This window comes from Phyllobates terribilis, unplaced genomic scaffold, assembly GCF_046119375.1.
Source record: "Phyllobates terribilis strain yellow unplaced genomic scaffold, ASM4611937v1 Scaffold_5__5_contigs__length_657084704, whole genome shotgun sequence".
Taxonomy (NCBI): Eukaryota; Metazoa; Chordata; class Amphibia; order Anura; family Dendrobatidae; genus Phyllobates; species Phyllobates terribilis.
The window spans coordinates 535,258,675-535,330,064 of NW_027362765.1; the positions used below are offsets into that span (position 1 = coordinate 535,258,675).

Consider the following 71,390-nt stretch of genomic DNA (forward strand, 5'->3'; position numbering starts at 1 on the left):
GCAGTCTCCACAGCGCCCTCTACCTCCACAGCGCCGCCGTCCTGGTCGCAAGGCCGAGTACCCCAGGGCGCCGCCGTCTCCACAGTACCCTTCACCTTCAGAGTGCCACCGGCCTGGTCGCAAGGCCTGGTGAATCCGGGCGCCGCTGCCCCCACCGCGCCCTCAACCTCCACAGTGCTGCCCCTGGGTGAAGACCTATTCACGCAGCACACTTGCCCGGATGGGCAGTCCTTCGTGTGGCCACCGGAGTACGTCAACCCCCGACTCCGGAAGGAGTGGCCCCAGTGTGAGCCTCTGATCCCGGCTCCGGCGCCCGCCAACATTGTCCCGCTCCCATTGGAAGAGGCCAAATTTGCGTGGGACCCCACCGGCGAAGACCTCATGGGGTTCACCCAAGAGACCCGGGCGGCCGCAGCCCAACGTGAGGAGTGCTGTCGTCAACAGCTAGAGGTCTTTCAGAGGGAACGGCAAGAGAGGCGGGTCCGCGAGGAGCGGCTGCAGGTCCAAAGCGCGGAGCAGAAAAGCCAGACCCGACGAAACCGCCGTGCGGCCCACGGTCCCCGCGCCACCGGGACGGTAATAAAGTTTCAAATGGAGCACGGCTGGGGCTTTATCCGGGATCACAGAACCCCCGGCGATGTCTTTGTTACCCGCAGGGATGTTGAGAGCCACCTGCCGGAGGGACACCGAGGACGTGACCTCTACCCGGGTGATGAGGTTACCTTCACCCGGCACCAGTGTGCCAAAGGACCATACGCCCTTCACGTGCACCGGTTGACTGAGGAGGAGTTACAGTGGGAGGAAGATCAAGAGGACCCGGACGGGTCTGAAGACTATCCTCAGGAGGAGACAAGGAGAAGACACCGCTACTGAAGGGAAGTAGCCCAAATAAAGTACTGTAAATAGTTACCCGTAAGGGTACTTGACATGCTGCTAATCAGAGTACGGTCCCCGTTGGGACTAGTGTGGAACTGTTTAAAGGAACTGTTTCCTGTGTGCCCCTATCCCTTACTAGGCTGAGGACTGTGAGCAGCCATTCCCCTATTCCCCACTGGCCGAGGACTGAGAGCGGCCATACCCTGTAAATAGTTGCGCTTCCTAAAGCGCCCCCTTCTGGTTTTATAAGGAACTGTTTTTTCTATTAGTGACTGTTGCACTTTACCCGGTCATAAGTTGCACCGTGGCCGGAGGAACAAGAATGCTTTATATGGAAAAGTTTTATATCAAAAGTTTATGCTGCTAAGATAGTAATCTAAAAAAAAAAAAAAAAGTTACCTGTAACGTTATATTTTTCTGATAATGTTTTTTATAATGTTTTATATGTTAGTGTGTACTTTAAAAAAAAAAATTTGTATGTTTTGTTTTATTCTTTTACAGCCCGAGGACGTGCTGTGGTTTACCAGGGGGGAATGTAGCACCCCGAGGACTCGGCTGCTACAGGGGTATTGCACCTCAGACCAGAGGTGTGGTATTCCACTCCCGGTTAAGGATGGAGTGTGGGACCGAGCTCAGTTAGCTGCATGCACTACACTCATCCCATTTCCGGGGGACAGAACAACGGTACTCCCACTAGGTAGATGTGCAGGTACGACAGCGTCTGTCCCTGGCTGGAGTGGGAGGGGGGGAGGAACATCCCAGTAGTGTAGGAGCAGACAGGGGAGGGACTCTGGGCATAGGAAGGAGCCCATTGGGTGCTAGTCACCTGGGCTCGGGTGTCAGAGGGAGTATAAGAGGTGGGCACCATCTTGAGACAGGGTCGGTTCTGAGGGAGAGTTCAGCCAGAGAGGGCTGACAGGGAGCTGTGGCTCTGGCTGGGCCCAGCTCCAGGGCCAGGCCTGAAGCGCAGAGAAAGAGGAAGAAGAGGAAAAACCCAGTGAAAGGCCCAGAGACACAATTAGAGGGAACCCTGAGATCCCACAGGTGAACTAAGACGGGTGAAGGGTTGGCAGAAGAGGGTACCGGATCCCAAACTGGTAGAGGCTAAACATCCTTAGCCAGGAACCGGAGGTTGTGGACAAGTTTTGGCGCGACCCCTCACCACATCCACCAGGAAGGCAAACCACGCATAGGGTCAGGGAAGCCGGGAAAGGTTTCGCCACCAAAAGACCCGAGGGAGCCGGACAAAGGTGGGTCCCTGGTGAGGACGGCCCATAGGAAGGAATAGAGGGGAGCTTGGGACCACGCTCTGGAACTGCCTGGGGGTTGGCCGAGTCCCGCACCTGGTGGACGCAGCACGGCTCGGGTGGTCACTGCTGGCCGAAGTGACCGGAGCAACACCTGTGAGTAAAAGCCTTGAACTGCACCACACGTCTCTGAGCTTCCTTGCTGCACCATCACTACCACAATCTCCACATCTGCTGCCCTGAGGCCATACCCCTCCCGTTGGAGGTTCTACCAGCTACGCTGCACAACCTTACCACCGGCCTCAGCGGTCTGCCCTGCAGCGGCGGCTTCATTCAACGGGTGGCGTAGTCGAACATTCTAACATCTACTGCTAAAGACTGCCGCTCAGTTTGACTCCCTGGGCACGGACCGGGTCACCGCCACGAGACTACTACCCCCATCTGATCCGGCTCCGGGTAAGCCCCCGTGCGCGCGATGCCGCACGACACAGCAGGCCCAGGGGCGCGTCATATACACTGCTCAAAAAATAAAGGGAACACTCAAATAACACATCCTTGATCTGAATGAATGAAATATTCTCATTGAATACTTTGTTCTGTACAAAGTTGAATGTGCTGACAACAAAATCACATAAAAATCATCAATGGAAATCAAATTTATTAACCATTGGAGGCCTGGATTTGGAGTCACCCCCAAAATTAAAGTGGAAAAACACACTACAGGCTGATCCAACTTTGATGTAATGTCCTTAAAACAAGTCAAACTGAGGCTCAGTATTGTGTGTTGCCTCCACGAGCCTGTATGACCTCCCTACAACACCTGGGCATGCTCCTAATGAGGTTGCGGATGGTCTCCTGTGGGATCTCCTCCCAGACCTGGACTAAAGCATCCGCCAACTCCTGGACAGTCTGTGGTGCAACATGACGTTGGTGGATGGAGCGAGACATGATGTCCCAGATGTGCTCAATCGGATTCAGGTCTGGGGAACGGGCGGGCCAGTCCATAGCTTCAATGCCTTCATCTTGCAGGAACTGCTGACACACTCCAGCCACATGAGGTCTGGCATTGTCCTGCATTAGGAGGAACCCAGGGCCTGCCGCACCAGCATATGGTCTCACAAGGGGTCTGAGGATCTCATCTCGGTACCCAATGGCAGTCAGGCTACCTCTGGCGAGCACATGGAGGGCTGTGCGGCCCTCTAAAGAAATGCCACCCCACACCATTACTGAACCACTGCCAAACCGGTCATGCTGAAGGCAGCAGATCGTTCTCCACGGCGTCTCCAGACTCTGTCACGTCTGTCACGTGTGCTCAGTGTGTACCTGCTTTCATCTGTGAAGAGCACAGGGCGCCAGTGGCGACTTTGCCAATCCTGGTGTTCTGTGGCAAATGCCAAGCGTCCTGCATGGTGTTGGGCTGTGAGCACAACCCCCATCTGTGGACGTCGGGCCCTCATACCACCCTCATGGAGTCGGTTTCTAACCGTCTGTGCAGACACATGCACATTTGTGGCCTGCTGGAGGTCATTTTGCAGGGTTCTGGCAGTGCTCCTCCTGTTCCTTCCTGCACAAAGGCGGAGGTAGCGGTCCTGCTGCTGGGTTGTTGCCCTCCTACGACCCCTCCACGTCTCCTTGTGTACTGGCCTGTCTCCTGGTAGCGCCTCCAGCCTCTGGACACTACGCTGACAGACACAGCAAATCTTGCCACAGCTCGCATTGATGTGCCATCCTGGATTAGCTGCATTACCTGAGCAACTTCTGTGGGTTGTAGAGTCCTTCTCATGCTACCACGAGTGTGAAAGCACAACCAACATTCAAAAGTGACCAAAATATCAGCCAGAAAGCATTGGTACTGAGATGTGGTCTGTGGTCCCCACCTGCAGAACCACTCCTTTATTGAGGGTGACTTGATAATTGCCAATAATTTCCATCTATTGTCTATTCCATTTGCACAACAGCATGTGAAATTGATTGTCAATCAGTGTTGCTTCCTAAGTGGACAGTTTGATTTCACAGACGTTTGATTTACTTGGAGTTATATTCTGTTGTTTAAGTGTTCCCTTTATTTTTTTAAGCAGTGTATCTCAGAACTAATCATCGTCCTCCTCTTCCTCCTTTGCCACCACCTGATCCATCATCACCTGAAGCGTTTTTTCAAGGAAGCATAGAAGTGGTATAGTAACACTGATGATGGCGTCATCAGGGCAGGCCATGTTTATGGAGTACTCGTAGCAGTGCAACACGGCACATACGTCCCGTATGGAGGCCCACTCGGACAGAGAAAATGCTAGAGGCTAGCAGCGGTGTGCAGTAGCAGCCAACTGAATGGCTAAGGGCTTGCCTCAGCGCTTTTTCACCCTGCTCCCTTGTTTGCTGTGCAGCTGGGGCACCGTGACCACCACCTCTTCCTCTGAATTGCCGACGTCAATTGAATAGCCTTGACTCCATGTGGGGTCTAGGACCTCATCATCTCCCATCGAATCATCACACCTCTTCAGTGTGTCCGTTACTCTGCTGCCCTACTAATCCACTTCTGTTCTCACTACTCCTCCACTTCTCTCTTTTGCAAATTCCTTCATTGGCTCCCAATTCCACAACGTATCCACTTCAAGCTACTAACAATGACCTACAAAGCCGTCCATAATCTGTCTCCTACATATATCTCTGAACTAATCTCCCGATATCTCCCACTACGTAATCTCTTGTTCTCTCCTCCACAATCGTATGTTCCTCATCCAGTCGCATGCCAGACTTCTCCTGAGTATCCCCCATCCTGTAGAATTCTGTGACGCAACATATCCGATTATCCCCTATGTTTGGAAATTTCAAGCGGATCTTGCAAACCCATGTCTTCAGAACAGCTTACAGCCTGCAATGAACCAACTGCCACCTTACCAACACCAAAGCTGCTGCAGCCCCCGAACCTACTGCCTCCTTCTGGATTTTATCCTGTAGAATATAAGGCCGCAAGGGTAGGGTCCTCTCCCCTCTGTACCTGTCTGTCACTATTAGTTTGTTCATTGTAATTTCTATTTGTGTTTTGTATGGAACCTCTCATGTACAGCACCATGGAATGAATGGTGCTCTAAAAATGAATAATAATAATCCTCTGCATGATTTTCCACCCAGTCCTCACCCCTGCCATCCTTGCTAGACTACTCACAGCAGAAAGCAGTTGGCACCTGTGTTTCATCATCAGAGATGTGTTGTGGGGGTCCTCTGACGGTTTGCACTACCCCTCCCACGTACTCATGCTCCAACAGAACAAGTGGTTGGGCATCAGTGCACTCAATCTCTTCCAATTGTTGGACCGGTGGATAGTCCACGGAAGCACAGCCAGCAAAGTCATCAAAAAGCAGAAGTGACGGCTGCATGACTAGGGGCTCTGACTGCTAGCCTGATTTTCAAGGGGGTGAGGTGGAAGACCGATGCCCATGTGCCGCAGGTGCAAAAAATGGGCTTTCTGCAGGGGATTGGGTGGAAGACAAAACAAAGGAACTGAAGGCACTCTCAGCCAACAAATTTAAAACTACCTCTACTTGTTCTGGCTTCACCATTTGTCCAGCAGTACTCGTGCCTACAAAATTACACACAACATCCTATCATCTGAATTCACCAGAGGAAAGTGTTTCATTTGGGTGCGTAGCAGGCACAGACCGACCACGTCCTCTCTTTCCCGGCAGCAGCTACTCCACCACCAACAGCAACATGGCCATGTCCTCTGATGCTCTCCTCATTTCTTTCAACCAAAAAAAGTGCAGAGTATTACATGGCCTCTATACAGAGAGACAGTGATCAGCAGATTTTTCCCTTCAAACATGACAACACCCCTGAGAGAGGGATCCCCCCACCAAGGACAGGAAACCTACTGAAATAAAAGGGTGGCACCTGTCCCCCGCATCAGTTGGTTTCCTGTCCTTGTAGGGAACTTTGTGCTGAAATATACAGTGAAGAGGAAGAAGCCTTACCTACCCCTATCCTGGTGTTCCGAAAAGCAGGCTACATGCCTGTGGCGCCGGCCTTCAGATGCCTGGAAGCGCTGTTCACGGGTCCATTGGGGGCTCTGATGTACGTGCAGGTGGCAGAGATGAAGATGCGCAGCATGTCTCGGATCCCTGCGCCGCCCTCCTCCTGCCGCACTCCTCGTATCCGCCGTCTGCTCAGGTGCTAGCGTGATGGAATGGCCGGGAGGCTTGCCTCTTGTTTTTGAAGAAAATGGCAACGCCCTACGTGAGCCTCGCTGGCCGGGGCGTTCGGGAACATAGCGCTTTCTGGTTGGTTCTCGCAGGGATGGGGGGCAATTACCTGAGGGACTGGAGGAGGCGCACACGGAAGACGGCATTGTGGATCCCCTTTTAAAAGGGGAATAGTGCATCGAGAGGCTGCTTATGCTCCAGCTCAACCTCGCCTCCCTGGCTACCATGGAGGATCGGCAACAACCACCACCAACTTAACGTCAGCGTGGACATAGCAAAGGGAACAGCCGTTTGAGTGGCATGAGGCGCAGTCGTCCCAGCCAGAGAATCAGAGTGTCTCAGGACTCCTCGGTGTCCAAAGAGGGTGCCTTGTGTATCCCAGAATAGCCTCCGAATCCGTTACCCTTAAAGTGACAGCGGGTGGTGAGTGATCTTCATGAATGTCGCTATTTTAATAGGCCCCTCTCTAGGAGAGACCTAAAAAATCTAGCGCTAAGAAGAAGAACAGGGAGTGTGAGCTATATAAGACAGACCCGGCTAGCAGTGGACTGGCAGAAAGATCTCTGTTCAGACTGCATCCACAAGACAATTAGTGAGGAGACCCCAGACTTTGCCGCAAGCCTTCGATCCATTGTCAGGGCTGATGTGGAAGGCTTCCTAAAAATCCTATTAAAAAAGGGAAGAAAAATCTTAGGGAAGTATCTACTGACTCTGACTCTTCTCAGTTATCAGAGGAACAATACCACAGTGTGTCTTCATCCTCATTCTGCTCGGACAGTTACATTGGGGGGAAGACCACGTTTCCTGGTGGAGGATACAGATAAGCTAGTCAAAGCTGTTAGATCAACAATGGGCTTAAAGAAGGAGAAGAGGGCTAAGTCCCTGGAAGACGTAATGTTCGGAGGGTTGAACATAAAAAGAAGTGCACCTTTCCAGTTAACAGTAAAATCCAATCGCTCATAAACAACGAGTAGAAAAAATCAGAGAAGACCGGTGCCTTGCCCTCATCTTCAAAAAGGAGATATCCTTTTGAGGAAAATGACTCGGTTATGGGATAAGGTCCCTAGAATTGATGGAGCCATATCAAAATCCTTAAAGAGGTCAGGCCTACCCTTTTAGGATCCTAGAATGTTTAGAGATCTGTTAGATAAAAAAAGCGGATGGATATCTGAAGCACACGTGGGAAGGGGCAATAGGGGGTTTGAAGCTGACGATTGCCGGAACTTGTACCGTCCGTTCCCTAATGATTTGGCTACAACAAATGGAGGAGCAGTTCAAAAATAAAACCCCTAGGGATAAGATTTTGGCCAACCTGCTTTTGTTACACAGAGCCACAGTATTCCTAGCGGACACATCTGTGGACTTGGTGACACTAGCGGCTAGGTCTGCTGCATTATCGAATGCAGCGAGATGGGCTTCGTGGCTCAAGGGCTGTCCGGGGGATCTGCCATCACAAAATAAGTTGTGTTCTATACCATGTGATGGCCAGTTTTTGTTCGGTAAAAAATTGGACGACATCTTAGAAAAGGCGTGTGACAAGAAGAAGGGCTTTCCCAGATTCACCAGTGATTCAAGGAAGGCTTCCTTTCAGAGGAAAAAATTTAATAGGGGACGTCCTCCGGGGGAGAGGAGGCAGTGGGAGTTTAAAAATAGGAAAGAGGCCGGATTCATGTTCGGAGATCCCTCTCCAAAAAATCCTCACAGTGACGCTAGGCTAATAGTAGGGGGAAGGCTTTCCCTCTTCATTCAGACCTGGGAGAACATCTCCTCCAGAGAAGATCTGAAGCTAGAAATTTTTCATCTGCGAGTCAAACCTTTGGAATAAAACCCACCAGAAAATCAGAAAAGCCTGATAGAGAAGCAGGTTCTGTGCGAGATTCTGGACCAACAAAAAGAAAGGGGATTATATTCCCCCTCTTTTTGATAAAAAAAAACAGACGGTTCATTCAGGACCATCATCAATCCGAAGAACCTCAATCGGTGGATAAAAAATCGCACATTCAAGACGGAATCTGTGTGTACGGCCATAAAACGGTTTCATCACGATCGATTTATGGTGGCAATCGACTTAAAGGATGCTGATTACCACATCCTGATTCATCCAGACCATCAAAGATACCTAAGAGTAGCCCTGAACGTTCAAGGGGAGATCAAGCATTACCAATTCAGGGCACTTCCATTTGGGCTGTCGGTGGCTCTGAGAGTCTTCACAAAGATAATAGCCGAAATTATGGCCTTTCTTCGCATCCGAAACACAGTTATTGTCCCTTACCTAGATGAGTTCCTCATAGTAGGGAGATCGGAAGACGACTGCGCAACACAATTGAAAGACGTGAGAGTCGTCTTAGCAAATCTGGGCTGGATAGTGAACAAATCAAGACTAAAACCAGTAAGAGTACAGACTTTCCTGTGTCTTGTTCTAAATGGCAGGCTTCAGGCTTGTCTCTTACCCGAGGACAAAGTGAACAAGGTAGCAAACCTTACCTCGACAGCCCTAGATATTCCAAAAATGACCCTAAAGAAGGCAATGTCCCTGTTAGGAACTCTTACATCTTGCATCCCAGGGCTCAGATGGGCCCAGTTCCACATGAGGCAGCTTCAGTGGGAAATTCTGTCTGCACAAAGGTTGCTAAAAGGGCATTTAGAAGGGAAGGTGGAACTTTCTTTGGCAAACCTAACATCAGGGGTATAATAGGTGAGACCGGTAAACGACATACTCAGAACCGATGGAGCAACTCAGGTTGGGAGGCGCACCTAAGAGATCATACAATTCAGGGGTACTGGTCACTCTTAGTGAAGGGTCAGTCATCAAACCTGAAAGTACTGTGGGCGGTAGGGAGGGCTCTAGAGGGATTCCTCCCCTTTCTCCTTGGTTGCCACGTCATGTCGGGCAACCAGGCTACGGTGGCGTATATCAAACTCTAGGGAGGAACAAGATCCCACTCCCTAAAGGAAGCGACAAACCAACTCTTCCAGCTGGCAGAGCAACATAATTTGTCCATAATAGCACTGCACATAAAAGGAGCAGAGTACACCAAGGCAGACTTCCTAAGCCGCAACAAGCTGAAACAAGAGGAATAGACCGTAAATCCCCAGGTGTTTCAGCGGATAGTTTACTCATGGGGTTGGCCGGAAATAGACTTCTTTGCCAACAAAGAGAACAGAAAAGTAAAAAGTTCTGTACACTAAACCCAAGGGCAGATGCCCTTCAGGTCCTTTGGAACTTCAGGATTGCTTATGACTTCCCTCTGATAGCAATGTTTCCAGCAGTTGTGAAAAAGATCAGAGAGGATCAGGCGAGAGTGATTCTGATTGCCCTTTTCTGGCCAAAAAGACCATGGTTTTCCCTATTGAGGGCAATGTCTGTGTCAGATTCATGGATCCTGCCAGAGATCCCGGACCTTCTCACTCAGAGTCCAATATTCCACACTCAAGTGAAGTGGTCCAAATTAAATAAAAAAGCGGTCTATAGGGTGCTAAAAGAATGAACACTAGAGGTGAAAAAATTTTTAGGGCTAAAAAATAAATTTAATGAACCCTTTCCACAACGCGTTTCGATAGTGAACTATCTTCCTCAGGTGTCGCCATGACAACACTATGACATAATTTTCACTATGATAATGACGCGCCCCCTGGGCCATGTTCAGGGGAAACCCGGAGCCGGATCTGGGTAGGGGTAGTAGTCCTTGTGGCGGTGACCCGGTCCGTGCCCAGGGTGTCAAACTAAGTGGCAGTCTATGGCAGTAGATGTTAACTTGATCGACTACGCCACCCATTGAGTACGGCTTTGAAGCCGCCGCTGCAGAACAGTCCACTGAGGCCAGGTGTATAAGGATGTGCAGCGTGGTGGTATAACCCCCAACGGGAGGGGTATGGCCTCAGGGCAGCAGGTGAAGATGAGGGGGTTATGACGGTGCAGTAAGAAGAGTCAGGAGATGCAGTTTCAGGGGTTTTACTCACAAGTGTTCTCTCAGTCACTCTGGCCTTGAGTGACCACCCGAGCCGTGCTGCGTCCACCAGGTCCTGGACTCGGCTAACCCCCAGGCAGTTCTGGAGCGTGGTCCTGAGCTCCCTTCTCCCTCTCTGTCTCTGGCCATTCCCACCAGGGATCCACCTTTGGCCGGCTCCCTCGGGTCTCTTAGTGGTCAAACCTCCTCTGGGTTCCCTGACCCTATGCTTGGTGTGCCTTTCTGGTGGATTTGGTGAGGGTCGTGGCAAATCTTGACCACGACCTCCGGTTCCTGGCTGAGGATAAGTGGCCTCCACCAGTTCGGGTTCCGGTACCCGTGTCCGCCAACCCTTCACCCTTTTTGGTCTGATTCTGGGTTCTTAGGGTTCCCTCTGGTCTTCCACTCTGGGCCTCTCTTTCTCCTCTCTCCTCTGCAGGCTTGGCTCTGGAGCTGGGCCCAGCCGGAGCCACAGCTCCCTGTCAGCCCTCCTGGCTGAGCTCCTCTGCTCTGCTCCTCCTCAGACTGACTGACTAAAAAGACCCTGTCCTAAGATGGTGCCCACCTTATATACTCCCTCTATGTGTGAGCCCAGGTGACTAGCACCCAATGAGCTCCTAGCTTTACCCAGAGTACTCCCCCTATCTGCCCCTACACTACTGGGATGTTCCACCCCCCTCCCACTCCAGCCAGGGACAGACGCTGACGTACCTGCACATATACTTGGAGGGAGTACCGTAGTTCTGTCCCCCGGAAATGGGATGTATGTAGTGCATGCAGCCTACTGAGCTCAGTCCCACACTCCATCCTTACCCGGGAGTGGAATACCACACGTCTGGTTCGAGGTGCAATACCCCTGTAGCAGCCGAGCCCTCAGGGTGCTACATTCCCCCCTGGTAAATCACAGCACGTCCTCGGGCTGTAAAAGAATAAAATATCCAAAAACATACAATTTTTTTTTTCAAAACATCCATAACCATATAAAACATTAAACATTATCAGATTTAAACAAGATAAACTTTTTCTTTCATATAAAACTCTTTCATAATAATGTTCTTCCGCCTCTGGCCACTGTGCGCTTGTGACCAGGTAAAAGTGCAACAGTCAGTTTAAGAAAAAACAGTTTTCCTATAAAACCAATAGGGGGCGCCTTAGAAAGCGCAACTATATACAAGGGGAGGTGGCCGCTCTCAGTCCTCGGCCAGTGGGGATAAGGGATGGCTGCTCACAGTCCTCAGCCTGGTAAGGGATAGGGACACACGGGTAACAGTTCGCTGGTCCCAACGGGGACTATATTTTAACTAGCAGCAGTACTTATAACAGTTCTCATACCCCGACGGGTAACTATATACAGTTCTTTTTACCGTACTCTAATAACGGCGTCCTCCTGATGCTTCCTCCCTGTATTCTTCAGACCCGTCCGGGTCCTCTTGCTCCTCCTGACACCTCAGCTCTTCCTCTGTCAACCGGTGTACATGAAGGGCATAGGGTCCTTTGGCACATTGGTGCCGGGTAAAGGTGACCTCGTCACCCAGGTATAGGTCACGACCTCTGTGTCCCTCCGGCAGGTGGGACTCGACATCTCTGCGGGTCACGAAGACGTCGCCTGGCGTGTGGTGATCCCGGATGAAGCCCCAACCGTGCTGCAGTTGGAATTTGATTACAGTCCCGGTGGCACGGGGACCGTGAGCTGCACGGGGGTTCCGTCGGGTCCGGCTCTTCTGCTCTGCACTCTTCACTTGCAGCCGCTCCTCGCGGACCCGCCTCTCTCGCCGTTCCCGGTCGAAAACCTCTAACTGCTGCCGGCAGCACTCTGCACGCTCCGCTGCAGCCGCCCGGGTCTCTTGAGTGAACCCGATGAGGTCTCCTCCAGTGGGGTCCCACGCAAACTGCGCTTCCTCCAGCGAGAGTGGGGTGATCTTGGCGGGCGCCGGAGCCGGGATCAGGGGCTCATCCAGGGGCCTTTCCTTCCGGAGTCGGGGATGGTAGTACTCCGGTGGCCACTCAAAAGGCTGCCCATCCGGGCAAATATGCTGGGTTACCAAGTCTTTACCCAGGTGCGGCACTGTGGAGGTTGAGGGCGCGGTGGTGGCAGCGGCACCCGGGATCACTAGGCCTTGCGACCAGGCTTGGGGTACCCTGAAGGTAAAGGGCACCGTGAAGACGGCGGCGCCCGGGGGTACTTGACTTTGCGACCAGGCCGGTGGCTCAGTAGAGGGCGCTGTTGGTACTGCGGCGCCCGGGGGCACTCGGCCCTGCGACCAGGCCGGTGGCGTCTCCTGCTTGGCCGCGCTCAGGGTTGAGGCGCGTGACGTCACAAGGGGCGTGGTCGTGGCTCCTGCTTGGGGCCTAGTCTGGAGCGGTAGCGGTGCGGCAACGGGCACGATCGGTGGGATTTCGGGCTCTGCGACGGGGAGCGGGGGTAGGCTTATGGTGGCTGGGCTTGGGGTAGTGACGTCCCCTTTACTTGCCTCCGTCTCTTCAGCTCCCTCTGCGGTGTCGTCTCCGGCCTCCGTCCCTTCTGCATCCTCTTCAGGGGCAGGCGTGCTCCTCGTTGCGGGTGGTGTGCTTCGCTGGCGGGTTCCAGCCTGCTGGGCCATCTCCCTGCTCCACTCCGTCAGCGTTTCTCGCTGCACCTGGGCCATCCTCCGTGCGAGGCCCTCCAGCGCGGTCTGTGCACGCTCCCGGTCTCGGGGGAGCTGTGCCAGGATCTCCACCAGGTCTTGTGGAGTGGTAGCTTGCATCAGGCTCCTGACCACAGGGTCGGTGCTGCCTGCCTCTCCCTCCATCTCCGGGTACGGCTCCTCCAGACTCCTCCAGGCTGCACCCATCTTCGCTCTTTTGTTCTGTATCCGCCCCCATTGAGGGCGGTGTTGGGGCAACTTGGTGATTGTCAGTTCCAGGGGCAGACCCCCCACGCTGATGGACATCTCAATCATTGCAGTCTCTGCTGGTGGGGGCGGTCTTCGTTTTTGGCGCCATTCTTGGTCCTGGCCCACGATGGGAGGTGGCCTCTTGCCACCCTCTGGCACGCCCATAATGGCGTCCGCTCTGCCAGGGCGGGAAATCTTCCCAGATGGCAGGAATCGTCTCCCAGTGGCGGGAAACTCTGTGGATGGCGGGAAAAAGCTGCAGATGGCGGGCAACCGGCGGGAAACGACCCGTGATGGCGTCCGATGGTGGGGACCCTCCGGAATTGGCGGGAGACTTCTTTTTACGGTACAGATAAACTTTTCTTCAGGCACGCAGTACCCGGTGGTTGCGGGCACGTTATCCTGCCGACTACGCCAAAGTTGACGCGCCCCCTGGGCCATGTTCAGGGGAAACCCGGAGCCGGATCTGGGTAGGGGTAGTAGTCCTTGTGGCGGTGACCCGGTCCGTGCCCAGGGTGTCAAACTAAGTGGCAGTCTATGGCAGTAGATGTTAACTTGATCGACTACGCCACCCGTTGAGTGCGGCTTTGAAGCCGCCGCTGCAGAACAGTCCACTGAGGCCAGGTGTATAAGGATGTGCAGCGTGGTGGTATAACCCCCAACGGGAGGGGTATGGCCTCAGGGCAGCAGGTGAAGATGAGGGGGTTATGACGGTGCAGTAAGAAGAGTCAGAGTCAGGAGATGCAGTTTCAGGGGTTTTACTCACAAGTGTTCTCTCAGTCACTCTGGCCTTGAGTGACCACCCGAGCCGTGCTGCGTCCACCAGGTCCTGGACTCGGCTAACCCCCAGGCAGTTCTGGAGCGTGGTCCTGAGCTCCCTTCTCCCTCTCTGTCTCTGGCCATTCCCACCAGGGATCCACCTTTGGCCGGCTCCCTCGGGTCTCTTAGTGGTCAAACCTCCTCTGGGTTCCCTGACCCTATGCTTGGTGTGCCTTTCTGGTGGATTTGGTGAGGGTCGTGGCAAATCTTGACCACGACCTCCGGTTCTTGGCTGAGGATAAGTGGCCTCCACCAGTTCGGGTTCCGGTACCCGTGTCCGCCAACCCTTCACCCTTTTTGGTCTGATTCTGGGTTCTTAGGGTTCCCTCTGGTCTTCCACTCTGGGCCTTTCTTTCTCCTCTCTCCTCTGCAGGCTTGGCTCTGGAGCTGGGCCCAGCCGGAGCCACAGCTCCCTGTCAGCCCTCCTGGCTGAGCTCCTCTGCTCTGCTCCTCCTCAGACTGACTGACTAAAAAGACCCTGTCCTAAGATGGTGCCCACCTTATATACTCCCTCTATGTGTGAGCCCAGGTGACTAGCACCCAATGAGCTCCTAGCTTTACCCAGAGTACTCCCCCTATCTGCCCCTACACTACTGGGATGTTCCACCCCCCTCCCACTCCAGCCAGGGACAGACGCTGTCGTACCTGCACATATACTTGGTGGGAGTACCGTAGTTCTGTCCCCCGGAAATGGGATGTATGTAGTGCATGCAGCCTACTGAGCTCAGTCCCACACTCCATCCTTACCCGGGAGTGGAATACCACACCTCTGGTTCGAGGTGCAATACCCCTGTAGCAGCCGAGCCCTCAGGGTGCTACAATAACACTATGACATCATGATCACCATGACAACACATGACACTGACATTGTCGACATGACAACACTAGACACTATGACATCATTATCGCCATAATAACAGTAAGACATTATGGTCGCCATAACAACAGTGAAACATTATCGTCGCCATGACAACACTATGACATCATCGTCGCCATGACAACACATCACACTGACATTGTTGACGTGACAACACTCGATACTATGACATCATTATGGCCATTGCAACAGTAAGACACTATTATCGCCATGACAACACTATGACATCATCGTCACCATGACAACACTATGACACCATCGTCGCCATGACAACACTATGACATTATTGTCACCATGACTATGACATCATCGTCACTATGACATCATCGTCGCCATGAAAACACTATGACATTATCTTCGCCATGATAACAATATGACATCATCATCACCATGACAACACCATGGTCACCATAACACCATGACATCATCGTGACAACATCATCGTCTCTAGGCGGCTATGCGCATGTCCGGGAGCCTAGGCAACACGTCCTCGCTCTCGGACATGCAATATTAAATCTGAGTGCTGGCTTAGACTAGTGGAGAGGGCATAATTAAACTCTTTTCTATAAATGGATGTTGTGTTAACATCCTAGGAAGGGGTCCTCAGATGTGGAGGTGTCCCAGAAGCTAAGCTCCCTCCACATGCAGCCGATTAATCTCTAAAAGTGGCAATTAAATGGTATGGGTTACTATGACAGCCAAGGATCTGCTGAAAACCTCCGTAGCTGTCATCTCAGCACTCATCTGAAGCTCAGCCATAGGCTGAGCTTCATAGGAGACTGAGTTTTAACTATGGCATTGTAGTATATAGTATTAGCTATCAAACGATAGAAGGTTTAATTCTCCTGAGGGGCCTAAAAAATTATGGAGAAAAAAACGTTTAAAAGTAATAAAACATTTAAAAAAGTACAAGAATTCAAATCACCCACCTTTTCCCTTGTTAAAATATAGAAAGGAAAAAGAACTAAAAAATAAACATATTTGGTATTTGATTGCTGTAAACAGAAATAAACAAACAAAGCGCTAGAATTTTTTTTGGTCACTCCACATCCCTAAAAAAATATAATAAAGTAATAAAAGGATTCTATGTACACAAAATTGATCTTGAAAAAAAAAAGTCAGCTCATCGCACAAAAATCAAGCAGTTCACGAAAAATGGCAAAAACATTTTTGCGATATTCTGAATTTTTCTCGTATCTTTAAATAGAAAAAAAAATTGATGGATGGTTAGTATTGCTGTAATTGGACTGATGTGGAACATCATGTTTCCTCGTAATTTATACCGCACAATGAATGACATGAGAACAATACCCAAAAAGCAATGGTAAAATTGCATTTTTTTCACTATTTCATCATACTGGGAATTTTCTTCCTGTGTGTCAGTACACTGTATTTTGCTTGTTACTTCTATAGTATGTCTAATGTGGCAGGATTTGGCGCTTAAAAATGTATTCCATGCCGTAGCCTTGTGATAAATTCTTGTGTCAACTCACCACTGACGTCATTAGATATTAATTTAAATTATTGTCAGTTAGGTATCAAAATATTGTATGGTCAACCTCATTGCCTGACCAAATAATGCTCACATCATTAATGTAGCAACCATACCACATCAGATCCTCAAGGAAAGGATTATTATCAAAATATATGTATTTTTTCCCAAAAGGCAACATAACTATTATCAAATGGTGGTAAGAATTTAGCACCCATAAATGCACCTTGTGTCTCTAAATAATATTTACAATGTAACAAAAAATAATTGTGTGTTATAAGATATTGAAATGAAGTAATAATGTAACTTTACAAATCATAAGAATAATTAGAATAATTTAGCAAAATTGAACAAAAAAACAACTGCCTCCAATCCCATCCCATATGGAATATATGAATATAGTGACTCCACGTCGCATGAGATCCATGAGAAATGACTATGCCATAGCCAATCTGTTTAACCCCTTAAGGACGGAGCCAATTATGATCTTAATGACCAAGCCAAATTTCACAATTCTGACCACTGTCACTTTATGAGGTAATAACTCTGGAACGCTTCAACGGATCCCTCTGATTCTGAGAATGTTTTTTCGTGACATATTGTACTTCATGATAGTGGTAAAATTTCTTCAATTTGACTTGTGTTTGTGAAAAAACTGAAATTTGAAGAAAATTTTGAAAATTTTGCAATTTTCAAACTTTGAATTTTTATGCCCTTAAATCAGAGAGATAAGTCACACAATTTCTCATTTGTCCAACAAAATGTACAAAACCATTTTTTTAGGGACTACATCACATTTGAAGTGACTTTGAGGGGTCTACATGACAGAATATACCCAAAAGTGACACCATTCTAAAAACTGCACCCCTCAGGGTGCTCAAAACCACATTCAAGAAGTTTATTAACCCTTCACGAGCTTGACAGCAACTGAAGCAATGTGGAAGGAAAAAAATTCATATTTTACTTTTTTTCACAGAAATTTTACTTCAGGCCCCAAATTTTTAATTTTCTCGAGGGTAACAAGAGAAAATGGGCCACAAAATTTGTTGTGCAATTTCTCCTGAGCACGCCAACACCCCATATGTGGGGGAAAACCACTGTTTGGGCGCACGACAGTGTTCGGAAGGGAAGGAGCGCCATTTGACTTTTTGAATGTAAAATTTGCTTGAATAATTAGCAGACGCCATGTTGCATTTGGGGAGCCCCTGATGTGCCTAAACAGTAGAAACCACCCACAAGTGACACCGTTTTGGAAACTAGACCCCTCAGGGAACTTATCTAGATGTGTGGTGAGCACCTTTAACCCCCAGGTGCTTCACAAAGTTTATAACAGTGAGCCATAAAAAAATTAAATTTTCACATTTTTCCCACAAAAATGTTTTTCCACCCCCAATTTTGCACTTTCATAAGTGTAACGGGTCCGGGAGGCGGAACCTCTGAGCTACTATACAAGGGGGCGGCCCTTGTAAGGGAGCGGGTGGCAGTCTCTGGGTGAACGGACAGGGAGTTACGGCAAGTGATCAGGGCAGTCTCTGGGTAAGGGGTAGGTACGACCTGTGATGGCAGAGCCTCCGGGTAGGCTAGCAGGCAGATAGTAGATGTGTACTCCCAGATGAGCAAGCGAGAGTCTCTGGAATAGAAGGTGGTCACGGCACGTGACGGCGGAACCTCCGGGCTGGCAGGCAGGTAGGTAACGGAGAAGCGCTCCCAGGTGAGCGGGCAAGAGTCTCTGGAATAGCTGGCGGTCACCGCACGTCACAACGGGACCTCCGGGCTGGCAAGCAGGCAGGTAACGGAGATGCGCTCCCAGGTGAGCGGGCAAGAGTCTCTGAGATAGCTGGTGGTCACAGCACGTGACAACGGAGCCTCCGGGCTGGCAAGCAGGCAGATAACGGAGAAGCGCTCCCAGGTGAGCGGGCAAGCTGGTCCATAGACAGACTGACCGGAGTAGTAAGGCAGACCGTCGGACCTCAGGCAAGCAGGCAGGTAGCTGATATGCGCTCCCAGGTGAGCGGGCAGGCTGGTCCTTTAGACAGACTGACAGGAGTAGTAAGGCAGACCGTCGGACCTCAGACTGGCAGACAGGTAACAAGTATTCAGGCAGGAATCAGGCAGGTAACTGGCAGGTAACTAGCAGGAAACTGGCAGGAAACTGGCAGGTAACTGGCAACGGGACCTGAGGGCTGAAGCACAGGTGAGACACAGGTGCAAACAACATTGCTCGGGCACCTCCATTTTGGAGGAGGTGCCTTATATATGATGAAGTCCTCCGGCCATTGGCCGGGGACTCCTTAGGACGGCGCGCGCGGCCCCTTTAAGAGGAGGGGAGCGCGCGCGCGCGCGCCCTAAGCACAGGGGCCGGGAAGGAGCGCGCGCTGAGAGCAGAGCGGGAGGAGGACGCCGGGAAGGAGCGCGCGCTGACAGCAGAGCGGGGAGAGGACGCCGGGCACGGAGCAGAGCGGTGAGGGGAGCAGCGTCCCTGCCTAGCAGAGGGCAGGGACGCCAGCGCTACAGTACCCCCCCCTTTAGGCCCCCCCTTTTTTAGGCCAGACAGAAATTTAGCTAGGATGAGAGGGGCATGGATGTTCTCCCGGGGCTCCCACGTTCTCTCCTCAGGACCAAACCCCTTCCAATCTACCAGAAAAAAGGTCTTTCCTCTTACCCTTTTGGTGGCAAGAATGTTCTCTACCTCAAACTCGTCCTCAGCAGAAACCGGAGCAGGAGGCGTACCTGTAGACTTGGAAAAAGAGTTAAGCACCACAGGTTTGAGGAGAGACACATGGAAGGAGTTAGGGATCCGTAAGTTGGCCGGGAGTTTCAATTTATAGGCCACCGGGTTGATCTGACTGATGACCTCCAGTGGGCCGATGAACCGAGGCCCTAACTTATAGGAAGGGATCTTGAGCCGGACATATTTGGACGAGAGCCAGACTTTATCCCCAGGGCGGAATTGAGGAGGGTCCAGACGTTTTTTGTCAGCGTGTCTTTTCATACGCTCGGATGACAAAAGGAGTGCGGACCGGGTACTCTCCCATATGGAGGAAAATTTGTTAACAAGAGATTCCGCAGCCGGATTGTCCGCCGAGGTGGAGACGGGAAACGGGATCCGAGGATGCTGACCGTAGACTACAAAAAACGGGGATTTGGAGGAAGACTCGCTCTCGTGATTGTTGTACGAGAATTCGGCCCATGGCAGGAGATCCACCCAGTCAGAATGGTGGGCATTAACGAAGTGCCGAAGGTAACTGGTCAGGTTCTGATTGATCCGCTCCACTTGACCATTAGACTGTGGGTGGTAAGCGGAGGAGAAGTCCAGGGTGACGTCCAGCAATTTACAAGTGGCTCTCCAGAAACGGGAAGTGAACTGTACCCCACGATCCGACACGATGTGACGGGGCAGGCCATGAAGACGGAAGATGTGGCGGATAAAGTCTTTAGCCAGCTCGGGTGCAGACGGGAGGCCTGGCAGGGGAATGAAGTGAGCCATCTTGGAGAAGCGGTCAGCGACCACCCAAATGACCGTACAACCGGCAGAGACGGGTAGATCAGTAATGAAGTCCATCGCTATATGCTGCCAGGGGGCAGCAGGTACTGGCAGAGGTAGGAGGCGGCCGGCCGGCAGGTGTCTCGGAACTTTGTTGCGGGCGCAGGACACACAGGCAGAAACAAAGTCTATTACATCCTTGTGCAGGTTAGGCCACCAGTAGTGCCGGGTAATAAGCTGGAGGGTCTTTTTCTGACCGGCGTGGCCAGCTAGTTTAGACGAATGACCCCAGTGTAGGATCTTCTCCCGATCAGGTACTGGTACGAACGTCTTACCAGGAGGAAGACGATTTAGACTCACGGGAGCCACCTGCATTACTCTGGCGGGATCGATGATATGTTTCGGATCCTCCTCGAGATCAGACACCAGAAAGGACCGAGACAAGGCGTCCGCCTTGACGTTTTTGTCAGCCGGGCGAAAATGAAGGACAAAATCAAAACGAGCAAAAAACAAGGACCACCGGGCTTGGCGCGGGTTAAGTCTCTGGGCATGCTGGAGGTAAGCCAAGTTCTTGTGGTCAGTGTAAATTATTACCGGGTGAAGAGCCCCCTCGAGCAGGTAACGCCACTCCTCCAATGCCAGTTTGATGGCCAATAACTCTCGGTCTCCTATGGAATAGTTGCGCTCAGAGGAGGAGAAGAGTTTAGAGAAGAAGCCACAAGTTACCATCCTCCCGGAAGATGATTTTTGAGTAAGTACCGCTCCGGCTCCAGAGGAGGAGGCGTCAACTTCCAGGAAGAACTGCTTGTTGCCATCTGGGCGATGCAGCACCGGGGCGGAAGAGAAGGCCTGTTTAAGGGAAAGAAAGGCCTCCTCTGCTTCGGGTGGCCACTCTTTGGGATTAGTACCTTTACGGGTGAGCGCAGAAATTGGGGCCGTCCGGGAAGAGAAGTGTGGTATGAAGAGGCGGTAGTAGTTGGCGAAGCCCAGGAATCGCTGAATGGCCTTCAACCCCTCCGGTCGGGGCCATTTCTCGATGGCAGACAGTTTCTCAGGATCCATTTGTAGGCCGGTCTGAGAGATAATGTAGCCCAGAAACGGAAGCGAGGTCTGCTCAAAGAGGCACTTCTCAAATTTAGCGTAGAGATGGTTCTGCCTTAGCCTGAGCAGGACCTGACGAACGTCCCTCCGGTGAGTCTGGAGATCCGGAGAGAAGACCAAGATGTCGTCCAGGTACACCACTACGCAGGAGTAGAGAAGGTCCCGGAAGATGTCATTGACCAACTCTTGAAAGACGGCAGGAGCGTTACAGAGACCAAAGGGCATTACCAGGTATTCATAGTGGCCGTCCCGGGTGTTGAATGCCGTCTTCCATTCATCCCCCTGACGAATACGAACCAGGTTGTACGCCCCACGAAGGTCCAGTTTGGTGAAGATCCTAGCCCCCCTCAGGCGATCAAATAATTCTGGAATGAGCGGAAGGGGGTACTTATTCTTCACCGTGATCAGGTTTAGGCCTCTATAGTCTATACAGGGACGGAGAGAGCCGTCCTTCTTTTTGACGAAAAAGAAGCCTGCTCCCGCCGGGGAGGTAGATTTCCGGATGAATCCTCTGGCCAGATTCTCCTCAATATATTCGGACATTGACCGGGTCTCAGCAGCGGATAAAGGATAGATACGCCCACGGGGAGGAGTAGTACCGGGTAGCAGATCGATGGGACAGTCGTATGGTCTATGTGGTGGTAATGTCTCTGCCTCCTTTTTATTAAAGACATCTGCATAAGACCAATAAGGAATCGGAAGTCCAGGTAGATTAGCTGGGGTAGGAGAGGGACGGACGGGATGGACGGGAACCAGGCAGGTTTTATGACAGTCTTGTCCCCAGCGAAGGACCTCTCCGGTTTGCCAGTCTAGCACGGGTGCATGTCTCTGGAGCCAGGGCAGACCTAGCAAGAGGGCGTGAGAGAGTCCAGGCAGAACATGAAAGGAGATACTTTCAGAATGCAGCATTCCCACCTGCAGGGTAATGGATTCGGTGATGAGTTGAATGGGGCGAGGTAAGAGGCCCCCATCCACGGCAGCGACAGACAAGGGTACAGCCAGAGGTTTGGTGGGGATGCGGTATTTCTCAACCAGGGACTGTGAAATAAGGTTCCCGGCTGCTCCAGAGTCAAGTTGGGCTAGTTCGAAATAACGGTTCTCCCCGTAGATGATCGAAACTGACAACAACAGGGATGGAGAGGATTTATTCTTGTCTAGGTGGACCTCTCTGAGCGAACCTAGACACAGGCGTTTCCCGACCTCTCCGGGCAGGCACGGATCCGGTGCTCCTTACTGCCACAGTAGAAGCAGCTCCCCTCGGCACGGCGTGAGTCCTGACGGGTTTTGACCATCTTGGTCTGGTCGACCTGCATAGGCTCAGGAGAGTGTACCTGGGGAGAGATGGAGGGAATGACGGGTTTCTGGAAAGTAGGAGCTAAACGTGGAATCCTTCTCTCACGGGTGACCTCTTTGGCACGCTCCTGGAACCGTAGGTCAATCCGGGTGGCAAGGGTTATTAGATCATCGAGAGAGGAAGGAATGTCCCGCCCAGCAAGTTCATCTTTAATACGACCGGACAGACCCTCCCAGAAGACGGATACCAGAGCGTCGTTATCCCAGGCCAGCTCCGAGGCAAGGGTGCGGAACCGTATGGCATATTGGCCCACGGTGAGACCCTCCTGACGGAGGCGTAGCAGAGAGGATGCGGATGAGGTCTTCCGTCCGGGTTCGTCGAAGACTTTCCGGAAAGCCGAGAGAAAAGCAGGCAAGTTGGACACCAGGGGGTCTCCTCTCTCCCATAGAGGATTTAGCCAGGCCAGGGCCTCCCCGGTGAGATGGGACATGATAAAGGCAATTTTGGCCCGGTCGGAATTAAACTGATGGGACAAAAGTTCAAAGTGCAGGGTGCACTGATTTATGAAGCCCCGAGCCTGGACGGAGTCGCCTCCGAAGCGAGGAGGTGCAGACAGCCGGGGACCGGGATAGGTTACCATGGTATTAGTGGGTAGCGGAGCTGCCGGGTTGCGAGTCATGGTACTGGCAGTGGCTGCAGGTGGTGCAGTCAGAGTGTCCAGGCGAGTATTGACATTCCGCAGGTGACCCAGGATGGACTCCTGTTGGGACCTTTGACGGGACAGTTCATGACACAGGTCCGTGAGCGAGGGAGCTTGGGTGCCACCGGGTTCCATGGCCCGAGCAAACTGTAACGGGTCCGGGAGGCGGAACCTCTGAGCTACTATACAAGGGGGCGGCCCTTGTAAGGGAGCGGGTGGCAGTCTCTGGGTGAACGGACAGGGAGTTACGGCAAGTGATCAGGGCAGTCTCTGGGTAAGGGGTAGGTACGACCTGTGATGGCAGAGCCTCCGGGTAGGCTAGCAGGCAGATAGTAGATGTGTGCTCCCAGATGAGCAAGCGAGAGTCTCTGGAATAGAAGGTGGTCACGGCACGTGACGGCGGAACCTCCGGGCTGGCAGGCAGGTAGGTAACGGAGAAGCGCTCCCAGGTGAGCGGGCAAGAGTCTCTGGAATAGCTGGCGGTCACCGCACGTGACAACGGGACCTCCGGGCTGGCAAGCAGGCAGGTAACGGAGATGCGCTCCCAGGTGAGCGGGCAAGAGTCTCTGAGATAGCTGGTGGTCACAGCACGTGACAACGGAGCCTCCGGGCTGGCAAGCAGGCAGATAACGGAGAAGCGCTCCCAGGTGAGCGGGCAAGCTGGTCCATAGACAGACTGACCGGAGTAGTAAGGCAGACCGTCGGACCTCAGGCAAGCAGGCAGGTAGCTGATATGCGCTCCCAGGTGAGCGGGCAGGCTGGTCCTTTAGACAGACTGACAGGAGTAGTAAGGCAGACCGTCGGACCTCAGACTGGCAGACAGGTAACAAGTATTCAGGCAGGAATCAGGCAGGTAACTGGCAGGTAACTAGCAGGAAACTGGCAGGAAACTGGCAGGTAACTGGCAACGGGACCTGAGGGCTGAAGCACAGGTGAGACACAGGTGCAAACAACATTGCTCGGGCACCTCCATTTTGGAGGAGGTGCCTTATATATGATGAAGTCCTCCGGCCATTGGCCGGGGACTCCTTAGGACGGCGCGCGCGGCCCCTTTAAGAGGAGGGGAGCGCGCGCGCGCGCGCCCTAAGCACAGGGGCCGGGAAGGAGCGCGCACTGAGAGCAGAGCGGGAGGAGGACGCCGGGAAGGAGCGCGCGCTGACAGCAGAGCGGGGAGAGGACGCCGGGCACGGAGCAGAGCGGTGAGGGGAGCAGCGTCCCTGCCTAGCAGAGGGCAGGGACGCCAGCGCTACAATAAGGGTAACAGAAGAACAGGAGAAATTGTACAATAAAATTTGTTGTGCAATTTCTTCTGAGTAAGCCGATACCCCATATGTGGGGGAAAACCACTGTTTGGGCGCACAGTAGGGCTTGAAAAATTAGTGGACACCATGTCGCGTTTGGGGAGCCCCTGATGTGCCTAAATAGTGGAAACTCCCCACAAGTGACCCCATTTTGGAAACTACATCCCTCAATGATTTTATCAAGGGGTATAGTGAACATTTTGAACCCAAAGGTACAACACAGAATTTGATAACATTATATTGAATAAGTTGTCATTAGTCTTGAGCACAAGTGCTCACTACTTGAGTTTTCATCGGGTACTCGGGTATGCACCAAGTATCGCGGGTGCTTGAGTGACATGCTCGAGTCCTCGCCCCACATGTTTCACAGTTGTTAGACACCCAAAAAAACCATACGGAGTTCGCTCGTGTATGGCATGCAATCCCCGCATGTTTTTTTTTGCTGTATAACAACCGCAAAACATGTGGGGCAAGGACTCGAGCATGTCCCAAGAGCACCCGTGATACTTGGTGCATGCCCGAGCACCCGATGCAAACTCAAGTAGCTAGCACTTGCGCTCAACACTAGTCGCCATATTGTCATCATTTTTTTTTCTTTCGTTTTGAAAAAATCCCAACCCCAAGACAACTGTAACAAAATCCTAGCCCTAATCCTAACCATAACCCTAACACAACCCTAACCCTGGGCTAACCCTAACCCTAACCATGGGCTAACCCTAATCCAGGGCTAACCCTAACCCTGGGCTAACCCTAACTCTGGGCTAATCCTAGCCCTGGGCTAACCCTAACCCTGGTCTAACCCTAACAAAAAATATATATTTTTTTATTTTATAATTTTTATTTACCTAAGGGGGGGACAAAAGGGGGTTTGATTTATTATTTTTTTTATTTTGATCACTGTGATAGGATTTATCACAGTGATCAAAATGAACCAGTAGGGAAAATTACCTGTTGTTGCCGGGCACCGACTGGCAGATCTCGGCGAGCGCACTGTGCATGCGCCCAACATTTTTTTTCTGCGGCAAGATGCCGGAGAGCCGGGAAAGATCCGGGGAGGTGATTAGAGGATGGCAGAGGTACCGGGGGCGCTCTATTTCTCTCTCCTCTGACATGTATACTGTAACATCCCTGGCGGCGTGCTTGCATGGCTTACCACCTCCCACCATGCAAGACCGCAATCTTACCTATCAGGCCAGGCTGCACATTTTGCTCCAGTACCTGCTGTTTGTATGTCTCTTGTCTGCTGGCTTAGGGCGGCAGCTCTGTTGCTTCCTGATTCTTAAAGCAACAGTGTGCGCAGTCCTAATGCGTCCCCAGCCTATTGCTGTGAGTCACTGGATACTTAAACCCCCTCCACCCAGTAGGAGGGGCCTGAGCAACACTTTCCGTCTGTGTGTTTCTTGCAACTGAGTTGCCAGGTCCTGTCCTGTATCTAGTCTGTTTCTGACACCCTGGGGGCTGTATACCCAAGCCTGTTACCTGTACCTGTGACTTCTAGTCAGTTTCCACCACCCTGGGGGCTGAATTCCCAGGCTCGTTCATGTATCTTGTTCCTGGTTCAGATCCTGTCTGAACAGTGTCCTAGTCCGTTACCTGTTTGTCTCTATGTCTGTACCTTCCCCTTTTCCTGCAGTATCTGAACCTGCACCTAACTCCAACTCGTTGTCTCTGTACTTCTGTTTCTGAGTTTTGTGTCCACTCGCTACTTCATTGCAATTACCTTGTGTATATCTGGTTCTGCTCGTTCTGATTCCCTGCCTCCGTATCTAACTCCTGTGTTCCAGCTATCTTCTTGTGTTTTCCAGTCTGTTCCATGTGAACAGAGCCCTGTCCTGTATACCGCATCTGCGAGTTTTGCTCTGCTCTGCTTGTCTACCGCATCTGCGGGTTTTGCTCTGCTCTACTTGTCTACCCCTTCTGCGGGTTTTGCTCTGCTCTGCTTGTCTACCGCATCTGCGGGTTTTGCTCTGCTCTGCTTGTCTACCGCATCTGCGGGTTTTGCTCTGCTCAGCTTGTCTACCGCATCTGCGGGTTTTGCTCTGCTCTGCTTGTCTACCGCATCTGCGGGTTTTGCTCTGCTCTGCTTGTCTACCGCATCTGCGGGTTTTGCTCTGCTCTGCTTGTCTACCCCATCTGGGGGTTTTGCTCTGCTCTGCTTGTCTACCGCATCTGCGGGTTTTGCTCTGCTCTGCTTGTCTACCGCATCTGCGGGTTTTGCTCTGCTCTGCTTGTCTACCGCATCTGTGGGTTTTGCTCTGCTCTGCTTGTCTACCGCACCTGCGGCTCTGTTCCTGTGTCCCGGTCTGTGCTGGTGCCTATCCTGCCTGCATTCCTGCCTGCTAGTGCCCGCCTGTCTGCGTGCCAACCGTGCCTGCCAGTGCCCACCTGTCTGCGTGCCAGCCGTGCCTGCCAGCGCCCACATGTCTGCATACCAGCCGTGCCTGCCAATACCCACCTGTCTGCATACCAGCCGTGCCTGCCAGTATCCACCTGTCTGTATGCCAGCCTAACCTGCCTGCTCCTGCATTCCCCGGTGTGGGTCTACAGCTGTGACCAGGGTCTGACCTGGAGTAGCACCTGGTCCCTCTGCTCGGTTCCTCCCTGGTTCACGGAGTCGACTGAGCCGCCGTGTGACCTTGGTCGGACCGAGTTGATACTTATTTACGCCCCTCCAGGCACTCCTCAGTTCATGGTACAGTGGGATCACTAGTCATGCTCACGCCAGTCAGTCCGGGCGTGTGCGTAACATATACCATGTCAGAGGAGAGAGAAATGATTATAAAACCGTAGGCACACTTTTTTTTGTGATCGCCGTTATTTGGTGAATAACGGCGATCACGTGACAGGGGACCATAAAAAATGGCCCTGATCAGAGACCCCGGAGAATTTCCGACTCTGGGGGACACTACAGCCTTATTCCTCAGAGACGCATTTTCACGCCGCCGTGAAAATGCGTTATGGCGGTCGTTAAGGGGTTACGAGCAGGGTCGTCATTATTTTTGCTTTAATTATTGTACTATCTTTAGCTATGTTACTTATGACTGTTGTATATGAACCTCTCAATTGCGGTGGCCACTATCAGAAGATAGTCTGGGATAGGCCATCAATGCTAAAGTAGTGAAAACCATCTTTAAGATACTCCTCCAATAGAACTAAGGGGTCTAGAACAAAGACAAAGAAAAACAAACCCCATAGCATTATCCCTCCTCCACCAAATGTTACCGTTAGCACAATGCAGTCAGGCAGGTAGCGTTCTCCTGGCATTAGTCAAATCCACACACATCCATCAGTCTGCCAGATAGAGAAGTGTGATTTGTCATTCAATAGAAGATGTTTCCACTGCTCCAGAGTCCGGTGGCGGTGTCCTTCACACCAATCCATCTGAAGCATGATATTGTGCTTGGTGATGTAAGGCTTGTATGCAGCGGCTCTTACATTTAAACCTATGCCATGAAGATCCTTGTGCAGTTCTTGTGCTGATGTTGATGCCAGAGGAGCCAGTTGAACTCTGCAGTTATTGAGTCAGCAAAACAGTGGTGACGTTTGTGCACTATGCGCCACGGCAGTCGCCGACTTCTGTAACTTTACGTGGTCTCCACTTTGTGGCTGAGTTGCTCTGGTTTCACTTTTCAATAAGACCACCCACAGCTGATCGTGAAATATTTAGAAGGGAAGACAATGCACAGAACTCCACTGGCCTGGCAAGTGTTCTGATGTCTGGGAGGTGCCTGCATACATTGTCATCTATACTGAATAATCCGGTCGAATACAAGGGCAATACAGTAGCCTGTATAGTGAAACATTTCACATCATATAACTTGGAAATATGTATTTTTAAAATAATTAAGAAAAAAAAAATAGAATTTTATTTTCTGCTTCTAATTGAAACCTTTTTTTTTTGACTCCGGATTGTCATTAGTATCTTTATTCCATGTACGCATCATGTGTCAGTCATCACAGATGGGATGGAGACAGCGCAGAACTGCATATAGAATAACCTAGCAGAATTAGGGTTTCTGTGTCTCCGATGGGTCACTCTTCTACAGCACACTCTCCTTCCCCCCTTTACGAGTCAGTCATGTGACCGTGATGTCATTCTTTCAGGCAGCAGCTCCATCCAGCAGCCACATACACAGCATTGCCATTAGCATGTAACTTCCTGCTGGAGCTCAGTGTCTGGAGGTAACACCCTGCCATACACAGATCACATACAGGCTGATTGATGCAACCCAGCTGCAAAAACGAGACCAGACGGAGTGGACATGGGACCTGGACGCACATGGACTGCCGGTAGGATTGTCCATACACTTTATATTCAGCCTCATCACCGCCAACTCAAGTGGTGACAGTAGCTTCATCCATGAACCCGAGAGATCCTTGGATGAAAAGTAACATGAGATGTTCCATTGTCTCTTGCACGCTCTGCATGGGGCAACAATATAGCCCTAAGAGTAACCATTCTTCATGGCGGACCATCTGGTACTTTATTGCTGGGAGTATCTTACTGACTTGTACCTGGGCTGACTCGGAGCAATGGGACAGTCCTGAATATCTGGATATTGCAGAGGGAGAAACAATGTGGATGGATTCAGCAACTGATGACACCTTCGCAGACCATAACAATGGACATCTCGTGGATGATGACCAATTTCCGGAGGAATCCTATATAGCAGCAATGCCTGGACAATGGGATCAGTCCTCTTTCCAGCCATCGAGCGTGTTCTCCACTTCTGAACTAGGCACCGTGATGGTGGACTCTTACCGTGGTCCAGGTAACAGCGACACCAGAAGCAACAAAGAGTTACCTATTCTTCTGTGGTGGAGTGAGAACCTGTTCCCTCACTTTCCGGGGGACACAGAGCGCATAGACTGTCCCCTAAGTTCCTGCATGGTGACAAAAGATAAGAGAGTAAAACTTCACAAAAGGACTAAATCTATAATTTTCTACGGCACAGATTTCAGAGCATACGAAGCTCCTCTGCCCAGAATGCCGCACCAGACATGGGCACTGTTTCATGAGGAATCACCAATGAATAACTATGTTCTGTCACATTTGCCAGGAATACGTCTCTTTAACTACACTGCCACCTTCAGACGAGAGTCTGATTACCCCCTCACTCTGCAGTGGCTGCCCACAATTGGTTACCTGCAGAACCCAGCGGTGTCTGTAGCTGAAAAAAACAAGTGGCGAGAAAAAGGCTATGCCCCCATATTGTACATGCAGTCCCACTGTGATGTTCCATCAGACAGGGACCGTTATGTGAAAGAGTTAATGAAGTACATTCAGGTGAGAAATGATCCAACGTGACATCAATAAGCGTCATCAGATTATTTTCTTGTCTCTTGTTACAATCCTAGTTGAAAAAAGACATACTGTAGGTTCATCAAGTTTAACCTTCCTTGACCGTCCATATCGCTAGATAATGTATACCCCACAATGCCATTTATTGTCAGAAACGCATCCAGCCCTTTTATAAAATCTGTTATAGTGTCGGCCATTACTACCTCTTGTGGTCGGCATTCCACAGTCCGACTGCTCTAACTGTAAAGAACCCTTTCCTGTTTAGCTGCCAGAATCGCCTTTCCACCCGTAATGAGTGCCCCCTGGTCTTTTGTAAGGTATAAGTCACGTGTTTGTGTTGACCATACATGTATTTACACACATACAGTGCCTTGAAAAAGTATTGATACCCGTGAACCTTTTCATAACTTATTCCAAAAAACTTAAATGCATTTTATGGGATATACTAACACAAAGTATTTATTTTATTCACTTATATAGTGCCATTAATTCCACAAACATTATGAGCACTATCCCCATTGGGGCTCACAATCTACATTCCCTATCTGTATGTATTTGGAGTGTGGGAGGAAACAGGAGGAAACCCACACAAACATGGGGAGAACATACAAACTTCTTGCAGATGTTGTCCTTGGTGAGATTTGAACCCAGGACCCCAGCGCTGAACAGCTGCAGTGCTAACCACTGAGCCACCATGCTGCCCTAAAGTAGCAAGTATTTGTGAAGTGTAAAGGAAATGATATATGGTTTTCTAAATATTTTAGAAATATAAATCTGAAAATTGTGACGTGCATTTGTATTCAGCCTCCCTGAGTCAATACTTTGTAGGACCACATCTCGCTGCAATTACTGCTGCAGGTCTTTTGGGGTATGTCATTACCAGCTTTGGCATCTAGAGGCTGAAATTTTTGCCTATTCTTCTTTGCAAACTATCTCTAGCACAGTGAGATTGCATGGAGGCGTCTGTGAGCAGCAGTTTTCAAGTCTTGCCACAGATTCTCAATGGGATTTGGTCTGGACTGTGACTGGGCCATTCACACACATGAATATGCTTTGATCTAAACCATTCCATTGTAGCATTGGCAGTATGTTTAGGGTCATTGTCCTGCTGGGAGGTGAACCTACACCCCAGCCTCAAGTCTTTTGCTGCCTCTAAGAGATTTTACTCTGGGATTGCCCTATATTTGGCTCCATCCATCTCCCCATCAACTCTGAACAGCTTCCCTGTCCCTGCTGAAGAAAAAGATCCCCACAGCATGATGCTGCTACTACTTTGACAATAGGGATGCTGATTTCAGGGTGATGTGCAGTCTTAGTATTTCACTACACATGGCGTTTTACATTTAGTCCCAAATGTTCTACTTTGGTCTCATCTGACCAGAGCACTTTCTTCCACATGATAGCTGTAAACAGGACTTCTTATAGCTTTCTTTCCAAAATGACTTTCTTGCCACTCTTCCATAAAGGCCAAATTTGTGGAGTATACGAATAATAGTTGTCTTGTGCACAGATTCTCCCACCTGAGCTGTGGATCTCTGCATTTCCTCCAGAGTGACCATGGGTCTCTTGGCTGCCTCTCTAATTAGTGCTCTCCTTGCTTGTGATGTCAGTTTATATGAAGGGACATGTCTTGGTTGGTTTGCAGTTGTGCCATACTCTTTACATTTTTGGATGATGGATTGAACAGTGCTTTGCGACATGTTTAGAGCTTGGGCTATTTTTTTTATAACTTAACCCTGCTTTACTCTTCTGCAAAACTTTATCCCTGACATGTCTGATGTGTTCCTTGGTTTCCATGATGCTGTTTGATCCCTATTGTTCTCAAACAAACCTTCACAGCTGTAGTTATACTGGGAATAAATCACATACAGGTAGAATCAATTTACTAATTATTTGACTTCTGGAGGCAATTGGTCACTCAGGATGTTATTTAGGGGTATCAGACTACAGGGGGCTGAATACAAATGCACATCACAATTTTCAGAGTTGTATTTTTAAAATAATTAAAAAACCATATATCATTCTCTTACATTTCACAAATACTTGCTACTTTGTGTTGTTATATCACATAAATGTGAAAAAATGTGGAAAAGTTCATGGGTTATGAATACTTTTTCAAGGCACTACAATGAAATTGCATCTGAGGCTTCTTTATTCTTAGCTAAAAAAAGCCCAACATTTCTAAAGTCTCATCATAAGAGAGGCTGTCCATCTCATGTAATAATCTAGCTGTCGACTTTGTACCAAGTTTGGCTTTACAATATCGTTTTTAAAATGAGGAGCCAAAACGGGATCCCATATTCTCGAAGTGGCCTTACAAGTAATTTACAGAGGGGTAATAATACATTGGGATTGCAGGATGTTATCTCTTTTTTTTTCTTTACACCCTAAAACTTTGTCTGCTTTTGCAGCTGTAGCTTGACATTGAGTACTGCAGCTTACCTTAAAAAAAATCAAGTTCATTTTTTACCCAGAGATAGAGTGTAGTAATTTCATATTTGTACTGAGCCCTGACAGTAGTGTAAGTACATGCTCTGTAAACCGTCAGCTATTCCTCCCGAATCCTACACACTGCTGATTCAAGCACGTATGTATTCTGTTCACTTATCTACCTGTACATGCAACAGCTCATAGGGCACACCACATTTTTTCTGTTGTATTTGTATAAAATCAGACAAGACCTCCTTAATATGAATTGGGGGCTTACCGAAGTCCATGCACAAAAGTGTAAACCTTATTATGGCACTGTACAAGATGGAGCCATAATAAGGCAGTGTGCATAAGCCCTTAGATGGCAATACACAGCTGCATTTATATCGAATGTATGAAGGTGTTCTCTAGTGTTGAGCCACCCCCGTAGTGTTCGGGTTCGGTTCGGTTCGTCGAACACCAGGATGTTCGAGGAACTGTTCGTCGAACACCGTCGAACACCGTTAAAACTAATGGCAGGCAAACAAAAACACATAGAAACACATAGAAAACACCTTCAAAGGTGTCCAAAAGCTGACAAACTGCTCAGAAGACGCTCTCTTTAAAAAGCCGGCCGGCAATTCAGTTAGCGGCATACACCGGTACCCGACAATTTAGACAAGAAGGAATAGAGCATCACACATAGATTAGATAGATAGAAATATGTCAGTCACATATATATGAAGTACAGTGACAGTGATGGTTACTGTACTTGTCATTTAGTGTTAAAGGATTTATTAAAAAAAATATTAGTGTTTTCATGCACCGTCTCTTTAAAAAAGCCGGCCAGCAATTCAGCATCGGTACCCGACAATTTAGAATAGAAGGAATAGAGCATCACACATAGATTAGATAGATAGAAATATGTCAGTCACATATATATGAAGTACAGTGACAGTGTTGGTTACTGTACTTGTCATTTAGTGTTAAAGGATTTATTAAAAAAAATATTAGTGTTTTCATGCACCGTCTCTTTAAAAAAGCCGGCCAGCAATTCAGCATCGGTACCCGACAATTTAGAATAGAAGGAATAGAGAATCACACATAGATTAGATAGATAGAAACATGTCAGTCACATATATATGAAGTACAGTGATAGTGTTGATTACTGTACTTGTCATTTGTGTTAAAATAAAGGATTTATTAAAAAAAAAATTGGCGTGGGGTTCCCCGTAATTTTAGTCTCTAGCGGAGGTTAAGCAGACGGCTGGGGCAGATGTTTGAAGCCTGGGAAGGGGGTAATACCCACGGAGCTTCCCAGGCTACTAATATCAGCCCCCAGCTGAATACCTAGCCTTTACTAGCTATTAAAATGGGGGACCCCCAAAAAAATGACGTGGGGTCCCCCCTATTTTAATAGCTAGCAAAGGCTAGGCAGACCGCTGGGGGCTGATATTAATAGCCCAGGAAGGGTGCCATGAATATTGGCCCCCTCCCAGGCTACAAACACCAGCCGTCAGCCGCCCCAGAAATGGCGCATCCATAGGATGCGCCAATTCTGGCACTTAGCCTCGCTCTTCCCACTGCCCTGTAGCGGTGGCAGTGGGGTAATAGGGCTGGGGTTGATGTCAGCTTATAATGCCAGCTGACATCAAGCCCAGGTTAGTAATGGAGAGGCGTCTATAAGACACCCCCATTACTAACCCCATAGTCAAAGTTAAAAAAAACACCAACACCCAGAATAAAGTCCTTTAATTGAAATAAAGACACAATTCTTTATTGTTCTAAATTAAACCACACTTACCGTCTTGCCCATTCCAGCTGAAGCCAACGATCTCCTGCAATAAAAGTAAAATAATAAAGCAACATCATCCTTACCTTTCCATGGCTCCCACGACAGCTTCAGCTCTGCTACATTCACATGACAGGCTGGACTGCAGCAGAACGCTGCCATCCAGCTTGCCATGCAGCAGACACTGAGAAGTGCAGGCTTGCTTGCGCTCCTCAGTGTCTGGCTGTGACGGCATCCAGATGAGCCGAGTTCATGTCCAATGAACTCAGCTCACCTCATGCACGTCACTGACAGCGTGGGAAAATTCTCCTGCGCATGCGGTGAGTGCAGGAGAATTTTCCCACGCTGTCAGTGACGGACATGAACTCGGCTCATCTGGATGCCGTCACAGCCAGACACTGAGGAGCGCAAGCATGCCTGCGCTTCTCAGTCTCTGCGGCATGGCAAGCTGGATGGCAGCTTTCGACTGCGATCCAGCCTGTCATGTGAATGTAGCAGAGCTGGAGCCGTCGTGGGAACCATGGAAAGGTAAGTATGATGTTGCTTTATTATTTTACTTTTATTGCAGGAGATCGTTGGCTTCAGCTGGAATGGGCGTGATGGTAAGTATGGTTTAATTTAGAACAATAAAGAATTGTGTCTTTATTTCAATTAAAGGACTTTATTCTGGGTGTTGGTGTTTTTTTGTAACTTTGACTATGGGGTTAGTAATGGGGGTGTCTTATAGACGCCTCTCCATTACTAACCTGGGCTTGATGTCAGCTGGCATTATAAGCTGAGATCAACCCCAACCCTATTACCCACTGCCACCACTACAGGGCAGTGGGAAGAGCGAGGCTAAGTGCCAGAATTGGCGCATCCTATGGATGCGCCATTTCTGGGGCGGCTGACGGCTGGTATTTCTAGCCTGGGAGGGGGCCAATATTCATGGCACCCTTCCTGGGCTATTAATATCAGCCCCCAGCTGTCTGCCTAGCCTTTGCTAGCTATTAAAATGGAGACCCCATGTCATCTTTTTGGGGGTCCCCCATTTTAATAGCTAGTAAAGGCTAGGTATTCAGCTGGGGGCTGATATTAGTAGCCTGGGAAGCTCCGTGGGTATTACCCCCTTCCCAGGCTTCAAACATCTGCCCCAGCCGTCTGCTTAACCTCCGCTAGAGACTAAAATTACACGGAACCTCACGCCAATTTTTTTTTTAATAAATCTTTTATTTTAACACTAAATGACAAGTACAGTAATCAACACTGTCACTGTACTTATTATATATGTGACTGACATGTTTCTATGTATCTAATCTATGTGTGATGCTCTATCTTTCTGTTATAAATTGTCGGGTACCGCTGCTGAATTGCCGGCCGGCTTTTTTAAAGAGACGGTGCATGAAAACACTAATATTTTTTTTAATAAATCCTTTACACTAAATGACAAGTACAGTAACCATCACTGTCACTGTACTTCTTATATATGTGACTGACATGTTTCTATCTATCTAATCTATGTGTGAAGCTCTATTCTTTCTGTTCTAAATTGTCGGGTACCGGTGTATGCCGCTGCTGAATTGCCGGCTTTTCATGTTTCACTGTGAGCACAGTTCCCATCGATTTGGGCAACCACTGTAATGCCACAACCACCATGGCTGTGGCATTATAGTGAGTGGCAGGCAATCCCTGCATGATTGGTGCTCTAAATAGCGCCAGACATGCAGGACACGCTTTTGGTGCACGAACAGTTATCGAACATAACCTCGAACAGCCGAATTTTTTGCAAATCGTTTGCGTTCATCGAACGACTCGAACACCGCCCAAAACAGCTCGAATTTCAGATTGGCGAACAGTTCTAGTTGAACACCGCTCATCTCTAGTGTTCTCCCCTACAAGCATTGAATCTAAGCGCCATACATATGCACCCAAACAATACAGATCTTTAAATTCTGATTTTTTTATTTTTTTTTATATCTGCTAGATTGACTCATATGGTCAGTGTTTAAAGAACCGCCAATTCTCAAGCAAGAGACTTGAGGACACTTCAACGGCCACCACAGAAGATGAAGAGTTCATGGCTTTCACTGCAAGATACAAGTTTCACTTGGCAATGGAAAATGCAATATGTCCTGATTATATGACAGAGAAGTTATGGCGGCCCATGCACATAGGGGCAATTCCAATATACAGGGGATCCCCTTCTGTTAAGGACTGGATGCCCAACAACCATTCTATTATATTAACTGATGACTTTGCAACACCAAAGGAGTTAGCCGAGTTCCTCATTTCTTTGGACAAGGATGATGAATTGTACCTCAGATACTTAGAGTATAAGGAACCTGGTGGGATAGTAAACAGGCTGCTGCTGGCCAGTATGGAGAACCGAGAATGGGGAGTGAATGATATGACCGCACCAAACTACCTCAATGGCTTTGAATGCTTTGTGTGTGATCAGGAGAATGATAGAGTCAAAGCGGAGAAGAAACATAAGAAAACCCAGGGTAAAGGTCCGGCTCCAGTGCCACACATCGCTGGGAATAATCACATGGGATGTCCCATGCCGGTGCCCGGTCTAGGAAGTGCTGATGAACTCCCGGAAAATGACAGGTAACTAATTGTTAAAAGGAATGTGAATCGCAGCAAAATATAGGACGTGATAACTTCTAACGACTATGTGAGATCTCTCTAAGGGCAGGTGCAGACGGCCGTAGATTCTCCCATCCGAAAGAATCAGGTAGATTATGCAAATGACACTCCAATCAAACACTGAGTGTGAGCATAGCGTTCTCCGATTGTATGGGATGAGGAGAAGATGGAGAAAAAAATGTCTCCATTTTCTCTATTAAGTCAGTGCGCGAAAATCGGACTGCACTCAGATGTCATCCGACTGCAGTCCGATGATTTCCACGCACTCATTGACTTGCATGGCCAAGTGAAATCCGAATATCAGATCAAACTCAGGCATGCAGCGCTTTTGTTTCCTCAGGGCATTATCTGTCTGAGGAAAAAATTGGACATGTGCACGGCCCCGTAGACTCATTGGTCCGAGTGGGATCCAATGTTTTGTCGGATTGCCCTTGGACCGAAAATACAGTTTTCTGCCCTAATAAGCACTCATTAAATGAAAGAGAAGCTGGAGAAGAAACATTTTCTCCAAGCAAAATGGCCAGTTGGCCAATCCCTCACCAATAATCCCCTTTCCAATGCTCATCTCTAATCAGCGGCAGGAGGGAAAGGGACATGGACAGTCTATCTAGTTGACCACTTTTTAATGTAGGCACCCTGTTGATTAGAGGGGGTACCATGGCAATTATTAGAATAATGTAACTTGTTATGTAGGCATGGGCAAATAGTTAAAAGTTAACTTTTTTTCTAATTTTTATTATAGAAATAAACAGTAAACATAAAAATAAGAAAAATTGTAAGATATCTTATCAGAGAAAATAGCTTTTTTCTCCTCCCAGATTGATCTTTCACTCTTAATTCATGGATAAAATCTGTATTCAGTGAAGACATAAATTTCCATTACTGAAATAGCAGTTGATGCTTTTAAAATTCTATGGAGGGAGAAGGAGGATTTGAAGGCAGACACAGACATTGTACTGCAAGTTCTCCTGAAATGACAGTTACAGTTCTACATAGAACTTTATAAGCACCAACTGTCATCTCCTTTTTCTATTTACTTTCCTATCTAGTAGTGGTAAAGTTTGTTTTTTGGGGAATACAGATTTTACCTATAAATTGGGAATTTTGAGAATGAAGGATCAGTCCAGAAGGAGAAAGAATCAGATTTCTCTATTAAGATGCATTACAAGGCCTCTTATCTTCACGTGTACTAATAATTTATGTAAAAAAGAAAATAAAACAGTGGTTACTGTTTTTTAAATACTTACTTTTTTACTGTTATTTAAATACTTACATATAAGATACAGTAAGTCACATTGACTTTGATGCGGGCTCAAGATCTAAGCATATTTGCCAGCAGATGATTCAGCCATCATCAGCCTCTAACATCTTATCTACCCCCAAAATGGTATCAATAAAAACATCGGCTCCTGGTGCAAAAAACAAACCCTCACAGCCCTATCAACCGAAAATTGAACTCCTTTTTTTTTTTTACAAAATTCTAAAATTTTATTCACAACCAAATAAAAAAAAAAAACGATTCACATTTGGTATCACCATAATTGTACTCCCCTGGAGAATCATATAGCCTGGTCATTTTTACTTTATAATGAATGCTGTAAATAAAAAGCACACAAAACAATTGCAGAATTGCTCTTTTTTTGCCACACTTGGAATTTTTTTTCTTGCTTTCCAGTAAATCACTTGATAAAATGAATGGTGTCATTCAAAAGCACAACTCATCCTGCAAAAAATAAGCCCTCACAAGGCTAAATCATCAGAGGAATAAAAAAAACATATGTGTATAATCTATGTACATGTTGGAACATTGTGCTGTTGCTCTTTTTGGAAACATCACCTGAGAACAGCACTCTGCTCCTGTAGGTGTGTATCCTTGAAAGGTTGTGCAAATATTTGCAGATATACATAAGTCAGAGCACTGTACCATGTCTTCCCGTCATGCACTAGAAAACACAGCTGTCGTTCTCTCATGAAGTGTGGTCAAGAAAAAATATTATTTTTCCTCGAGATCTCCTATGATTAAAGGGAATCTGTCAGCAGGATTTCACCTCCAAAAACCGTGCATGTAGCTGTTTCAAAGACAAGTCCAGCAATACTTTTACATGGCCAGTCCTTTCCTCTGTTACTGAGAAATCAGCATTTTAAATTGATATGCAAAGAGGCTAAAGGACTATGGTAGATCTGAAGCCTCTGTCACTCCAGCTCTTTTCCCCGTCCAGTACCGCCTCCTCCTGCTTGAGTGAAAGCCTCTATGCTGTGTGACTTTAGGCAAAGGAGCCATCAGTAAAGCAGGAGGAGACGGCGCTAGGTGGTGAATAGAGCTGGAGTGACAAAGGCTTCAGATCTACCTTAGCCATTTGTATATCAATGTAAACACTCAGTTACAGAAGAACAGACTGGCCATGTAAAGGTATTGCTGGACTTGTCTTTGAAAGAGTTACATGCAAATATAAATACTTTGGGGGTGAAATTCTGCTGACAGATTCCCTTTAAGGCCACAGCCCCATTATAAGTATTTTTTCTCCGGAGTGGGAACCAAAACCAGATGAGGAACAATCAGAGAAAAGGTATAATAGAAACAAGTCACCAATTCTGCATTTATCACCCACTCCTGGTTTTGGCTCCCACTCCTGAGAAAAATACTGACCGAATACTGACCAAATACTGATAGTGGGGCCGTGGTCTTAGGCCGTATTCACACTGTTTCTACAGTGTTCATTGCTGTATGGTTGAGAAAGTTCCTAGCAGATAAGACAAATGTATAATATGGTCTCATTTACTTGATGGAGATCTAAGAGATATCCTCTATTCGGCTTTGAGCAGGGGGTTGGACCAGATGACCCAGGAGGTCCCTTCCAACTCTACCATTCTATACAGCATAAGCAATGAGAACATTTTTATTAGTGAAGCCAGATAGATTAAAAACACTAGATTATTTCTTCTTTATTTTTCAAGCAGCCATTAAAATCCAAGCACAGAAGTTATTATAAAAGGCTGGCACAGCCTACACATTTCATGCTGTTACTCATGATACAGGATTAAGACACACACACTACAGGGTAAGAGTCGTTGTAACACACTCCTCCTCCTTGTTTTCCTCCGGGTTCTCCGCTTTCCCCCCACACTCCAAAGACATACTGATAGGAAACCTAGATTGTGAGCCCCAATGGGGACTGTCAGTTATGGTCGGGGGTGCAACCCCTTGACTGAAACCGGAACGCTGCCGGGGAAATAAAGTTAATTTTCTCCCTGCAAGGTTCGACGAAGTGTGAGCGCTGCGTGGGTTAGTAACACTATTAACCTGCAGATTAACCCCATATCTACAGGTTAATAGCATTTTTTCTGGTGACAGGTTCCCTTTAAAGAGGTTGTCCCCTTTCAGAAAACTTTGTTTCAAGGGCTGTAGTAGCTGTAAAAAAAAAAAACTAGTATTACTTACCCTCCAAAGATCTCAGTCATTTCCCCTGTCTCTGTTGGATATCTGCAGTGGTGACGTAATTTTGACAGCTCTGCAGCCAATCACTGAGCTCGGTTGCGCTGCCTTTGTAGACAGCACAAGCTCACTGATTGGCTGCAGTGCTGTTCATGTGATGTCAGCGGTGCAAACAATTAATGAGATAGGGGCAGTAGCAGAGAGTCGGCTGAGATCCGTGGAGGATAAATAATACTCGGTTTGCTTTTATTTATAGCTACGGCAGCCTATGAAACAATGTTTCCTGAAAAGGGACAACTTCTTTAACGTATTTGTGCAGGGATGTAATTGACAAACAGGTTTCTCAAATTCATCAACACACTAATAAAAGGTTAAAGGGATTGTCCACCACTGAAAACCCCCTTAATAAAATTTCCACTTTGCTGCATAAAATAGAAAAACTCGATATTTACCTCTAGAACTGACACTTCACTTTCTGCACTTGCTGATTGGCTGCAGCCTTCACTTTTCCATCATGGCGGACCTCCGCTGTAATAGAATAGTGAAGGCTGCAGCCGATCAGTGGTCGGTGATTGGCTGCAGAGATCATGTGACGGCTGGGAGACACAGAGAACAGAGGAACGGCGCAGCTCTGGGAGGGAAGTATGCAATGTCTGTACGTGTTGCATCAGAGTGGAGTAACTTCATTAACCTTTTCCATCATTAATTTACACGCAGGTATTCATTAACTTTCCCACCATTGTTCACATTTTTTGTAGGTCTGGATTTTCTCATAAATATCCGCAGCCATCAGTTCTTACTATTGCTCTTTGGTTTTTGCATTTTTCATAATAATCTTATCTTTTCTTTTGTGATTTTTTTTCCTTTTTAGCTGGAAGCAGATGTGGCTACAAGATTACTGGCAAAGTTTTGATCAAGGGGAAGCGCTTGCTGCCATGATTCTACGGAATGAAACAAGTCAGGATAAATTCTGGGACTTCATGCATGAAATGTATATAAAAAGAAACATGAATCACTGATAGCAATTTTATACATTTTATGAAACTTGATATTTTCTAATGCCAAAAGTAAAACAATTCTTGAAGGACTTTCACCACCATGACATGTTTGAGTTCTTCCATTGAAGGATGGACATGCACCTCATGGTCATTTTTTTCTATATACCAAAGCATTTTTATTGAGAAATCTTGAACTTTATTTTGAGACTTTTTTTCAGGTTTCTTATTGTTGTACTCAACATTTTAAGGTTTTCAAGCATTTCATGTCACCAAAAAGAATGTGAACGTGTGAATGTAAAACAAGCGAAGTCATAATAGGCTAAACTATCTGTGACTTTCAAAAATGATGACAGATTGCTAAGGTGACAGCGCCAATAGTTGTAGAAAGTTAAAGATAATGCACCCTGCACACAACTCATGTCAGTTGCAACTCCTGGGGGGGAAGGGAGCTCAGACCCCCACAACCAAGCATGCCCAACACCAAGGCCTTCAGCTATTGATGGCCTTCCTTGGCTTCTTTCAGGCTCATAGGCTATAATTTCCTGACTCCTAAGTGAAGCAGAAAATGTGTAACGGGTGAGTTGTCGCATTCTGGGACTCTGAAGGGTTTTCAGTTTTGCTTCAACTTTGAAGGCCACAATGGCCTCATCAGATAGACTGTATGGATGGGACATCAGCACATCTACTCTTGGCAGAAGACATTGGAGTGGTGGGGCTGGACATATTTCTTATCATACAGTTAAAGCAAATATGACCAGACTACACATGGTTTGCCTGCAGTCTGTAGTCACAGGAACACATAACTCTGCATTAGGGCTGTAGCAACAAAATTATAGAAGATTTGTAATCAAGACTATTACCGAAATTGCTCAATTCATTTTATTGTAGGTGCACTGGGGAAATAATGTATAAAAATGGGCAAATTGTACACCCTGAACATACATCTGATAAGCTGGGAATCTGTCCTCACAATTTATAGTCGAGATAGTGGAGATTTTTTATAGCCAAATGATTCAGAATTGTTTGGCAAATTGTATTAAAAAGTGGAGTACAGGCGCAATGCCAAATCGACTGTGTGTTTCAGATACAATTAATAACTACTGGACCTAAATACAATCATAAAGTAAAAAAGTCTGCAACACACTCCAAATATTAAAAACCATGTGCCATGTTATCATGTATAATATTTGTGTAAATTGCACAAAATTTGTCATAGAATATTTTGTCAGAAAGGGCAAAGAGATGAATGCTATGACAATATTAATAAAGCTCATCCCACTGTGAGAGCACTTCCAGAGGAGCAGAGGTTCTGCAAACTTAAAGGCAATGTTTTTAGAAAAATTATCCAAATAGCTTTACCCCAAAAGAAAGAAGACTGTCTCCAAAGTGCCACTTATGGGCAGGTACACTTTGACTTAGTGTGAACGCAGCCTATCAGTATTTCATATCAGTATTTGTAAGCCAAAACCAGGTGAGGAACAGACAGAGGAAAACATGTCACCACTTCTGTATATTTTACCCACCTCTGGTTTTGGCTTACAAATACTGATGTAAAATACTGACCAAATACTGAACATGGCCTTGAAGGGTCTGTCACCACCAAATTGGTAATCAAATCACTTTTGAAGGTATGTAGGTGACTTAGCAGCTCTAAAAATCATTCCTTTAGTGTAGATTTTAGTGGTTTAGTTGGCAGAAAAAAAGCTATATAAATTGTATGAGGGGGCTTCGGTGAACCCGTGGTGTCGCCCCTTCAGTTTGCATACTTAGCGTTTTGTCATATCTTGCTCATGGAGCACTGCCTGACCTCAATCAGCAGCTCTGCAGCACCGGAGTCAATGATGGTCTCCAGCAGTGTCATAGCGGAGGTGCTGGTTCCTGTCTATAGTACAGTACGGCAGCTGCAGACAGGAGTCAGTGATGGTCTCCAGCAGTGTCATAGCGGAGGTGCTGGTTCCTGTCTATAGTACAGTACGGCAGCTGCAGACAGGAGTCAATGATGGTCTCCAGCAGTGTCATAGCGGAGGTGCTGGTTCCTGTCTATAGTACAGTACGGCAGCTGCAGACAGGAGTCAGTGATGGTCTCCAGCAGTGTCATAGCGGAGATGCTGCTTCCTGTCTGCAGTACAGTACGGCAGCTGCAGACAGGAGTCAGTGATGGTCTCCAGCAGTGTCATAGCGGAGGTGCTGGTTCCTGTCTATAGTACAGTACGGCAGCTGCAGACAGGAGTCAATGATGGTCTCCAGCAGTGTCATAGCGGAGGTGCTGCTTCCTGTCTATAGTACAGTACGGCAGCTGCAGACAGGAGTCAGTGATGGTCTCCAGCAGTGTCATAGCGGAGGTGCTGCTTCCTGTCTGCAGTACAGTACGGCAGCTGCAGACAGGAGTCAATGATGGTCTCCAGCAGTGTCATAGCGGAGGTGCTGGTTCCTGTCTATAGTACAGTACGGCAGCTGCAGACAGGAGTCAATGATGGTCTCCTGCAGTGTCATAGCGGAGGTGCTGCTTCCTGTCTGCAGTACAGTACGGCAGCTGCAGACAGGAGTCAATGATGGTCTCCAGCAGTGTCATAGCGGAGGTGCTGGTTCCTGTCTATAGTACAGTACGGCAGATGCAGACAGGAGTCAATGATGGTCTCCAGCAGTGTCATAGCGGAGGTGCTGCTTCCTGTCTATAGTACAGTACGGCAGCTGCAGACAGGAGTCAATGATGGTTTCCGGCAGTGTCATAGCGGAGGTGCTGGTTCCTGTCTACAGTACAGTACAGCAGATGCAGACAGGAGTCAATGATGGTCTCCAGCAGTGTTATAGCGGAGGTGTTGGTTCCTGTCTATAGTACAGTACGGCAGCTGCAGACAGGAGTCAATGATGGTCTCCAGCAGTGTCATAGCGGAGGTGCTGCTTCCTGTCTATAGTACAGTACGGCAGCTGCAGACAGGAGTCAATGATGGTCTCCTGCAGTGTCATAGCGGAGGTGCTGGTTCCTGTCTATAGTACAGTACGGCAGCTGCAGACAGGAGTCAATGATGGTCTCCAGCAGTGTCATAGCGGAGGCGCTGCTTCCTGTCTATAGTACAGTACTGCAGCTGCAGACAGGAGTCAATGATGGTCTCCAGCAGTGTCATATCGGAGGTGCTGGTTCCTGTCTATAGTACAGTACGGCAGCTGCAGACAGGAGTCAATGATGGTCTCCTGCAGTGTCATAGCGGAGGCGCTGCTTCCTGTCTATAGTACAGTACGGCAGCTGCAGACAGGAGTCAATGATGGTCTGCAGCAGTGTCATAGCGGAGGCGCTGCTTCCTGTCTATAGTACAGTACTGCAACTGCAGACAGGAGTCAATGATGGTCTCCAGCAGTGTCATAGCGGAGGCGCTGCTTCCTGTCTATAGTACAGTACGGCAGCTGCAGACAGGAGTCAATGATGGTCTCCAGCAGTGTCATAGCGGAGGTGCTGCTTCCTGTCTATAGTACAGTACGGCAGCTGCAGACAGAAGTCAATGATGGTCTCCAGCAGTGTCATAGCGGAGGTGCTGGTTCCTGTCTATAGTACAGTACGGCAGCTGCAGACAGGAGTCAATGATGGTCTCCAGCAGTGTCATAGCGGAGGTGCTGGTTCCTGTCTATAGTACAGTACGGCAGCTGCAGACAGGAGTCAATGATGGTCTGCAGCAGTGTCATAGCGGAGGCGCTGCTTCCTGTCTATAGTACAGTACTGCAGCTGCAGAGAGGAGTCAATGATGGTCTCCAGCAGTGTCATAGCGGAGGTGCTGGTTCCTGTCTATAGTACAGTACGGCAGCAGCAGACAGGAGTCAATGATGGTCTCCAGCAGTGTCATAGCGGAGGTGCTGCTTCCTGTCTGCAGTACAGTACGGCAGCTGCAGACAGGAGTCAATGATGGTCTCCAGCAGTGTCATAGCGGAGGTGCTGGTTCCTGTCTATAGTACAGTACGGCAGCTGCAGACAGGAGTCAATGATGGTCTCCAGCAGTGTCATAGCGGAGGTGCTTGTTCTTGTCTATAGTACAGTACGGCAGCTGCAGACTGGAGTCAATGATGGTCTCCAGCAGTGTTATAGCGGAGGTGCTGCTTCCTGTCTATAGTACAGTACGGCAGCTGCAGACAGGAGTCAATGATGGTCTCCTGCAGTGTCATAGCGGAGGTGCTGGTTCCTGTCTATAGTACAGTACGGCAGCTGCAGACAGGAGTCAATGATGGTCTCCAGCAGTGTCATAGCGGAGGTGCTGGTTCCTGTCTATAGTACAGTACGGCAGCTGCAGACAGGAGTCAATGATGGTCTCCAGCAGTGTCATAGCGGAGGTGCTGGTTCCTGTCTATAGTACAGTACGGCAGCTGCAGACAGGAGTCAATGATGGTCTCCAGCAGTGTTATAGCGGAGGTGCTGGTTCCTGTCTATAGTACAGTACTGCAGCTGCAGACAGGAGTCAATGATGGTCTCCAGCAGTGTCATAGCGGAGGTGCTGGTTCCTGTCTATAGTACAGTACGGCAGCAGCAGACAGGAGTCAATGATGGTCTCCAGCAGTGTTATAGCGGAGGTGCTGGTTCTTGTCTACAGTACAGTACAGCAGCTGCAGACAGGAGTCAATGATGGTCTCCAGCAGTGTCATAGCGGAGGTGCTGGTTCCTGTCTATAGTACAGTACGGCAGCTGCAGACTGGAGTCAATGATGGTCTCCAGCAGTGTCATAGCGGAGGTGCTGGTTCCTGTCTATAGTACAGTACAGCAGCTGCATACAGGAGTCAATGATGGTCTCCAGCAGTGTCATAGCGGAGGTGCTGCTTCCTGTCTATAGTACAGTACTGCAGCTGCAGACAGGAGTCAATGATGGCCTCCTGCAGTGTCATAGCGGAGGTGCTGGTTCCTGTCTATAGTACAGTACGGCAGCTGCAGACAGGAGTCAATGATGGTCTCCTGCAGTGCCATAGCGGAGATGCTGGTTCCTGTCTATAGTACAGTACGGCAGCTGCAGACTGGAGTCAATGATGGTCTCCTGCAGTGTCATAGCGGAGGTGCTGGTTCCTGTCTATAGTACAGTACGGCAGCTGCAGACAGGAGTCAGTGATGGTCTCCAGCAGTGTCATAGCGGAGGTGCTGGTTCCTGTCTATAGTACAGTACGGCAGCTGCAGACAGGAGTCAATGATGGCCTCCTGCAGTGTCATAGTGGAGGTGCTGCTTCCTGTCTATAGTACAGTACGGCAGCTGCAGACAGGAGTCAGTGATGGTCTCCAGCAGTGTCATAGCGGAGGTGCTGGTTCCTGTCTATAGTACAGTACGGCAGCTGCAGACAGGAGTCAATGATGGCCTCCTGCAGTGTCATAGTGGAGATGCTGGTTCCTGTCTATAGTACAGTACGGCAGCTGCAGACAGGAGTCAGTGATGGTCTCCAGCAGTGTCATAGCGGAGGTGCTGGTTCCTGTCTATAGTACAGTACGGCAGCTGCAGACAGGAGTCAGTGATGGTCTCCAGCAGTGTCATAGCGGAGGTGCTGCTTCCTGTCTATAGTACAGTACGGCAGCTGCAGACAGGAGTCAATGATGGTCTCCAGCAGTGTCATAGCGGAGGTGCTGCTTCCTGTCTATAGTACAGTACTGCAGCTGCAGACTGGAGTCAATGATGGTCTCCAGCAGTGTCATAGCGGAGGTGCTGGTTCCTGTCTATAGTACAGTACGGCAGCTGCAGACAGGAGTCAATGATGGTCTCCAGCGGTGTCATAGCGGAGGTGCTGCTTCCTGTCTATAGTACAGTACGGCAACTGCAGACAGGAGTCAATGATGGTCTCCAGCAGTGTCATAGCGGAGGTGCTGGTTCCTGTCTACAGTACAGTACGGCAGCTGCAGACAGGAGTCAGTGATGGTCTCCTGCAGTGTCATAGCGGAGGTGCTGGTTCCTGTCTATAGTACAGTACGGCAGCTGCAGACAGGAGTCAATGATGGTCTCCTGCAGTGTCATAGCGGAGGTGCTAGTTCCTGTCTATAGTACAGTACGGCAGCTGCAGACAGGAGTCAATGATGGTCTCCTGCAGTGTCATAGCGGAGGTGCTGCTTCCTGTCTATAGTACAGTACGGCAGCTGCAGACAGGAGTCAATGATGGTCTCCTGCAGTGTCATAGCGGAGGTGCTGGTTCCTGTCTATAGTACAGTACGGCAGCTGCAGACAGGAGTCAATGATGGTCTCCAGCAGTGTCATAGCGGAGGCGCTGCTTCCTGTCTATAGTACAGTACGGCAGCTGCAGACAGGAGTCAATGATGGTCTGCAGCAGTGTCATAGCGGAGGTGCTGGTTCCTGTCTATAGTACAGTACGGCAGCTGCAGACAGGAGTCAATGATGGTCTCCAGCAGTGTCATAGCGGAGGTGCTGGTTCCTGTCTATAGTACAGTACTGCAGCTGCAGACAGGAGTCAATGATGGTCTCCAGCAGTGTCATATCGGAGGTGCTGGTTCCTGTCTATAGTACAGTACGGCAGCTGCAGACAGGAGTCAATGATGGTCTCCTGCAGTGTCATAGCGGAGGCGCTGCTTCCTGTCTATAGTACAGTACGGCAGCTGCAGACAGGAGTCAATGATGGTCTGCAGCAGTGTCATAGCGGAGGCGCTGCTTCCTGTCTATAGTACAGTACGGCAGCTGCAGACAGGAGTCAATGATGGTCTCCAGCAGTGTCATAGCGGAGGCGCTGCTTCCTGTCTATAGTACAGTACGGCAGCTGCAGACAGGAGTCAATGATGGTCTCCAGCAGTGTCATAGCGGAGGTGCTGCTTCCTGTCTATAGTACAGTACGGCAGCTGCAGACAGAAGTCAATGATGGTCTCCAGCAGTGTCATAGCGGAGGTGCTGGTTCCTGTCTATAGTACAGTACGGCAGCTGCAGACAGGAGTCAATGATGGTCTCCAGCAGTGTCATAGCGGAGGTGCTGGTTCCTGTCTATAGTACAGTACGGCAGCTGCAGACAGGAGTCAATGATGGTCTCCAGCAGTGTCATAGCGGAGGTGCTTGTTCTTGTCTATAGTACAGTACGGCAGCTGCAGACTGGAGTCAATGATGGTCTCCAGCAGTGTTATAGCGGAGGTGCTGCTTCCTGTCTATAGTACAGTACGGCAGCTGCAGACAGGAGTCAATGATGGTCTCCTGCAGTGTCATAGCGGAGGTGCTGGTTCCTGTCTATAGTACAGTACGGCAGCTGCAGACAGGAGTCAATGATGGTCTCCAGCAGTGTCATAGCGGAGGTGCTGGTTCCTGTCTATAGTACAGTACGGCAGCTGCAGACAGGAGTCAATGATGGTCTCCAGCAGTGTCATAGCGGAGGTGCTGGTTCCTGTCTATAGTACAGTACGGCAGCTGCAGACAGGAGTCAATGATGGTCTCCAGCAGTGTTATAGCGGAGGTGCTGGTTCCTGTCTATAGTACAGTACTGCAGCTGCAGACAGGAGTCAATGATGGTCTCCAGCAGTGTCATAGCGGAGGTGCTGGTTCCTGTCTATAGTACAGTACGGCAGCAGCAGACAGGAGTCAATGATGGTCTCCAGCAGTGTTATAGCGGAGGTGCTGGTTCTTGTCTACAGTACAGTACAGCAGCTGCAGACAGGAGTCAATGATGGTCTCCAGCAGTGTCATAGCGGAGGTGCTGGTTCCTGTCTATAGTACAGTACGGCAGCTGCAGACTGGAGTCAATGATGGTCTCCAGCAGTGTCATAGCGGAGGTGCTGGTTCCTGTCTATAGTACAGTACAGCAGCTGCATACAGGAGTCAATGATGGTCTCCAGCAGTGTCATAGCGGAGGTGCTGCTTCCTGTCTATAGTACAGTACTGCAGCTGCAGACTGGAGTCAATGATGGTCTCCTGCAGTGCCATAGCGGAGATGCTGGTTCCTGTCTATAGTACAGTACGGCAGCTGCAGACTGGAGTCAATGATGGTCTCCTGCAGTGTCATAGCGGAGGTGCTGGTTCCTGTCTATAGTACAGTACGGCAGCTGCAGACAGGAGTCAGTGATGGTCTCCAGCAGTGTCATAGCGGAGGTGCTGGTTCCTGTCTATAGTACAGTACGGCAGCTGCAGACAGGAGTCAATGATGGCCTCCTGCAGTGTCATAGTGGAGGTGCTGCTTCCTGTCTATAGTACAGTACGGCAGCTGCAGACAGGAGTCAGTGATGGTCTCCAGCAGTGTCATAGCGGAGGTGCTGGTTCCTGTCTATAGTACAGTACGGCAGCTGCAGACAGGAGTCAATGATGGTCTGCAGCAGTGTCATAGCGGAGGTGCTGGTTCCTGTCTATAGTACAGTACGGCAGCTGCAGACAGGAGTCAATGATGGTCTCCTGCAGTGTCATAGTGGAGATGCTGGTTCCTGTCTATAGTACAGTACGGCAGCTGCAGACAGGAGTCAGTGATGGTCTCCAGCAGTGTCATAGCGGAGGTGCTGGTTCCTGTCTATAGTACAGTACGGCAGCTGCAGACAGGAGTCAGTGATGGTCTCCAGCAGTGTCATAGCGGAGGTGCTGCTTCCTGTCTATAGTACAGTACGGCAGCTGCAGACAGGAGTCAATGATGGTCTCCAGCAGTGTCATAGCGGAGGTGCTGCTTCCTGTCTATAGTACAGTACTGCAGCTGCAGACTGGAGTCAATGATGGTCTCCAGCAGTGTCATAGCGGAGGTGCTGGTTCCTGTCTATAGTACAGTACGGCAGCTGCAGACAGGAGTCAATGATGGTCTCCAGCGGTGTCATAGCGGAGGTGCTGCTTCCTGTCTATAGTACAGTACGGCAACTGCAGACAGGAGTCAATGATGGTCTCCAGCAGTGTCATAGCGGAGGTGCTGGTTCCTGTCTACAGTACAGTACGGCAGCTGCAGACAGGAGTAAGTGATGGTCTTCTGCAGTGTCATAGCGGAGGTGCTGGTTCCTGTCTATAGTACAGTACGGCAGCTGCAGACAGGAGTCAATGATGGTCTCCTGCAGTGTCATAGCGGAGGTGCTAGTTCCTGTCTATAGTACAGTACGGCAGCTGCAGACAGGAGTCAATGATGGTCTCCTGCAGTGTCATAGCGGAGGTGCTGGTTCCTGTCTACAGTACAGTACGGCAGCTGCAGACAGGAGTCAGTGATGGTCTCCAGCAGTGTCATAGCGGAGGTGCTGGTTCCTGTCTGCAGTACAGTACGGCAGCTGCAGACAGGAGTCAATGATGTTCTCCAGCAGTGTCATAGCGGAGGTGCTGGTTCCTGTCTATAGTACAGTACGGCAGCTGCAGACAGGAGTCAATGATGGTCTCTAGCAGTGTCATAGCGGAGGTGCTGGTTCCTGTCTATAGTACAGTACGGCAGCTGCAGACAGGAGTCAATGATGGTCTGCAGCAGTGTCATAGCGGAGGCGCTGCTTCCTGTCTATAGTACAGTACTGCAGCTGCAGACAGGAGTCAATGATGTTCTCCAGCAGTGTCATAGCGGAGGTGCTGGTTCCTGTCTATAGTACAGTACGGCAGCTGCAGACAGGAGTCAGTGATGGTCTCCAGCAGTGTCATAGCGGAGGTGCTGGTTCCTGTCTACAGTACAGTACAGCAGATGCAGACAGGAGTCAATGATGGTCTCCAGCAGTGTCATAGCGGAGGTGCTGGTTCCTGTCTATAGTACAGTACGGCAGCTGCAGACAGCAGTCAATGATGGTTTCCGGCAGTGTCATAGCGGAGGTGCTGGTTCCTGTCTACAGTACAGTACAGCAGATGCAGACAGGAGTCAATGATGGTCTCCAGCAGTGTCATAGCGGAGGTGCTGCTTCCTGTCTATAGTACAGTACGGCAGCTGCAGACAGGAGTCAATGATGGTCTCCAGCAGTGTCATAGCGGAGGTGCTGGTTCCTGTCTATAGTACAGTACGGCAGCTGCAGACAGGAGTCAATGATGGTCTCCAGCAGTGTCATAGCGGAGGTGCTGGTTCCTGTCTATAGTACAGTACGGCAGCTGCAGACAGGAGTCAGTGATGGTCTCCAGCAGTGTCATAGCGGAGGTGCTGCTTCCTGTCTGCAGTACAGTACGGCAGCTGCAGACAGGAGTCAATGATGGTCTCCAGCAGTGTCATAGCGGAGGTGCTGCTTCCTGTCTATAGTACAGTACGGCAGCTGCAGACAGGAGTCAATGATGGTCTCCAGCAGTGTCATAGCGGAGGTGCTGGTTCCTGTCTATAGTACATTACGGCAGCTGCAGACAGGAGTCAATGATGGTCTCCTGCAGTGTCATAGCGGAGGTGCTGCTTCCTGTCTATAGTACAGTACGGCAGCTGCAGACAGGAGTCAATGATGGTCTCCAGCAGTGTCATAGCGGAGGTGCTGGTTCCTGTCTATAGTACAGTACGGCAGCTGCAGACAGGAGTCAATGATGGCCTCCTGCAGTGTCATAGTGGAGGTGCTGGTTCCTGTCTATAGTACAGTACGGCAGCTGCAGACAGGAGTAAATGATGGTCTCCAGCAGTGTCATAGCGGAGGTGCTGGTTCCTGTCTATAGTACAGTACGGCAGCTGCAGACAGGAGTCAATGATGGTCTCCAGCAGTGTCATAGCGGAGGTGCTGGTTCCTGTCTATAGTACAGTACGGCAGCAGCAGACAGGAGTCAATGATGGTCTCCAGCAGTGTCATAGCGGAGGTGCTGGTTCCTGTCTATAGTACAGTACAGCAGCTGCAGACAGGAGTCAGTGATGGTCTCCAGCAGTGTCATAGCGGAGGTGCTGGTTCCTGTCTATAGTACAGTACGGCAGCTGCAGACAGGAGTCAGTGATGGCCTCCTGCAGTGTCATAGCGGAGGTGCTGCATCCTGTCTATAGTACAGTACGGCAGCTGCAGACAGCAGTCAATGATGGTTTCCGGCAGTGTCATAGCGGAGGTGCTGGTTCCTGTCTACAGTACAGTACAGCAGATGCAGACAGGAGTCAATGATGGTCTCCAGCAGTGTCATAGCGGAGGTGCTGCTTCCTGTCTATAGTACAGTACGGCAGCTGCAGACAGCAGTCAATGATGGTTTCCGGCAGTGTCATAGCGGAGGTGCTGGTTCCTGTCTACAGTACAGTACGGCAGCTGCAGACAGGAGTCAGTGATGGTCTCCAGCAGTGTCATAGCGGAGGTGCTGCTTCCTGTCTATAGTACAGTACGGCAGCTGCAGACAGGAGTCAATGATGGTCTCCAGCAGTGTCATAGCGGAGGTGCTGGTTCCTGTCTATAGTACAGTACGGCAGCTGCAGACAGGAGTCAATGATGGTCTCCAGCAGTGTGATAGCGGAGGTGCTGGTTCCTGTCTATAGTACAGTACGGCAGCTGCAGACAGGAGTCAGTGATGGTCTCCAGCAGTATCATAGCGGAGGTGCTGCTTCCTGTCTATAGTACAGTACGGCAGCTGCAGACAGGAGTCAATGATGGTCTCCAGCAGTGTCATAGCGGAGGTGCTGGTTCCTGTCTATAGTACAGTACGGCAGCTGCAGACAGGAGTCAATGATGGTCTCCTGCAGCGTCATAGCGGAGGTGCTGCTTCCTGTCTGCAGTACAGTACGGCAGCTGCAGACAGGAGTCAATGATGGTCTCCAGCAGTGTCATAGCGGAGGTGCTGCTTCCTGTCTATAGTACAGTACGGCAGCTGCAGACAGGAGTCAATGATGGTCTCCAGCAGTGTCATATCGGAGGTGCTGCTTCCTGTCTATAGTACAGTACGGCAGCTGCAGACAGGAGTCAATGATGGTCTCCAGCAGTGTCATAGCGGAGGTGCTGGTTCCTGTCTATAGTACAGTACGGCAGCTGCAGACAGGAGTCAGTGATGGTCTCCAGCAGTGTCATAGCGGAGGTGCTGCTTCCTGTCTATAGTACAGTACGGCAGCTGCAGACAGGAGTCAATGATGGTCTCCAGCAGTGTCATAGCGGAGGTGCTGGTTCCTGTCTATAGTACAGTACGGCAGCTGCAGACAGGAGTCAATGATGGTCTCCTGCAGCGTCATAGCGGAGGTGCTGCTTCCTGTCTGCAGTACAGTACGGCAGCTGCAGACAGGAGTCAATGATGGTCTCCAGCAGTGTCATAGCGGAGGTGCTGCTTCCTGTCTATAGTACAGTACGGCAGCTGCAGACAGGAGTCAATGATGGTCTCCAGCAGTGTCATAGCGGAGGTGCTGCTTCCTGTCTATAGTACAGTACGGCAGCTGCAGACAGGAGTCAATGATGGTCTCCAGCAGTGTCATAGCGGAGGTGCTGGTTCCTGTCTATAGTACAGTACGGCAGCTGCAGACAGGAGTCAATGATGGTCTCCAGCAGTGTCATAGCGGAGGTGCTGGTTCCTGTCTATAGTACAGTACGGCAGCTGCAGACAGGAGTCAATGATGGTCTGCAGCAGTGTCATAGCGGAGGCGCTGCTTCCTGTCTATAGTACAGTACTGCAGCTGCAGACAGGAGTCAATGATGGTCTCCAGCAGTGTCATAGCGGAGGTGCTGGTTCCTGTCTATAGTACAGTACGGCAGCAGCAGACAGGAGTCAATGATGGTCTCCAGCAGTGTCATAGCGGAGGTGCTGCTTCCTGTCTGCAGTACAGTACGGCAGCTGCAGACAGGAGTCAATGATGGTCTCCAGCAATGTCATAGCGGAGGTGCTGGTTCCTGTCTATAGTACAGTACGGCAGCTGCAGACAGGAGTCAATGATGGTCTCCTGCAGTGTCATAGTGGAGGTGCTGCTTCCTGTCTATAGTACAGTACGGCAGCTGCAGACAGGAGTCAATGATGGTCTCCAGCAGTGTCATAGCGGAGGTGCTGCTTCCTGTCTATAGTACAGTACGGCAGCTGCAGACAGGAGTCAATGATGGTCTCCAGCAGTGTCATAGCGGAGGTGCTGGTTCCTGTCTATAGTACAGTACGACAGCTGCAGACAGGAGTCAATGATGGTCTCCAGCAGTGTCATAGCGGAGGTGCTGGTTCCTGTCTATAGTACAGTACGGCAGCTGCAGACAGGAGTCAATGATGGTCTGCAGCAGTGTCATAGCGGAGGCGCTGCTTCCTGTCTATAGTACAGTACTGCAGCTGCAGACAGGAGTCAATGATGGTCTCCAGCAGTGTCATAGCGGAGGTGCTGGTTCCTGTCTATAGTACATTACGGCAGCAGCAGACAGGAGTCAATGATGGTCTCCAGCAGTGTTATAGCGGAGGTGCTGCTTCCTGTCTGTAGTACAGTACGGCAGCTGCAGACAGGAGTCAATGATGGTCTCCAGCAGTGTCATAGCGGAGGTGCTGGTTCCTGTCTATAGTACAGTACGGCAGCTGCAGACAGGAGTCAATGATGGTCTCCAGCAGTGTCATAGCGGAGGTGCTGGTTCCTGTCTATAGTACAGTACGGCAGCTGCAGACTGGAGTCAATGATGGTCTCCAGCAGTGTCATAGCGGAGGTGCTGGTTCCTGTCTATAGTACAGTACGGCAGCTGCAGACTGGAGTCAATGATGGTCTCCAGCAGTGTCATAGCGGAGGTGCTGGTTCCTGTCTATAGTACAGTACAGCAGCTGCATACAGGAGTCAATGATGGTCTCCAGCAGTGTCATAGCGGAGGTGCTGGTTCCTGTCTATAGTACAGTACAGCAGCTGCATACAGGAGTCAATGATGGTCTCCAGCAGTGTCATAGCGGAGGTGCTGCTTCCTGTCTGCAGTACAGTACGGCAGCTGCAGACAGGAGTCAATGATGGTCTCCAGCAGTGTCATAGCGGAGGTGCTGCTTCCTGTCTATAGTACAGTACTGCAGCTGCAGACTGGAGTCAATGATGGTCTCCAGCAGTGTCATAGCGGAGTTGCTGCTTCCTGTCTATAGTACAGTACGGCAGCTGCAGACTGGAGTCAATGATGGTCTCCAGCAGTGTCATAGCGGAGGTGCTGCTTCCTGTCTATAGTACAGTACGGCAGCTGCAGACTGGAGTCAATGATGGTCTCCAGCAGTGTCATAGCGGAGGTGCTGGTTCCTGTCTATAGTACAGTACGGCAGCTGCAGACAGGAGTCAATGATGGTCTCCTGCAGTGTCATAGCGGAGGTGCTGGTTCCTGTCTATAGTACAGTACAGCAGCTGCATACAGGAGTCAATGATGGTCTCCAGCAGTGTCATAGCGGAGGTGCTGCTTCCTGTCTATAGTACAGTACTGCAGCTGCAGACTGGAGTCAATGATGGTCTCCTGCAGTGTCATAGCAGAGATGCTGGTTCCTGTCTATAGTACAGTACGGCAGCTGCACACTGGAGTCAATGATGGTCTCCTGCAGTGTCATAGCGGAGGTGCTGGTTCCTGTCTGCAGTACAGTACGGCAGCTGCAGACAGGAGTCAATGATGGTCTCCAGCAGTGTCATAGCGGAGGTGCTGCTTCCTGTCTGCAGTACAGTACGGCAGCTGCAGACAGGAGTCAATGATGGTCTCCAGCAGTGTCATAGCGGAGGTGCTGCTTCCTGTCTATAGTACAGTACGGCAGCTGCAGACAGGAGTCAATGATGGTCTCCAGCAGTGTCATAGCGGAGGTGCTGCTTCCTGTCTATAGTACAGTACGGCAGCTGCAGACAGGAGTCAATGATGGTCTCCAGCAGTGTCATAGCGGAGGTGCTGGTTCCTGTCTATAGTACAGTACGGCAGCTGCAGACAGGAGTCAGTGATGGTCTCCAGCAGTGTCATAGCGGAGGTGCTGCTTCCTGTCTATAGTACAGTACGGCAGCTGCAGACAGGAGTCAATGATGGTCTCCAGCAGTGTCATAGCGGAGGTGCTGGTTCCTGTCTATAGTACAGTACTGCAGCTGCAGACAGGAGTCAATGATGGTCTCCTGCAGCGTCATAGCGGAGGTGCTGCTTCCTGTCTGCAGTACAGTACGGCAGCTGCAGACAGGAGTCAATGATGGTCTCCAGCAGTGTCATAGCGGAGGTGCTGCTTCCTGTCTATAGTACAGTACGGCAGCTGCAGACAGGAGTCAATGATGGTCTCCAGCAGTGTCATAGCGGAGGTGCTGCTTCCTGTCTATAGTACAGTACGGCAGCTGCAGACAGGAGTCAATGATGGTCTCCAGCAGTGTCATAGCGGAGGTGCTGGTTCCTGTCTATAGTACAGTACGGCAGCTGCAGACAGGAGTCAATGATGGTCTCCAGCAGTGTCATAGCGGAGGTGCTGGTTCCTGTCTATAGTACAGTACGGCAGCTGCAGACAGGAGTCAATGATGGTCTGCAGCAGTGTCATAGCGGAGGCGCTGCTTCCTGTCTATAGTACAGTACTGCAGCTGCAGACAGGAGTCAATGATGGTCTCCAGCAGTGTCATAGCGGAGGTGCTGCTTCCTGTCTATAGTACAGTACTGCAGCTGCAGACTGGAGTCAATGATGGTCTCCAGCAGTGTCATAGCGGAGGTGCTGCTTCCTGTCTATAGTACAGTACGGCAGCTGCAGACTGGAGTCAATGATGGTCTCCAGCAGTGTCATAGCGGAGGTGCTGCTTCCTGTCTATAGTACAGTACGGCAGCTGCAGACTGGAGTCAATGATGGTCTCCAGCAGTGTCATAGCGGAGGTGCTGGTTCCTGTCTATAGTACAGTACAGCAGCTGCATACAGGAGTCAATGATGGTCTCCAGCAGTGTCATAGCGGAGGTGCTGCTTCCTGTCTATAGTACAGTACTGCAGCTGCAGACTGGAGTCAATGATGGTCTCCTGCAGTGTCATAGCAGAGATGCTGGTTCCTGTCTATAGTACAGTACGGCAGCTGCACACTGGAGTCAATGATGGTCTCCTGCAGTGTCATAGCGGAGGTGCTGGTTCCTGTCTATAGTACAGTACGGCAGCTGCAGACAGGAGTCAGTGATGGTCTCCAGCAGTGTCATAGCGGAGGTGCTGGTTCCTGTCTATAGTACAGTACGGCAGCTGCAGACAGGAGTCAATGATGGTCTCCAGCAGTGTCATAGCGGAGGTGCTGGTTCCTGTCTGCAGTACAGTACGGCAGCTGCAGACAGGAGTCAATGATGGTCTGCAGCAGTGTCATAGCGGAGGCGCTGCTTCCTGTCTATAGTACAGTACGGCAGCTGCAGACAGGAGTCAATGATGGTCTCCAGCAGTGTCATAGCGGAGGTGCTGGTTCCTGTCTGCAGTACAGTACGGCAGCTGCAGACAGGAGTCAATGATGGTCTGCAGCAGTGTCATAGCGGAGTCGCTGCTTCCTGTGTATAGTACAGTACTGCAGCTGCAGACAGGAGTCAATGATGGTCTCCAGCAGTGTCATAGTGGAGGTGCTGGTTCCTGTCTATAGTACAATACTGCAGCTGCAGACTGCAGTCAATGATGGTCTCCAGCAGTGTCATAGCGGAGGTGCTGCTTCCTGTCTATAGTACAGTACGGCAGCTGCAGACAGGAGTCAATGATGGTCTCCAGCAGTGTCATAGCGGAGGTGCTGGTTCCTGTCTATAGTACAGTACGGCAGCTGCAGACAGGAGTCAATGATGGTCTCCTGCAGTGTCATAGCGGAGGTGCTGGTTCCTGTTTATAGTACAGTACGGCAGCTGCAGACAGGAGTCAATGATGGTCTCCTGCAGTGTCATAGCGGAGGTGCTGGTTCCTGTTTATAGTACAGTACGGCAGCTGCAGACAGGAGTCAGTGATGGTCTCCAGCAGTGTCATAGCGGAGGTGCTGGTTCCTGTCTATAGTACAGTACGGCAGCTGCAGACAGGAGTCAATGATGGTCTCCAGCAGTGTCATAGCGGAGGTGCTGGTTCCTGTCTATAGTACAGTACGGCAGCTGCAGACAGGAGTCAATGATGGTCTCCAGCAGTGTCATAGCGGAGGTGCTGGTTCCTGTCTATAGTACAGTACGGCAGCTGCAGACAGGAGTCAATGATGGTCTGCAGCAGTGTCATAGCGGAGGAGCTGCTTCCTGTCTATAGTACAGTACTGCAGCTGCAGACAGGAGTCAATGATGGTCTCCAGCAGTGTCATAGCGGAGGTGCTGGTTCCTGTCTATAGTACAGTACGGCAGCTGCAGACAGGAGTCAATGATGGTCTCCTGCAGTGTCATAGTGGAGGTGCTGGTTCCTGTCTATAGTACAGTACGGCAGCTGCAGACAGGAGTTAATGATGGTCTCCTGCAGTGTCATAGCGGAGGTGCTGCTTCCTGTCTGCAGTACAGTACGGCAGCTGCAGACAGGAGTCAATGATGGTCTCCAGCAGTGTCATAGCGGAGGTGCTGGTTCCTGTCTATAGTACAGTACGGCAGCTGCAGACAGGAGTCAGTGATGGTCTCCAGCAGTGTCATAGCGGAGGTGCTGGTTCCTGTCTATAGTACAGTACGGCAGCTGCAGACAGGAGTCAATGATGGTCTCCAGCAGTGTCATAGCGGAGGTGCTGGTTCCTGTCTATAGTACAGTACGGCAGCTGCAGACAGGAGTCAGTGATGGTCTCCTGCAGTGTCATAGCGGAGGTGCTGCTTCCTGTCTATAGTACAGTACGGCAGCTGCAGACAGGAGTCAATGATGGTCTCCAGCAGTGTCATAGCGGAGGTGCTGCTTCCTGTCTATAGTACAGTACGGCAGCTGCAGACAGGAGTCAATGATGGTCTCCAGCAGTGTCATAGCGGAGGTGCTGCTTCCTGTCTGCAGTACAGTACGGCAGCTGCAGACAGGAGTCAATGATGGTCTCCAGCAGTGTCATAGTGGAGGTGCTGGTCCCTGTCTATAGTACAGTACGGCAGCTGCAGACAGGAGTCAGTGATGGTCTCCTGCAGTGTCATAGCGGAGGTGCTGCTTCCTGTCTATAGTACAGTACGGCAGCTGCAGACAGGAGTCAATGATGGTCTCCAGCAGTGTCATAGCGGAGGTGCTGCTTCCTGTCTATAGTACAGTACGGCAGCTGCAGACAGGAGTCAATGATGGTCTCCAGCTGTGTCATAGCGGAGGTGCTGGTTCCTGTCTATAGTACAGTATGGCAGCTGCAGACAGGAGTCAGTGATGGTCTCCAGCAGTGACATAGCGGAGGTGCTGGTTCCTGTCTATAGTACAGTACGGCAGCTGCAGACAGGAGTCAATGATGGTCTCCTGCAGTGTCATAGCGGAGGTGCTGGTTCCTGTCTATAGTACAGTACGGCAGCTGCAGACAGGAGTCAGTGATGGTCTCCTGCAGTGTCATAGCGGAGGTGCTGCTTCCTGTCTATAGTACAGTACGGCAGCTGCAGACAGGAGTCAATGATGGTCTCCAGCAGTGTCATGGCGGAGGTGCTGGTTCCTGTCTATAGTACAGTACGGCAGCTGCAGACAGGAGTCAATGATGGTCTCCAGCAGTGTCATAGCGGAGGTGCTGGTTCCTGTCTATAGTACAGTACGGCAGCTGCAGACAGGAGTCAATGATGGTCTGCAGCAGTGTCATAGCGGAGGCGCTGCTTCCTGTCTATAGTACAGTACTGCAGCTGCAGACAGGAGTCAATGATGGTCTCCAGCAGTGTCATAGCGGAGGTGCTGGTTCCTGTCTATAGTACAGTACGGCAGCAGCAGACAGGAGTCAATGATGGTCTCCAACAGTGTCATAGCGGAGGTGCTGGTTCCTGTCTATAGTACAGTACGGCAGCTGCAGACAGGAGTCAATGATGGTCTCCAGCAGTGTCATAGCGGAGGTGCTGGTTCCTGTCTATAGTACAGTACGGCAGCTGCAGACAGGAGTCAATGATGGTCTCCAGCAGTGTCATAGCGGAGGTGCTGGTTCCTCTCTACAGTACAGTACAGCAGCTGCAGACAGGAGTCAATGATGGTCTCCAACAGTGTCATAGCGGAGGTGCTGGTTCCTGTCTACAGTACAGTACAGCAGCTGCAGACAGGAGTCAATGATGGTCTCCAGCAGTGTCATAGCGGGGGTGCTGGTTCCTGTCTATAGTACAGTACGGCAGCTACATACAGGAGTCAATGATGGTCTCCAGCAGTGTCATAGCGGAGGTGCTGCTTCCTGTCTGCAGTACAGTACGGCAGCTGCAGACAGGAGTCAATGATGGTCTCCAGCAGTGTCATAGCGGAGGTGCTGGTTCCTGTCTACAGTACAGTACAGCAGCTGCAGACAGGAGTCAATGATGGTCTCCAGCAGTGTCATAGCGGGGGTGCTGGTTCCTGTCTATAGTACAGTACGGCAGCTGCATACAGGAGTCAATGATGGTCTCCAGCAGTGTCATAGCGGAGGTGCTGCTTCCTGTCTGCAGTACAGTACGGCAGCTGCAGACAGGAATCAATGATGGTCTCCAGCAGTGTCATAGTGGAGGTGCTGGTTCCTGTCTATAGTACAGTACTGCAGCTGCAGACTGGAGTCAATGATGGTCTCCAGCAGTGTCATAGCGGAGGTGCTGCTTCCTGTCTATAGTACAGTACGGCAGCTGCAGACTGGAGTCAATGATGGTCTCCAGCAGTGTCATAGCGGAGGTGCTGCTTCCTGTCTATAGTACAGTACGGCAGCTGCAGACTGGAGTCAATGATGGTCTCCAGCAGTGTCATAGCGGAGGTGCTGGTTCCTGTCTATAGTACAGTACAGCAGCTGCATACAGGAGTCAATGATGGTCTCCAGCAGTGTCATAGCGGAGGTGCTGCTTCCTGTCTATAGTACAGTACTGCAGCTGCAGACTGGAGTCAATGATGGTCTCCTGCAGTGTCATAGCAGAGATGCTGGTTCCTGTCTATAGTACAGTACGGCAGCTGCACACTGGAGTCAATGATGGTCTCCTGCAGTGTCATAGCGGAGGTGCTGGTTCCTGTCTATAGTACAGTACGGCAGCTGCAGACAGGAGTCAGTGATGGTCTCCAGCAGTGTCATAGCGGAGGTGCTGGTTCCTGTCTATAGTACAGTACGGCAGCTGCAGACAGGAGTCAATGATGGTCTCCAGCAGTGTCATAGCGGAGGTGCTGGTTCCTGTCTGCAGTACAGTACGGCAGCTGCAGACAGGAGTCAATGATGGTCTGCAGCAGTGTCATAGCGGAGGCGCTGCTTCCTGTCTATAGTACAGTACTGCAGCTGCAGACAGGAGTCAATGATGGTCTCCAGCAGTGTCATAGCGGAGGTGCTGGTTCCTGTCTATAGTACAGTACGGCAGCTGCAGACAGGAGTCAATGATGGCCTCCTGCAGTGTCATAGCGGAGGTGCTGCTTCCTGTCTGCAGTACAGTACGGCAGCTGCAGACAGGAGTCAATGATGGTCTCCAGCAGTGTCATAGCGGAGGTGCTGGTTCCTGTCTGCAGTACAGTACGGCAGCTGCAGACAGGAGTCAATGATGGTCTGCAGCAGTGTCATAGCGGAGTCGCTGCTTCCTGTGTATAGTACAGTACTGCAGCTGCAGACAGGAGTCAATGATGGTCTCCAGCAGTGTCATAGCGGAGGTGCTGCTTCCTGTCTATAGTACAATACTGCAGCTGCAGACTGCAGTCAATGATGGTCTCCAGCAGTGTCATAGCGGAGGTGCTGCTTCCTGTCTATAGTACAGTACGGCAGCTGCAGACAGGAGTCAATGATGGTCTCCAGCAGTGGCATAGCGGAGGTGCTGGTTCCTGTCTATAGTACAGTACGGCAGCTGCAGACAGGAGTCAATGATGGTCTCCTGCAGTGTCATAGCGGAGGTGCTGGTTCCTGTTTATAGTACAGTACGGCAGCTGCAGACAGGAGTCAATGATGGTGTCCTGCAGTGTCATAGCGGAGGTGCTGGTTCCTGTTTATAGTACAGTACGGCAGCTGCAGACAGGAGTCAGTGATGGTCTCCAGCAGTGTCATAGCGGAGGTGCTGGTTCCTGTCTATAGTACAGTACGGCAGCTGCAGACAGGAGTCAATGATGGTCTCCAGCAGTGTCATAGCGGAGGTGCTGGTTCCTGTCTATAGTACAGTACGGCAGCTGCAGACAGGAGTCAATGATGGTCTCCAGCAGTGTCATAGCGGAGGTGCTGGTTCCTGTCTATAGTACAGTACGGCAGCTGCAGACAGGAGTCAATGATGGTCTGCAGCAGTGTCATAGCGGAGGAGCTGCTTCCTGTCTATAGTACAGTACTGCAGCTGCAGACAGGAGTCAATGATGGTCTCCAGCAGTGTCATAGCGGAGGTGCTGGTTCCTGTCTATAGTACAGTACGGCAGCTGCAGACAGGAGTCAATGATGGTCTCCTGCAGTGTCATAGTGGAGGTGCTGGTTCCTGTCTATAGTACAGTACGGCAGCTGCAGACAGGAGTCAGTGATGGTCTCCAGCAGTGTCATAGCGGAGGTGCTGGTTCCTGTCTATAGTACAGTACGGCAGCTGCAGACAGGAGTCAATGATGGTCTCCAGCAGTGTCATAGCGGAGGTGCTGGTTCCTGTCTATAGTACAGTACGGCAGCTGCAGACAGGAGTCAGTGATGGTCTCCTGCAGTGTCATAGCGGAGGTGCTGCTTCCTGTCTATAGTACAGTACGGCAGCTGCAGACAGGAGTCAATGATGGTCTCCAGCAGTGTCATAGCGGATGTGCTGGTTCCTGTCTATAGTACAGTACGGCAGCTGCAGACAGGAGTCAATGATGGTCTCCAGCAGTGTCATAGCGGAGGTGCTGCTTCCTGTCTGCAGTACAGTACGGCAGCTGCAGACAGGAGTCAATGATGGTCTCCAGCAGTGTCATAGTGGAGGTGCTGGTTCCTGTCTATAGTACAGTACGGCAGCTGCAGACAGGAGTCAGTGATGGTCTCCTGCAGTGTCATAGCGGAGGTGCTGCTTCCTGTCTATAGTACAGTACGGCAGCTGCAGACAGGAGTCAATGATGGTCTCCAGCAGTGTCATAGCGGAGGTGCTGCTTCCTGTCTATAGTACAGTATGGCAGCTGCAGACAGGAGTCAATGATGGTCTCCAGCTGTGTCATAGCGGAGGTGCTGGTTCCTGTCTATAGTACAGTACGGCAGCTGCAGACAGGAGTCAGTGATGGTCTCCAGCAGTGACATAGCGGAGGTGCTGGTTCCTGTCTATAGTACAGTACGGCAGCTGCAGACAGGAGTCAATGATGGTCTCCTGCAGTGTCATAGCGGAGGTGCTGGTTCCTGTCTATAGTACAGTACGGCAGCTGCAGACAGGAGTCAGTGATGGTCTCCTGCAGTGTCATAGCGGAGGTGCTGCTTCCTGTCTATAGTACAGTACGGCAGCTGCAGACAGGAGTCAATGATGGTCTCCAGCAGTGTCATGGCGGAGGTGCTGGTTCCTGTCTATAGTACAGTACGGCAGCTGCAGACAGGAGTCAATGATGGTCTCCAGCAGTGTCATAGCGGAGGTGCTGGTTCCTGTCTATAGTACAGTACGGCAGCTGCAGACAGGAGTCAATGATGGTCTGCAGCAGTGTCATAGCGGAGGCGCTGCTTCCTGTCTATAGTACAGTACTGCAGCTGCAGACAGGAGTCAATGATGGTCTCCAGCAGTGTCATAGCGGAGGTGCTGGTTCCTGTCTATAGTACAGTACGGCAGCAGCAGACAGGAGTCAATGATGGTCTCCAACAGTGTCATAGCGGAGGTGCTGGTTCCTGTCTATAGTACAGTACGGCAGCTGCAGACAGGAGTCAATGATGGTCTCCAGCAGTGTCATAGCGGAGGTGCTGGTTCCTGTCTATAGTACAGTACGGCAGCTGCAGACAGGAGTCAATGATGGTCTCCAGCAGTGTCATAGCGGAGGTGCTGGTTCCTGTCTACAGTACAGTACAGCAGCTGCAGACAGGAGTCAATGATGGTCTCCAACAGTGTCATAGCGGAGGTGCTGGTTCCTGTCTACAGTACAGTACAGCAGCTGCAGACAGGAGTCAATGATGGTCTCCAGCAGTGTCATAGCGGGGGTGCTGGTTCCTGTCTATAGTACAGTACGGCAGCTGCATACAGGAGTCAATGATGGTCTCCAGCAGTGTCATAGCGGAGGTGCTGCTTCCTGTCTATAGTACAGTACTGCAGCTGCAGACTGGAGTCAATGATGGTCTCCTGCAGTGTCATAGCGGAGGTGCTGCTTCCTGTCTATAGTATAGTACGGCAGCTGCAGACTGGAGTCAATGATGGTCTCCTGCAGTGTCATAGCGGAGGTGCTGGTTCCTGTCTATAGTACAGTACGGCAGCTGCAGACAGGAGTCAATGATGGTCTCCAGCAGTGTCATAGCGGAGGTGCTGGTTCCTGTTTATAGTACAGTACGGCAGCTGCAGACAGGAGTCAGTGATGGTCTCCAGCAGTGTCATAGCGGAGGTGCTGGTTCCTGTCTATAGTACAGTACGGCAGGTGCAGACAGGAGTCAATGATGGTCTCCAGCAGTGTCATAGCGGAGGTGCTGGTTCCTGTCTATAGTACAGTACGGCAGCTGCAGACAGGAGTCAATGATGGTCTCCAGCAGTGTCATAGCGGAGGTGCTGGTTCCTGTCTATAGTACAGTACGGCAGCTGCAGACAGGAGTCAATGATGGTCTGCAGCAGTGTCATAGCGGAGGCGCTGCTTCCTGTCTATAGTACAGTACGGCAGCTGCAGACAGGAGTTAATGATGGTCTCCTGCAGTGTCATAGCGGAGGTGCTGGTTCCTGTCTATAGTACAGTACTGCAGCTGCAGACAGGAGTCAATGATGGTCTCCAGCAGTGTCATAGCGGAGGTGCTGGTTCCTGTCTATAGTACAGTACGGCAGCTGCAGACAGGAGTCAATGATGGTCTCCAGCAGTGTCATAGCGGAGGTGCTGGTTCCTGTCTATAGTACAGTACGGCAGCTGCAGACAGGAGTCAGTGATGGTCTCCAGCAGTGTCATAGCGGAGGTGCTGCTTCCTGTCTGCAGTACAGTACGGCAGCTGCAGACAGGAGTCAATGATGGTCTCCAGCAGTGTCATAGCGGAGGTGCTGCTTCCTGTCTATAGTACAGTACGGCAGCTGCAGACAGGAGTCAATGATGGTCTCCAGCAGTGTCATAGCGGAGGTGCTGGTTCCTGTCTATAGTACAGTACGGCAGCTGCAGACAGGAGTCAATGATGGTCTCCAGCAGTGTCATAGCGGAGGTGCTGGTTCCTGTCTATAGTACAGTACGGCAGCTGCAGACAGGAGTCAATGATGGTCTGCAGCAGTGTCATAGCGGAGGCGCTGCTTCCTGTCTATAGTACAGTACTGCAGCTGCAGACAGGAGTCAATGATGGTCTCCAGCAGTGTCATAGCGGAGGTGCTGGTTCCTGTCTATAGTACAGTACGGCAGCAGCAGACAGGAGTCAATGATGGTCTCCAGCAGTGTCATAGCGGAGGTGCTGCTTCCTGTCTATAGTACAGTACGGCAGCTGCAGACAGGAGTCAATGATGGTCTCCAGCAGTGTCATAGCGGAGGTGCTGGTTCCTGTCTATAGTACAGTACGGCAGCTGCAGACAGGAGTCAATGATGGTCTCCAGCAGTGTCATAGCGGAGGTGCTGGTTCCTGTCTATAGTACAGTACGGCAGCTGCAGACAGGAGTCAATGATGGTCTCCAGCAGTGTCATAGCGGAGGTGCTGGTTCCTGTCTACAGTACAGTACGGCAGCTGCAGACAGGAGTCAGTGATGGTCTCCAGCAGTGTCATAGTGGAGGTGCTGCTTCCTGTCTATAGTACAGTACAGCAGCTGCAGACAGGAGTCAATGATGGTCTCCAGCAGTGTCATAGCGGAGGTGCTGGTTCCTGTCTACAGTACAGTACAGCAGCTGCAGACAGGAGTCAATGATGGTCTCCAGCAGTGTCATAGCGGAGGTGCTGGTTCCTGTCTATATTACAGTACGGCAGCTGCATACAGGAGTCAATGATGGTCTCCAGCAGTGTCATAGCGGAGGTGCTGCTTCCTGTCTATAGTACAGTACTGCAGCTGCAGACTGGAGTCAATGATGGTCTCCTGCAGTGTCATAGCGGAGGTGCTGCTTCCTGTCTATAGTACAGTACGGCAGCTGCAGACTGGAGTCAATGATGGTCTCCTGCAGTGTCATAGCGGAGGTGCTGGTTCCTGTCTATAGTACAGTACGGCAGCTGCAGACAGGAGTCAATGATGGTCTCCAGCAGTGTCATAGCGGAGGTGCTGGTTCCTGTCTATAGTACAGTACGGCAGCTGCAGACAGGAGTCAATGATGGTCTCCAGCAGTGTCATAGCGGAGGTGCTGGTTCCTGTCTATAGTACAGTACGGCAGCTGCAGACAGGAGTCAGTGATGGTCTCCTGCAGTGTCAAAGCGGAGGTGCTGGTTCCTGTCTATAGTACAGTACGGCAGCTGCAGACAGGAGTCAATGATGGTCTCCAGCAGTGTCATAGCGGAGGTGCTGCTTCCTGTCTGCAGTACAGTACGGCAGCTGCAGACAGGAGTCAATGATGGTCTCCAGCAGTGTCATAGCGGAGGTGCTGGTTCCTGTCAATAGTACAGTACGGCAGCTGCAGACAGGAGTCAATGATGGTCTCCTGCAGTGTCATAGCGGAGGTGCTGCTTCCTGTCTGCAGTACAGTACGGCAGCTGCAGACAGGAGTCAATGATGGTCTTCAGCAGTGTCATAGCGGAGGCGCTGCTTCCTGTCTATAGTACAGTACGGCAGCTGCAGACAGGAGTCAATGATGGTCTCCAGCAGTGTCATAGCGGAGGTGCTGGTTCCTGTCTATAGTACAGTACGGCAGCTGCAGACAGGAGTCAATGATGGTCTCCAGCAGTGTCATAGCGGAGGTGCTGGTTCCTGTCTATAGTACAGTACGGCAGCTGCAGACAGGAGTCAATGATGGTCTGCAGCAGTGTCATAGCGGAGGCGCTGCTTCCTGTCTATAGTACAGTACAGCAGCTGCAGACAGGAGTCAATGATGGTCTCCAGCAGTGTCATAGCGGAGGTGCTGGTTCCTGTCTATAGTACAGTACGGCAGCTGCATACAGGAGTCAATGATGGTCTCCAGCAGTGTCATAGCGGAGGTGCTGCTTCCTGTCTATAGTACAGTACTGCAGCTGCAGACTGGAGTCAATGATGGTCTCCTGCAGTGTCATAGCGGAGGTGCTGCTTCCTGTCTATAGTACAGTACGGCAGCTGCAGACTGGAGTCAATGATGGTCTCCTGCAGTGTCATAGCGGAGGTGCTGGTTCCTGTTTATAGTACAGTACGGCAGCTGCAGACAGGAGTCAGTGATGGTCTCCAGCAGTGTCATGGGGGAGGTGCTGGTTCCTGTCTATAGTACAGTACGGCAGCTGCAGACAGGAGTCAATGATGGTCTCCAGCAGTGTCATAGCGGAGGTGCTGGTTCCTGTCTATAGTACAGTACGGCAGCTGCAGACAGGAGTCAATGATGGTCTCCAGCAGTGTCATAGCGGAGGTGCTGGTTCCTGTCTATAGTACAGTACGGCAGCTGCAGACAGGAGTCAATGATGGTCTGCAGCAGTGTCATAGCGGAGGCGCTGCTTCCTGTCTATAGTACAGTACTGCAGCTGCAGACAGGAGTCAATGATGGTCTCCAGCAGTGTCATAGCGGAGGTGCTGGTTCCTGTCTATAGTACAGTACGGCAGCTGCAGACAGGAGTCAGTGATGGTCTCCTGCAGTGTCATAGCGGAGGTGCTGCTTCCTGTCTGCAGTACAGTACGGCAGCTGCAGACAGGAGTCAATGATGGTCTCCAGCAGTGTTATAGCGGAGGTGCTGCTTCCTGTCTATAGTACAGTACGGCAGCTGCAGACAGGAGTCAATAATGGTCTCCAGCAGTGTCATAGCGGAGGTGCTGCTTCCTGTCTATAGTACAGTACGGCAGCTGCAGACAGGAGTCAATAATGGTCTCCAGCAGTGTCATAGCGGAGGTGCTGCTTCCTGTCTATAGTACAGTACAGCAGCTGCAGACAGGAGTCAATGATGGTCTCCAGCAGTGTCATAGCGGAGGTGCTAATTCCTGTCTATAGTACAGTACGGCAGCTGCAGACAGGAGTCAATGATGGTCTCCAGCAGTGTCATAGCGGAGGTGCTGCTTCCTGTCTATAGTACAGTACGGCAGCTGCAGACAGGAGTCAATGATGGTCTCCAGCAGTGTCATAGCGGAGGTGCTGGTTCCTGTCTATAGTACAGTACGGCAGCTGCAGACAGGAGTCAATGATGGTCTCCAGCAGTGTCATAGCGGAGGTGCTGCTTCCTGTCTATAGTACAGTACGGCAGCTGCAGACAGGAGTCAATAATGGTCTCCAGCAGTGTCATAGCGGAGGTGCTGCTTCCTGTCTATAGTACAGTACGGCAGCTGCAGACAGGAGTCAATGATGGTCTCCAGCAGTGTCATAGCGGAGGTGCTGCTTCCTGTCTATAGTACAGTACTGCAGCTACAGACAGGAGTCAGTGATGGTCTCCAGCAGTGTCATAGCGGAGGTGCTGCTTCCTCTCTATAGTACAGTACTGCAGCTACAGACAGGAGTCAGTGATGGTCTCCTGCAGTGTCATAGCGGAGGTGCTGCTTCCTGTCTATAGTACAGTACAGCAGCTGCAGACAGGAGTCAATGATGGTCTCCAGCAGTGTCATAGCGGAGGTGCTAATTCCTGTCTATAGTACAGTACGGCAGCTGCAGACAGGAGTCAATGATGGTCTCCAGCAGTGTCATAGCGGAGGTGCTGCTTCCTGTCTATAGTACAGTACGGCAGCTGCAGACAGGAGTCAATGATGGTCTCCAGCAGTGTCATAGCGGAGGTGCTGGTTCCTGTCTATAGTACAGTACGGCAGCTGCAGACAGGAGTCAATGATGGTCTGCAGCAGTGTCATAGCGGAGGCGCTGCTTCCTGTCTATAGTACAGTACTGCAGCTGCAGACAGGAGTCAATGATGGTCTCCAGCAGTGTCATAGCGGAGGTGCTGGTTCCTGTCTATAGTACAGTACGGCAGCTGCAGACAGGAGTCAATGATGGTCTCCTGCAGTGCCATAGCGGAGGTGCTGCTTCCTGTCTATAGTACAGTACAGCAGCTGCAGACAGGAGTCAATGATGGCCTCCTGCAGTGTCATAGCGGAGGTGCTGGTTCCTGTCTATAGTACAGTACGGCAGCTGCAGACAGGAGTCAATGATGGTCTCCAGCAGTGTCATAGCGGAGGTGCTGGTTCCTGTCTATAGTACAGTACGGCAGCTGCAGACAGGAGTCAATGATGGTCTGCAGCAGTGTCATAGCGGAGGCGCTGCTTCCTGTCTATAGTACAGTACTGCAGCTGCAGACAGGAGTCAATGATGGTCTCCAGCAGTGTCATAGCGGAGGTGCTGGTTCCTGTCTATAGTACAGTACGGCAGCTGCAGACAGGAGTCAATGATGGTCTCCTGCAGTGTCATAGCGGAGGTGCTGCTTCCTGTCTATAGTACAGTACGGCAGCTGCAGACAGGAGTCAATGATGGTCTCCAGCTGTGTCATAGCGGAGGTGCTGGTTCCTGTCTATAGTACAGTACGGCAGCTGCAGACAGGAGTCAATGATGGTCTCCAGCAGTGTCATAGCGGAGGTGCTGGTTCCTGTCTATAGTACAGTACGGCAGCTGCAGACAGGAGTCAGTGATGGTCTCCAGCAGTGTCATAGCGGAGGTGCTGCTTCCTGTCTATAGTACAGTACGGCAGCTGCAGACAGGAGTCAATGATGGTCTCCTGCAGTGTCATAGCGGAGGTGCTGCTTCCTGTCTGCAGTACAGTAAGGCAGCTGCAGACAGGAGTCAATGATGGTCTCCTGCAGTGTCATAGCGGAGGTGCTGCTTCCTGTCTGCAGTACAGTACGGCAGCTGCAGACAGGAGTCAATGATGGTCTCCAGCAGTGTCATAGCGGAGGTGCTGCTTCCTGTCTATAGTACAGTACGGCAGCTGCAGACAGGAGTCAATGATGGTCTCCAGCAGTGTCATAGCGGAGGTGCTGGTTCCTGTCTATAGTACAGTACGGCAGCTGCAGACAGGAGTCAATGATGGTCTCCAGCAGTGTCATAGCGGAGGTGCTGGTTCCTGTCTATAGTACAGTACGGCAGCTGCAGACAGGAGTCAATGATGGTCTGCAGCAGTGTCATAGCGGAGGCGCTGCTTCCTGTCTATAGTACAGTACTGCAGCTGCAGACAGGAGTCAATGATGGTCTGCAGCAGTGTCATAGCGGAGGCGCTGCTTCCTGTCTATAGTACAGTACTGCAGCTGCAGACAGGAGTCAGTGATGGTCTCCAGCAGTGTCATAGCGGAGGTGCTGCTTCCTGTCTATAGTACAGTACGGCAGCTGCAGACAGAATCAATGATGGTCTCCAGCAGTGTCATAGCGGAGGTGCTGGTTCCTGTCTATAGTACAGTACGGCAGCTGCAGACAGGAGTCAATGATGGTCTCTAGCAGTGTCATAGCGGAGGTGCTGGTTCCTTTCTATAGTACAGTACGGCAGCTGCAGACAGGAGTCAGTGATGGTCTCCTGCAGTGTCATAGCGGAGGTGCTGGTTCCTGTCTATAGTACAGTACGGCAGCTGCAGACAGGAGTCAATGATGGTCTCCAGCAGTGTCATAGCGGAGGTGCTGCTTCCTGTCTGCAGTACAGTACGGCAGCTGCAGACAGGAGTCAATGATGGTCTCCAGCAGTGTCATAGCGGAGGTGCTGCTTCCTGTCTATAGTACAGTACGGCAGCTGCAGACAGGAGTCAATGATGGTCTCCAGCAGTGTCATAGCGGAGGTGCTGGTTCCTGTCTATAGTACAGTACGGCAGCTGCAGACAGGAGTCAATGATGGTCTCCAGCAGTGTCATAGCGGAGGTGCTGCTTCCTGTCTATAGTACAGTACGGCAGCTGCAGACAGGAGTCAATAATGGTCTCCAGCAGTGTCATAGCGGAGGTGCTGCTTCCTGTCTATAGTACAGTACGGCAGCTGCAGACAGGAGTCAATGATGGTCTCCAGCAGTGTCATAGCGGAGGTGCTGCTTCCTGTCTATAGTACAGTACTGCAGCTACAGACAGGAGTCAGTGATGGTCTCCAGCAGTGTCATAGCGGAGGTGCTGCTTCCTCTCTATAGTACAGTACTGCAGCTACAGACAGGAGTCAGTGATGGTCTCCTGCAGTGTCATAGCGGAGGTGCTGCTTCCTGTCTATAGTACAGTACAGCAGCTGCAGACAGGAGTCAATGATGGTCTCCAGCAGTGTCATAGCGGAGGTGCTAATTCCTGTCTATAGTACAGTACGGCAGCTGCAGACAGGAGTCAATGATGGTCTCCAGCAGTGTCATAGCGGAGGTGCTGCTTCCTGTCTATAGTACAGTACGGCAGCTGCAGACAGGAGTCAATGATGGTCTCCAGCAGTGTCATAGCGGAGGTGCTGGTTCCTGTCTATAGTACAGTACGGCAGCTGCAGACAGGAGTCAATGATGGTCTGCAGCAGTGTCATAGCGCAGGCGCTGCTTCCTGTCTATAGTACAGTACTGCAGCTGCAGACAGGAGTCAATGATGGTCTCCAGCAGTGTCATAGCGGAGGTGCTGGTTCCTGTCTATAGTACAGTACGGCAGCTGCAGACAGGAGTCAATGATGGTCTCCTGCAGTGCCATAGCGGAGGTGCTGCTTCCTGTCTATAGTACAGTACAGCAGCTGCAGACAGGAGTCAATGACGGCCTCCTGCAGTGTCATAGCGGAGGTGCTGGTTCCTGTCTATAGTACAGTACGGCAGCTGCAGACAGGAGTCAATGATGGTCTCCAGCAGTGTCATAGCGG

General features: G+C 50.2%; 1 protein-coding gene across 1 annotated transcript; it reads left to right on the forward strand.

The window, feature by feature from the left end:
* Positions 1 to 28,285: 28,285 nt before the first annotated feature.
* On the forward strand, positions 28,286 to 42,012 carry FUT11 (fucosyltransferase 11). Its single transcript, XM_073685794.1, has 3 exons — positions 28,286 to 29,494; positions 35,674 to 36,299; positions 40,643 to 42,012. Exons 1-3 carry the CDS (start codon positions 28,568 to 28,570, stop codon positions 40,788 to 40,790), a joined length of 1,701 nt encoding a protein of 566 aa, XP_073541895.1. The 5' UTR covers positions 28,286 to 28,567; the 3' UTR covers positions 40,791 to 42,012.
* The last annotated feature ends 29,378 nt before the right edge of the window (positions 42,013 to 71,390 follow it).

Excerpts from the sequence above, each read along its gene's own strand:
- FUT11 (XM_073685794.1), top strand. The coding sequence starts at position 28,568 with ATGAACCCGAGAGATCCTTGGATGAAAAGTAACATGAGATGTTCCATT. Across the intron at positions 29,495-35,673 it reads AGTTAATGAAGTACATTCAG|ATTGACTCATATGGTCAGTG; the intron begins GTGAGAAATGAT and ends TATATCTGCTAG. Across the intron at positions 36,300-40,642 it reads GAACTCCCGGAAAATGACAG|CTGGAAGCAGATGTGGCTAC; the intron begins GTAACTAATTGT and ends TTTCCTTTTTAG.